This window comes from Falco cherrug, chromosome 11, assembly GCF_023634085.1.
Source record: "Falco cherrug isolate bFalChe1 chromosome 11, bFalChe1.pri, whole genome shotgun sequence".
Taxonomy (NCBI): domain Eukaryota; kingdom Metazoa; phylum Chordata; class Aves; order Falconiformes; family Falconidae; genus Falco; species Falco cherrug.
In genome coordinates, this window is record NC_073707.1 from 31,067,172 (window position 1) to 31,138,751 (window position 71,580).

General features: G+C 44.6%; 2 protein-coding genes across 5 annotated transcripts; one reads left to right on the forward strand and one right to left on the reverse strand.

Moving 5' to 3' along the window:
- Positions 1 to 22,844: 22,844 nt before the first annotated feature.
- OTOL1 (otolin 1) lies at positions 22,845 to 36,162 on the reverse strand. 2 transcript variants are annotated; one of them, XM_027806708.2, is made up of 9 exons: positions 36,082 to 36,162; positions 34,435 to 34,585; positions 34,027 to 34,220; positions 32,875 to 32,976; positions 28,946 to 29,078; positions 27,467 to 27,826; positions 25,751 to 25,840; positions 24,769 to 24,840; positions 22,845 to 24,623 (listed from the first exon to the last, which is right to left on the reverse strand). In XM_027806708.2, the coding sequence occupies exons 6-9, from the start codon at positions 27,816 to 27,818 to the stop codon at positions 23,728 to 23,730; spliced, it is 1,410 nt and encodes a 469-aa protein (XP_027662509.2). In that variant the 5' UTR covers positions 27,819 to 27,826; positions 28,946 to 29,078; positions 32,875 to 32,976; positions 34,027 to 34,220; positions 34,435 to 34,585; positions 36,082 to 36,162; the 3' UTR covers positions 22,845 to 23,727. The 2 variants fall into 2 exon arrangements, with proteins under 2 accessions (XP_027662509.2, XP_055580104.1); XM_055724129.1 differs by lacking the exons at positions 32,875 to 32,976; positions 34,027 to 34,220; positions 34,435 to 34,585; positions 36,082 to 36,162 and adding an exon at positions 30,030 to 30,133.
- Positions 36,163 to 47,958: 11,796 nt separating this feature from the next.
- On the forward strand, positions 47,959 to 59,675 carry SPTSSB (serine palmitoyltransferase small subunit B). Of its 3 annotated transcripts, none has more exons than XM_055723775.1 (2): positions 47,959 to 48,321; positions 57,575 to 59,673. In XM_055723775.1, exon 2 carries the CDS (start codon positions 57,606 to 57,608, stop codon positions 57,846 to 57,848), a length of 243 nt encoding a protein of 80 aa, XP_055579750.1. In that variant the 5' UTR covers positions 47,959 to 48,321; positions 57,575 to 57,605; the 3' UTR covers positions 57,849 to 59,673. The 3 variants fall into 3 exon arrangements, with proteins under 3 accessions (XP_055579750.1, XP_055579751.1, XP_027662506.1); XM_055723776.1 differs by lacking the exon at positions 47,959 to 48,321 and adding an exon at positions 48,340 to 48,393 and having other exon boundaries at positions 57,575 to 59,675; XM_027806705.2 differs by lacking the exon at positions 47,959 to 48,321 and adding an exon at positions 48,341 to 48,537.
- Positions 59,676 to 71,580: the final 11,905 nt, after the last annotated feature.

Sequence of the window (71,580 nt, forward strand, 5' to 3'; positions counted from 1 at the left end):
AGTTCTACTCAGGAGCATAAGGAAAACTTTAATGGCAGAGAGAATCAATCATTGCCGCATCCCGACACTGACATTGCACTGAACGGAAGAACTGACAAAATGTAAATCTTCCCCTCGTCAAAAATGTCATCCTTTGCATTTTGTTTCCCCTCAGACTTTCCCGGTATTAAAAGGCTGACTCTGCTTGAGAAGCAGCAAATGGCACGAAGACACCCCCATTCACGGGAGCGTGAAGGGTTGTCAGTGGTGGGAAGTGAAATAATCAGGAAGAGCAGAAAAAACCCATCCTGTGGCAAGTTCCTGCCACACAGCCGTAAAAAGCCCCTGTAATAGAAGACTGGAACCTCAAAAAGAAAAGTGCCGGGCTGAGAAATACTTTGACAAAGATAATGCACAAATAAAAGGTAGAATGTTTGGGGGAAGGCAGCGGTGGAAAGGAAAAATAAGAACAATTTACACATAGCAGAAGCTTCAGTAAGTGCTCAAAGTATGCAGGAGACTATGCAAAGTTTCAAAAGTGCTGCTAGAATGAGAATTCACAACCTAGCAATGCAGCTACTTCAGATGCCAGATCCGCATCCTCTCTACTTCACTCAAACCTCCATTTCATGTCTGTAAGTTGCCTCTTCAGACAAAAAACCCACAAATAAAAAAAAAAAAAGTGGAATTAGAATGCTCTCGCTTTTGTAACATTTCCTCCAAGAGCAAGAAAAATTAATTTGCCGATAACTTTAAACTTGGTTGCCATGTCCATGCCACAGGGCAAACATTCAGAGCCGCTTCCAGGCCTGTGGTACATCACTTGGGCCTGGATGCCACCCACTGGCTAGGTCCAGGAAAAGATAGCCATGGGTAACAATATTTCTCATTCTGCACACCTTTGGGGGATCACTGGCACTTGTCATTATCGGCTGAGTACTTCAGAAGGAACAACTTGTCCCACACCAAATCGCTCAAGGTTTGTACCAGGCTTCAACCTGGGTGCACTAACACACGGAGCCAGGCACGAGTTTGCTCAGCTGCCCGCCCGTGCCATTGCCAACGTGCCCACGGAGCTTGCAGTAGATGGAAATTACAGATTTTACTCAGCTTATTTAGATATTGCCGTTAGCAACCCACTCCCAGCCCAATCCAGAGCGGCACATCAGCACACCGCGGTTTGACACGGCGTGCGCAGCGAACGACTGGCAGTGCTTCCGGCAGACAAGCCATCCTCAGCGCCTCGTCCAGAGCAGCCATCGGATAGCTGCGGAAATCGCTGAAGGGGCTAATTCAGGGTCCCACCAGTTCACATCCCACGTCTCCAAAAGCCCTAACCAGCAATAACCCGGAGCTGCCCATCATAAATGAGGTCTCACCTCCCCACTCCATGATACAAACCTGCACCGAGACCCTCCAGGAAAGCTCTCCTCGAAGGGCAGGTTCTCCATCCAAAGACAGATCTTATTTTCCTTTTGCATCCCAAGTTCATTCACACTGATAGTAAAACCTCCCACAGGCTTCGGAGACCTCCGATAACACGTGACACCTATGGAGAGGCTCTAAAGAACAATTCAAGCTACACCTGAATGAGACAGCTCAATTTGGCTGTAAATGGCTCCTTATTACCCAAGGCGTGGAATTGCAGATTTCTGTTCAATTGCATTTTTTACCACACACTCCCCAGAAGTCAGAGAGTTGCTTTACAGCTTTCTGCTGGAGAGAAAAATGGTTTTATTTATTTTGATTAATAAAGACTTGCTCAGATAATGGCATTCCTAGCATTTGCAAATTCGAAAACTCTGTAAATCCCCAAAGCTTCCCTGCTCTAAGTCTTTTAAATCTCAGGCAGATTTGAAGCCGCTTTAAATCTCATGGAAAGTGATTCGCCATAAATCCCAGCGCAGCCAGGGTGCGTTGAGCACATTTTGGCTGATAAGAATACCTTGTGAAGGAACACACAGCTACCCTAGCGGGCCCAACACACCAATTCCGCTCACGTCTGCCATAGACTTCAGAGGAGGGGCCGGCTCTAGCAAAACAGCGAAGTGCTCCTGAAGCGTTATAGAAAGAAAAACTCTCATTTTCTGAAAGTATAATTTTCTTCTGCCCCACTAAACTTTTTAATGTTTTCAGCAGTGCTGATTTGTTAGGATTGCTTTGGGAGACCACCCTCGCAAGCATCTTTTGCTGTAAAATCCTGATGACAGAAAATAACTTTCACATCTCTCAAAATCTGTCCACTGTGAAAGATTTTTTTCATTAGGATGAAAGCGTTTGGGGATTTTTGGTGTGATATGGAATGACAACCTCTCCAAGAGCACACCTGGGCTTGCTCAGAAGCCCACAAACTACGGAGTACTCCTGGATGGACAAGTTACTCTCTCAGCAGCAGTCTCTGTTTAAATTAACTAAGCGCTAGTGAAGAAATCCTGCAACTCACTGTGTAAAACTCACCAGGATTTCTTTCCTTGAACCGGGATCTGTAAGAGCCAGCAATGAGACAATGAAAGGATGGAAAACTAATTAGCACATGCAAACAGCATTTGCCATACCACACATTGGACTCTTAAGGCAGAAAAGCTCCCACTGGAGCACAGAAATACAGCACAGGGACTGCACCGCAACACCCCATCCCTGTGCCCCGCCACCTGAGGGCAATTTTACATTTGCTTTCTTGGAAAGCACATATGTGCCAGGAAAACCCGGACAGGCAGCTGGCTCTGGCAAGGGGAACATCACCCTTTGACATGCATCCGACAGCCCCCTGCCCCAGCACACAGAGCTGGTATAGCACGTTATTCTTTATGAAAGAATAGCTATACCTTCTGCACCAACTTGAAACTTTTTGCCTCATGCATATTTAGCTTTCTGTATAAAGAAGCAAAAATCCACTATTTTTCTATTGAAACCATACACAGAACAGGCCAGGACATTTTCTTCCCCCTATATTGCTAAAAAGTATTTCTGTATCCATTACATATTTCGTTAACACATAAATGACAACAGAAAATATTTATTATCTTCATCAAAGCCCTGCCGGTGGTATTAAGCAACTCCTTTGACAAACAAAGGCTCCACCAGGAGCCCGCCCAAGGGGGAGCGCACATCTGGAGCACCACAGGTTTGCAGCTGGCACATATGCTGCAGCCCCCAGCTTACCTGCCTCAGGCTGCGCACCTCTCCACAAACTCTGGAGTACCCAAGACATTAATAAGCACATTATTATCTGGGGATGAAAGTGTTGCCTCCTGAATAACTTCACATGTAAACAAGAGGTGGGCATATGGCGTTGAAATCCAAGTGCTATTTTCTGCACTGAATTCCTACAGTTTCAGGTACCGGTGTCTGTGGGCTCGCTTTAGATACTGGAGCCATTGAGAATCTTGTACTTTCAATTATAACTTGTTTACTCTGAATAAGACAGAGATGCGGCTATAACTCTTAACTTGATATATAGTTTGACCAAGCTGACAGTTTGTTACTAAAATTGGGTTTATCATGAGTTACTTTTTCACTCAAGTGCTTTATTTTGGTTTTTAAAATAACTTTCCAGTGCCTGAGATCTTTTAGGTTTTACTTCTTGATTACTCTTTTTGGCTGCCAAGAGATGCTATAACTCTAATCACGTTGCAGATTAATTTAGTCTCCTTTGGGAACAGCAGCTCGTATATGGGATTTATTTTTGTTTAGTTTTAGGGAAGGTTTTATGAACCTCTGAAAGAATGTATTGAGCCACGTTTAAGTTATTTTCCTTAAAGTGACTGAGTCAATTGCAACCAATTGAGTGGAAACATTTATATTAGAGTTAAACATGGATAAAAACAGTGAATAAAAAATGGGAAGATATATTTGGAAGTAGCCAAAGAGACTATGGCATGGCTGTTTATAACCGATTACCGTTTTAATAGCTTGGTGTTCTTCTTCATTATTGTTATTCAACTGAAAGTTAAGTTGTGCTCAGTTTCAACCTATCCAATCTAATTCAGGAGTAACAACCCCACTGTGGCCGCACCAAGCCCGAGCCTCAGCACCCCATGGAGGTGTCCTGCCCATGGCCCCTGGGCTGGGCTGACCTCGCAGGCTGGGTCCGGAGCAAAATTCCTGCTTCTTTTAAAGGGCATTGGAGCAAATCTCAAGGGAGAGGTCCGAAATTCACTAGCACTCAGCAGCCTTGCTGGCATGGAGTGAAGAGAGGAGTTAAGGCAGAGTACAAAGCTACGCTCAAAAGCCACACGTAGAAGCTAATGGCATTGAGAGCAGAGTGCCTGCTAGCTGGGAGTCTTCTTTTTGTGTGTGAACGCCGAACAAAAATCAATCCATTTCAATTATTCTTTACGTTGTCTCAAGTGCAGGAAGCTAAGCTGAAATTCTCATTTAGCCACTGGGGTCACACATTCAACAGGACTGTAAAGCACTGCTACATGGGAGGTTATTGGTCCCAGTTCCGTTTGATCGATAATATTCCAGATTAACAGTGAAAGCATGAGCTAGGACACACCTGCTGAGAGGTAAATACAGAAGGAGCTGGGCTGACCCCCTCCATCAGGCAGCAACGCAGCCGTGCCACTTCCAGCTTGCAAGTAGCTTAGTGGCAGCCAGCGCTGATGCCCCCCCATGTCGTGTTTCGCACATCTCCACAGGTGTGCCTCTAGCCTGCAAAAATAAGCGCTCAAGCTGGAGAAGGACCTTCTGGAGTCAGCGATTTAAAGCCCACGAGGAACAGAGCAGAAGCTGCACAAACGCAGAAGCACAGGATCAGCATCTAGCGTCAATACCATCACCTTTAGTCAAACCCACAAATCAGAGTCTGCTCCCTTCCAAAAAGCTATTTAGCCCTCCTGCCAAGGAGCAGTTACCCTTAATCTCAATACCAAAAATAGCACTAAAAAGGCCCAAGGAGAAAACCATGCTCGTACACATAGATCATTGAGTTATATTATCAAGATGCACAGCAGATTCTCCCAAAAGAAAGTACCTCACAATTTACCATCCGTTGCAAGCCTGTGTTCATCCAGTTTTCCAGAGCTTTATCAATGCAGTTTGGAAGCATAAGTTTGAAGTCTGATACTTAGCACTGGCTTAGAAGACAAGTTCAGCAAGAGAGAGTTCCTAGTTAATACACTCCTCAGTGACCTCCTCCCAGTACACAAGAGATTTTTTTTTGAAAAAAGTTTTAGATACCTGAATATTGTGTTATATCATAGAACATGCACTGCTCTCATGGGCCACAGCTGGATCTGGAGCATCCAACCTGTTCATAAATACCATGGCTGCAATGTTAGGTCCAAAGATCCCCTGCAACGGCTGTAAACAGCAAGGTGATCTTGCAAGTACGCTCATTTCAATTCACCTCACACAGTTAAATGTCATTTCCAAACTACAGCCAGCAGAGGAGTGCTTTTAAATAAATTCTTCATAAACCCAAAGTTGCAGAGCCTACCAAGCAAGTCCCTTTATCCTCAGCGCTTCCACCCAGATTCCTCTCGTCTGGAGTCACCAGTAGATAAACCTTACAGAAAAGCCTTTAATGCTGAATATACAATGCACTAAAGATGGCAAATACCATTTTAGCTTCATGAAACTCTTGTATTCCAGAGCTCTGAGCTTTCAAACACCATTTCTTGCACCTTGGTATCTTTATACAGTAGCAGTGCAAGTAATGCTACAGCCAGTAGAGCCTGGGACTACTTCTCACATGCTAAATCCACACAAATAAATCTTATTAAGCTTAAAGGCAAGCAGTTACTGCACCTGTTTGATAGATTTATTATCACCCAGACCTAGTGCACCGGTGGGAACTGCAGGGACGAACTGAATAGTTACACTGTACAAACAGCCAGCTATTAGTTATATTATGGAAACAAGAAGAATGTTGATAAGGTACTCCATCGGGATATTTAACAAGTGTCAAAGACTAGATTGAAAGAGGCAGTCATCTCTGACAGCCCATGAAGACATAAGTCCTTGTACCACAGCTAAACTTCACTCATATAGCATACAGGAAAGCAAAGGAGGAAAAAAAAAAAAGGGGGGGGGGGGGGGGGGGGGCGGGGATGGGAGCTGTCCCCCTGCTTCTATGATGTTAATCAACTTTCTGTAGATAGCACTACAGCACCCTGATGAAGCTACTATGGCTTCAAGGTTGACCCTGCCATGGCTGGTGGTGGAGTAAAGGCCTCCAGAGGGGTCTTCCAACCTAAATCACACTACAGCCGTGCTCCCAGCCAAGCCACACGCCAGCCCCACCAGCCCACCATGAGCTGCCGCTCGCCACAAGTCCTCGCCAAAGCGTCTGACAAGGTGGGGGCGGAGGTTTGGCGGGACATGCCGGGCACCCCGCACCTGCGGGGAAAGTCCTCACTTAAACACACAGGAATTTTCTAGGAATACTAGAGTGCAGAGTTACAGCACATCATAAAGTTTCAGTTTTCAAGAATTTAAGTGACACACACCACTTCTCCCCTCTTAAAATTGTCTGACCTTTGAGAGCCCGTGATTAAGTACTGTAAAACAACCACCTGAGGGATGAAGAAAACCCAGCTGCCTTGCAGAGGCGGTCCCGCGCTAAAGGTCACGCTGTTATGCTACACGTACTTTAAAGCCTCGCTTGGCATAAGCAATCCTTACATCTGGCTCCAGTCTATTCTACACGACTTCATTTCTTTCCTCAGTGATGTTAACAACACTTTTGTCTTCTCTTCTATGCCGACACTATTTATGTTCTGTCTCATAACAAGACATTTTGCTGCAGTTACTCATTCGGGTGTCCTGATAAGACAGGATTTGTTCTTTCATACATATAAACTGTGTGAAAATCAGCTTTAAACCATTTGACTTTAAAGGCTACTTCCATTAAGCTCTACAAATTCAAAAACAAGATGTTCATCTCTTTTTACTCCCATCTGCTTCAGTACATTTCAGAGAACATTACCATATTAGAGATTTCTAGCAAAAAAAAATAATTATTGCTATTCTAAAATAGCTTAGGCTGGTGTGTTACTGGCACTGTTTAAGAAATCATTGCATTGCAGCCTAATGAGAAAAGACGTCTGTAGTATAAGAGGTACTTTTAAAAGAAATATCATTTTATGCTTGTATGAAGCTTGGCAGTGCAGTAGGAATTAAAACCCCAGTATAGAGCTCTTCAGGGGCCACAGTCCAGCCCAGATCCAAACCCTGCATTTCTACAGCATCTGTACCGGGCTGTTATTCCTGTGGTCAGCATGCACTTGCCGGCTGTAAAGCCATACAAGACGTGGAAAGAACAAATTCAGGAAATATCATGAATTTTTAAATTAATAATCATTTTGTCCATGAGAATTTCTGAAGGCCAACTTATGGCTGAAAAGAAAAAGTAGAGTGGATACCCAATTTCAATCCTCTTTCACTATGAGGTTTTTTTTTAAAAAAAAAAAAAAAAGTGTGTGATTATTTAAGCCGACAGACACGTGGCGTCCATGGCATAGGAACAGGAGGGGACACAGGCAGGGCTCACACCCAGCTCTGGGGTTTGGGAAGCTGGATGACAGACCCATCTCTGCGGGTCGGTGACTTCAGGTGCTCAGAAGCAGATACTGCGTGAGCTACAAGCAGACAGAAAAAAACAAAAACACAGATGTTTTCCGAGCACACATGGGGCTTGGGGAAGGGAGGGCAGGAACAAGTGCTATTTCTCTTCCCCACCCCAGAGTCTCAGAGCATAAGAATAGCTTATTGATTAACCTCACACCATCCAAACCCTGTTCGCCTCTGCCCAGCTACACCAGGGGAAATACCTTGTGAAAAATGAGATTTTTAGTGACTGGGAAAGCTCCAAGGCAGAGCCTTTAAAGGAGACTTATGTCATCCTTCACAGTGGAGGCAGTGGTTAGGGACACAAGACTATAGCAGATTAAAATCCTGGCTCATTCAAAAATTGGAAAAGATCTTCCAAATTAAGAGCATGAAATTAAAAAGAGCTAATATATCCATTGAGTTAATCATTTATAGTGCTTGCAAGCTCTTCCTGAAGAATGGAAAGCACAATTATTTCATAGTGCATCTTCCTGAAAAGCCTTCACACTGTGCTGCAAACAAGATCTCTGCTGGCTTACCCCTATTTTCTCAGCTGTCAGTCACCAGATGGGTCATGACTGCCATCCAGTTATTGTTTTCTGCTCTTCACTCAATAACTTCTGCTAGTATCTCTGGGTCCAGGCAGGTTGCTCAGAGAAGATCCATTTGCAGTCCAGGTGCTTGGCCCCTGTATTCATAGACCGGTTTGTGTTGGAAGGGACCTTAAAGATCACCAAGTTCCAGCCCCCTCCATGGGCAGGGACACCTCCCACTAGCCCAGGCTGCTCAAAGGCCCGCATGCCCTTGCTACTCACATCATCTGTTTCTTCAGCTGCGTGAGAAAGCAAAGACTTCAACACTAGGAAATGCTAGTGGGTCCTTTAGTCCACAAAGCACAAAGTTAAATTCTGATAATCCTTTGGTTCATTAGTTAGACCAAAAATTAAGCAAGGGGAAAATATATTTTTTATATATATATATAACTTTCCATAATCTCCAGTGCTTTGAGCATGCATTAGTTCTACAATAGAGGTAACAGCTCCTCAGTGCCATACAAGTGTATTTGAGGGCATCCAGAACATTGGCCCTGCCATGGTTTCACTTGCTTGGTAACCATAACCCTGCTCTTCAGAGTAACACCCACATTGCCCTTCTCCCTGCTTTTCCATCCAAAATAAGCTCCACTGCAAATGAGGCACCTGGGAAGTATCAGTACTTGAAAAAAAACTGAGAACGTCTTTTCCTTGTTCCCCAGGAAGCAAAAGGGAAAACAGAAACATCTCACGCATTGAAAACCCACTGGATTTATTTATGCTTTGGGCTCCAGAAAGGCTAATTAAGTTGTTTGTTTGTTTGTTTGTTTTAAAGACCACCTCTAATAATGTACCAGTAATTTGCCATCCAAAAATCAATTGCAGGTGCAGATAACAGCATTTGGATGTCTAAATAAATGATAAGTCTCACAAATCAAGTAGATGTCCAAGTGCTGCACTTACAGCTTTTCCACCTCAATTTTGTGCATATAGAGACACCAAAAATGCAAAGGTTTAGGTTTTGGTTCATTTAACACAGGCCTTACCTGCAAAAAATCCCCACAGTCCCCTACATGGTCACACACTTTATAGAGTCTGGACTGGAATGGCTGGGGAATAACACGCATATTACACACTGAGATTTGCACTCCAGCTCTCTGCAGCCAGAGCTCTCACCATGGATGTCTCCCCTGTGGTAAAACAATGTTTAATTCCAAATCTTGAAAAACAAAGTGAAGTTCAGTGATTTGATCAGCATTTATCCCTCTTGAAGATACCTGCACGTTTTTGCAGCCCATCTATAGATCTTCAGTGTGACATGTGATGATGATGTGTCATATAGTTTATTATAGGGCTCCCAAACAGCAAGGCTGAGAGTGAGGAAGAGGCTGGGAGGAAGAAACAAGCAGGCACAGAGGTTGGTAGCAGCAAAGGCATCAGGAAAACCCATTCTTTGTGTGCATGCCAGCCGTAAAATATACACGGAGAGCCACTGACAAGCACGAGCCACCCCACTCACGGACTCAAGCTTGGCCTTTCATGCAGTTTCTAGGGCATAAAGTCCTAAACTGACCTTCCCTAAGTGGAAGGGGCACCCTGGTCACATCGCACCACCACAACTGCCCCGAGCCCAGCGCCCTCCAGCCCAGCCCAAACATCTGCAAGTGGCAACAAGGACGCAGCAAGTAGGACGCCGGACAAAGCAGCGCGCTGCGCCGAGCCTCGCCGTTACGGGAAGCCTGCAGACAGGTTCCTCATCAGAGCAGCCCGCACGCCACGTCTAGTAACCTAATTGCGCTGGGGACCAGAACCGACCGCACAGCCCCAACCCCAGCACAAAGCCCCTCTCTGCGCCCACCCCATCACGCCAAGGTCACAACCGGCAGTGGGTCCTCCACGCTAGCAGCTGCCGTCGTCTTTCAGGGGTTTCGTGGGCCGGAGCGGAGCTGGCGCGCGCCGCGGGCCCGCTCGCGGCACCACACTGCCATCTGCTGTCCCCGGCCGCCGCGCAGCATCACCAGCCGCCCGGTGAAATACAGCGGCACAGCCGGCGCAGTCTAAACAAAGCTGTTCAAAATGCAAATAGAGCCGCAATCCATCACTTAAATAAGTGGATTTTAACATTTTAATTAACTATTTAAGAAATAGAAGAGACAAGCTCTTGCAGCGCGTTGACCCTGGCTGGAAGCCATGTGCCCACCAAAGCTGCTCCAGCACGGTGTGCAGCAAGAGGCTGCCGGGGCAGGACAGGCACAGATCGCTCACCGTCTACCGTCATGGGCAAAACAGACCTGACTTGGGGAAATTAATTTATTATCCTACTTTAATTTGATTGGTAATGATAAATAAAAGCAATTCTCAAAACACCTTCCTCACACCCCTCCCTTCTTGCCAGGCTCAACCTCACTCCCTGCTCCCCGCCAGCAGCGCCGAGGCCAGGGCATGGCGGTTATGGTCAGTCCATCACACGCTGCCTCGGCTGCTCCTTTCTGCTGCCGCTCTGTCCTGCCCCAGCGTGGGTCCCCCCCGGGGCTGGGCCCGGTGGCACCGGCTGGCACGGGCTCCGCTGGGCAGCACGGGGGCAGCTTCGGGCACCTTCGCACAGCAGCCAGCCGGCACCCCCCAGCACCAAACCCTGGCCGGGCAAACCCAATACAGTTTGCAAGGACACAGGCAGATTAAGTGGCACAAATAAAAAGTAGTGTACAACAGCAACAAAATCTTGACACATTAGGATGATAGTATGCATGGGTGTATCGCTTCTAAAACAGCTTTCAATACTCCAGCAGTTCAGCCATCCAAGAATAAATCATGCCTTTTCAGCTAATAACGTCTTGTTTTTATCATCCAAGCATACAACAGTATTTTTTTAACTGGTTCCTGAAATGATACGACAAGCTATTTGCAACAGATACAACCTTCTATGTAAATCCTGCAAGCAGGCAGGCGAGCACCCCTCAGCTGCCTGCTTTTGCAAACAACCTTCATGGCTTGCCCATGGTCCTGTCCTTTTATTATTATTTTTTTTTCCTAAAGAACTTGCAGAAAGGTCTCTATTAAACACACGTTTAAGCGATGGCTTTGGGACAAACGTAACCAGACTCAGGGGATGGAACCTGGGTCTTAATTATGGTGGGAAATTGGAAGAATATTCTTTTTCAGAAAGTTACCTGAGCATGAAAAGTGAGAAACGTAAGTCTAGTACAAAAGACTCCTTCCTCAGCAGGCAGGAATACTGACACAAACACAGAAAGAACAAGGCATGAGGCTGTTCCTTACTAATTCCAACTACCCTAACTTGCATGTCTGCTGTATATGTACATTAATCCTTTTAGCAGCTCACAGTGCAAGCTCAGAGAGAGCAAACAGATGGACAATGACTTATCATTGGAGAGACTTGGATCAGCAACTTGGAAATTCAGATTTATACAGGAAAAGCAAGTTAGTCATCCAAACAAATAGATATGCCCTGGGGAGAAGAAAAATCTGGATAGCAATAGAACTAAAAAAAAAACACCTTAAGAAAAACAAAGGCTCTGAGTATGCAGGAGACAGAAACAAATAAAAAGTGAATATTAAAAGAGCCACAGCAACACAAAGCAGGCACAAACAACTCTGCTAAATGCTCATTTCTTGTGTGACTGCATTGAAAGAAAGGCCGAGATCTTAAAAGCACTGAATACACTAGCCTTTGCAACATACAGGTCCATCCATATATTTGTGTTTTCTCAAACACTTCAGTATTTCCTGGGCCCAGGTTTTACAGAGGGAGATGGAGGCCCCAGCCGTGCCCACACAGATCCCCTGCAGCACACCTGGGGGGGAGCCTCCCCCGCACTGCAGGAGCCATACGCTCCCCGTGCCTGGCCACACCACCTACGGTCTGACATTGCAGAGTCATTTTGGCACATTCTGCAAGTCTTGGTAGCCCGGGCACGGGGTCACCCAGGAGCATACATGTGATGCACCCAGCACTTGCCAGCAGCCTCAGACTCCCAGCACTGGCACTGTGCAATGCATATTCACCTTCTGTGCATCAGCAGCTAGAGGTGATAGGATATTCAGGATACATTAAGATTCAGGATTTAATATTAATTTTATTTTTTTTTTGGGGGGGGGGGGGAAGGTCACAAAGCAGGATCTCTTCAGCAATAAATAGCTTTTCTGAAGTAATTTCTCTTAGAAATATTCTAAAGCAAGCAACCTTGCCAAGACAGAAGATGGTCTGGATGATCTAATCATCTCTCATGTCAGGGCTGTGTTGTTACCTTCAGTTTGCATTACAGATTACGTGTAATACACAGCATCTAGAAATAGCATATGCACAGCAGGTTATTCTCCTGGACCCTATTGCTTTCCACCTGTCCAGAAATTGTTTGCCAGATCCACAGATGCAAATTCTGGTAAGTCAGAGGCTATCTCTTGTTCAGCAAGAGGACACAGGGATAAAGAGCTGAGATACTGTTTGTATTTACCCTTTGCAGAAGGCAGGGTAAAAGAACAAAAAAGAAAAAAAAAAAAGAGAAAGAAAAAAAACCCACAGAGCAACAGGGGTATTAAGTATTCTCTTGAGGAGCATGTCAGACATCTGGATTGCACTTGGCAGTGAAAGACAGTTACACTAGTCCCTGCCCTGTTTCCATCTCCTTGGTAAATTAACAAGGATGAGCTACTTATTACTCTGGCTGCTATTTCCCACTTCTCTGCGGAGCGATTGCATGGGAACAGCGGGCAGGCTTTCCCTGGAACCAAACCCAAGGAGAGGCCCAAACCAAAACCCACATTAGTGTCATTCACTTAGAGCAGAAGTCTAAAGGCTTTGTCTTCAAACATTTCCAGATGGAAGGGGAAATTATTATTAAAGTAAATTTATTGTTTTGGTAAACATGTCATTGATGTTCAGTGCCTCAAAGAAAATTAGTCAAAAAAGCATATTTAAAATAAAAATAAAAATACAACCCACAGCCTGTTTTGACCAGGCTGGACTTCAGCCTTCCTCCATCCATAAGAAACCTTGTGTTTTTCTTTCAACTCACATAGAGTTGGCTACCTAAGGGTTTCAGGCGCTCAAACAACAGAAACGAGAAGCGAGGCAGGTTGCACAGGCAAGGGAACCCCACACTTCTGTCCCGAACACGGGCAGAAAGACCCCCACATTCCAGCCTGCCTCCACCAGCACTGTCTCCTCTTGATGCCAGGAGCTGTGCAGGAGCAGAGGCATCACAGAACAGCCAAAGAATAAGAGCACCGAAACATGAAAAATATTTCAGGTTTGAAATAGCTTCCAGCCCAAGCACCACTACTTGGTGCCAAACATTTTTGTATTCAAGAACACGTAACATTACAGCCATTAAATTTACCTCAAAGAAATTGATTTTCAATACGTGAATAGTTTGAGCAGAAACATTTGAAATCTTCTCATCACCAAGAGTCTACAAAACCCCCACCTATTTCATACAGTTAGTGAAAGCCCCCAGCACTCAGTGACAACCCTTAACTCACCGAAAGCTGTTAAAGAACAGAGCAATCTAAAGATGCAGTTTGCTTATCAGAGATGCGAGACACACCTGCCCACCTCTCAGGTATATTTAGCACTGCAGAGAGGTGGGAACCCCCAGTTACAGCTGTGTCAGTCGTAGCAAAACTGTTGGGGAATTAATAGCTGCTGACTCTTTCTCTCTAGTCATTGTTACAGGCAGAAGTTAAGTAACATATGCAACGACTCCCTTCTCCCCATTTATTATCCAGGAGAAGCAGAACTAATTAAATATCACCCTCAAAACAGCTAATTCTTTCAGCACGAGGGAGATTGTGAAAAATCACATTCTCCCATTAACTTCCCATGCAGTACCAGAAGAGCTAAGTTAGAAACCCACCAGCCTGAAGACATTTTCTCCCCCAATTTACATTTTAATGGGAGAGCAGAGGACTTATTGCTAAGTGCCAGGAGCTGATAGAGCTGTGCACATTCTGAGGGTCTAATAAATGCACTGACCCATATTTTTCACATTTTATGGGACAGTGGGGAAAACTGCTGAAAGAGCTCGTTTGCAGCTATGTTAATTACACTTTCTATGGGAAATTCAAGGAACATGCCACAAAGAGCTACTTGCAGCTGCATTTGTGGGACAGTTTAATCTACTGTTTAGAGCAGGTAATTGCACGCTGGAAGGATCCCAAGGTCTTGTGACAGCTGGGCCACTGGGCTCTGTGGTGGCCACGGTCAGACCTTGACCTTTCTGGGCCATTCAGACCACTTACAGAAGCTATAAAGGCAGTAGAGCTTTACTAGGTGAAAAAATGCATTTGAATTGAGCTTTCTGGTGTAATTAGGTCCTCCCAAGTAACCGTAACAAACTACGGAGGAGTTCATACAGAGTTCTCACCTGTGGCACTCGCTTGCCCTGACGGAGCCCCAGCACCCACTGTGGCTCTGGGATCAGGGTTTCTCCTCCTCTTGCGGCAGCGCCAGCAGGACCCCCACACTGCCCTCCTGCGCATCACCGCCGCAAGCAGGGCGGCCGTGCAAGCTAAGAAACATCACCTTTCATCACATACAGAGCCCCTCAGTCTGTGTCCCGTGGCAGAGCAGAGAGGCTAAGATGACATCGGTACATGTAACATAGGTAGGAAAACCAGCTATGGAGCAGACAACAGAATTGCTTAAAGATAACGCTTCAGCAGAGAGGAAAAGGGTTGGTCACAGGAGAGTCAGGTTTGCCCTGTCTTCCACGCAGCATGTGTGGCTCTACCAGAGCTCACCAGCTAACCCAGCCCTGCAGAGACCTTCCAAAATCTAGGAACAAGGAACAAACCCCTACAAGACGCTCTGTGCAACCCTGCATGTCCGTGGTGACGAATTCAAGGTACCTGCTGAGCGAGGTGGTAACTGGGACACGGGGTTTCTCAGCAGCTCCCTTACACCGCTCAGGTCCCCTCCGTGTCCCCACCCTAACACCCGGCACCCTAAACACCCCACACTGTTGCACTGGAAGCAGGTGAATCCCCAAATTATTTCATTATTTAATTTTGGGGATCTTGAGGGGGAAACAACCACCACCCGGGCTGTTGTAACTGATCCCAGAAAAACACTTGGGGCGGTCACCATTAACTACATTTTAGTAATACCCATTTTCAAAACCTGGGATTTACCTGCCATAGAGCTACTGAAAGCTTCAAGATGACTTGTCAGGTTTAACAAGAATTTTTATCTGGTTTTGATACCAAGAAGCTTACTGAGGACTTGAAAACTTGTAAATTTTTGGGTTTGTTTCTTCACATTCTCAAGATCCCCTGCAGTTTCAGCTGTACTTTCCGCAGCTCTGAGCTGCTCCACTCACTAAAGAGAAAAATATTCTGAACAGGCTGATAACAGTTTTATCCAGCAGAAGATGTTCTCTAGGGTCATAACTGCTTTGAATCTAAATTATTACAGTTTGTGTTTATAAAGCTATCCTCCATAACCCCAATCGTACACCCTTAAAGCCAATTTACTGGCCTGTGTTACGCGCTGAATACCAAAAGGAAAAGGGCAAGAGTCAAAGTGAAAAAATAACAATTTAGCTCACACAGCGATTGTATTATACTGACATTTTATCGACTCTTTAAAATGAAAGAAACACCGAGACAGATATCTTTATTGACTAGGTTGGTGCCCTTTCAATACCAAACTGATGAACAATCATATTAAGCTAGCCACATATTTATGAATACCATATGGCTTAATAAATTGCTATGGAGCAATGAAAGTTTACATAGATAACTAGAAATGTCAGAATAATATTACACAGGCACCATAAAATACAGTAGTACTCATTTGAATCACAATCCAACTAAAAGAAAACCCAGCGCTTGTTTTATGACTTTACCCTCATAGCAAACCAGTTTTCCAGCCCTTTCTCACTGCTTGGTGACTCAGCACAGCAAGACATGCCACAGACATAATTTTTACTTACTGATAATTGATTTTCATTGGAGAGCAGTAGGTTTAATTTTAAGGTATAGAAAGAAAAAGTGCATAGAGAAAGCTGGGCAAGAAGCAACCACAGAGAGAGTTTAACAATAAAGCAATAACAGATGCTTCCTCTGCCAGGAGAGAGGGTGCGCCAGCAATTTCCCCACTGCCTCGTGGCTCCTTCGAAGAGAGGAGCCATGAAGTGTTACGCTGTCTAGAAGAGACATATTTACATTGATCTCTTACCAGAAGAGCGTAAGAGAAAGGAAAAGCAGCTCTGCCTGGTTATCTCCTCTCCCAGGCATCTACCTGGCTTCCTAAGAGAGGCAGAGCTGGGCCAAAACAGACCACACGCACCAGCCCCTTTGCAAAAAAAAAAAAAATAAAAAAATCTCATTTCAGATGATCCATCTCCCATCAAACAAACTGAAAGCTCCTTGGAGCATGAATGGGAGTCTTAAACATTTATATTATCTTGCCAAAACAATTAATCATCTGTTTCACACATCATCCACCAGAAACACATGAAGGGAAACTGAAAATAAGTTTTCAAGCTGTACCCGGCTGCTCTACTGCAGTCTTGAGTAAGGAGCAGTCACCTTTAGGGACTAAAACTCCAGTTTTCATCCAAATGGACGCAGGCTTTTCAGCACTGGTGGGAGAAGCAAAAGCCGGTTCCCCCAGAAGCAGCAGCAGAGGTTTGCTGGCTGCAACAACACACAGCGAGAGGAGACGGGTCCCAAACCCTGCACTAAATTATGCAGGGCAAGAGTTGGAGCTCTTCTCTAAAGCTGTGCCTAAACAAGTACAATTTCACCAAGAAACACAACTCTGGAAGCTGCTCTGTTATCAGAACGTGGCACTCTTGGACAAAAACCTTCTCCAAAAATCATCCCTGGAAAAAAAAGATGCAGAGGCACAGGTAGGGAAACAGAATTAAAACAGACTCCCTAAGTATTTTGGTCACACTGTGACTCCGAGTTAGATGTACTCAGCTGTTACATACCCAACTCCAGCTGGGGAGGACATATGAAACAGCCAAGGACCAGCAAGGGGCCAAGAGTAAATACGTTTTCTAGTCCCTACTATAAATGAACTCGTGTCCACCACTATCACCCAAAACAAGATCCGTAGCCTTCTCAGATGGTACTACACTCTTCCCTGTAAACACTCCTAGGTCAGCTTCGTTCCTGATGATTATTTCCAGCAACAGCAAAGGCTTTGCAACAACTAAGTTCTCCCTTGCCATGACCGCCCTGGAGATGCAATGGGGATTTGGTGCTCAGCTCTGAATTTCCATTTGCCGAGCGGAGCTCACCAGAGCACTCCTTAATGCCGCTCACCCCTCCACCTTTCTTTTCCTAACATTTTCCCTGTATTGTTTTACTAGGACACAAACCCCCCACCCAGCTCAGTTAGCCATGCTCCCTTAAGCAGGACACGCTGTGGCTTGTAACCGAATTCATTAGCATCGGCCCATTGACTTCAAGCAGAACAAACCGCAGGCTCCCTAAAAGCTCCCCGCTCCCGTCATCTGCTCTTTCCAACACACACAGGGCCAGACTCCACAGCAACCCCACGGAATCCAATCAAACACCTGGGGGGGAGCCCAGACCACCTTGTTTACGTCCAGAAAATACAAAGCCATTAGGACAGAGCTGTCATATTTTAAAAAAAAATGTTACATTTTCAAAATAAGACATTCCAACCTCTTTTTGTATTCCCTTCGTCTCCCACTACCTTTGCACCTTTAGATCAAACGTTCTATTTTCTCCCCTGTTTACATTTATTTCTTTAGTATTAATAACTGCATTGGCCACACCAAGGAACGGAACAGGCATTGCTGATAGCCAGTACGTGTGACTCAGTGCACAGAACAGCCCCAGCACCCAGAGACACCCACCAGCATGTCAGTCCCCATTTAGATACCCTGAAAATAAGCAAAGCAATGCCTTCCTCCCATGCATGACCCCACAGCAAATACGCAGACACATCACAACATCCATCCGCATTGGCATGTGCAAGCATAAAGCTGCACACACAGGCACAAGCCTTTAAGGCCAAAGTGAACCATTTATTTATTTTTTTTTAAATTTAAATACTCATAGACATAGTCCCATAAGTAATTTCAAATCCCTTGACCATAAAAAGGATTTATAGCAAAACAAGATTTAAATGCTGTGGAACCAGCTGTGTGGGGCTTTTTGACTGAATACCAGAAAACTCAATCACCATAATTTATTAGTTTAATCACTCAGTGTGCATGGTTTTTTGCTTGATTTCATGGCCCTAATGTCACAATCTGATACCAGCCCTTCAGCTTGGTGCGTCACTCACTCACCCCCCAGTGTCCCATGAACAAATACCCGTTTCATGAAAAAAATTCAGAGACATCTCAGTTCTAACATGACTTACTCCTTTTTTTTTTTAATTTGAGTCAAAGTCTGGAGCATCTCAAACTTAAAAGATAGGCTTGAAGGTTGCAAAACCAAGCTTAAAATGAGAAAGATTAGCTAAAACAGAGCCAGGGCATTTTCTATCCACTCTCAATTTTATCTCACTGAAGTCAGAGATTGCCTATAAAAGGAAAAAAGTATGAAAGTTTGGGCTACAGTGAGGAGAATTTCACCCAGAAAGTCTTTTCATCAAAATGGAAAATCCCTGCTTGAAAAACAGGATTCATCTACAAAAAGCTAAAGCAATTCAAAGAAGTCATTAACACACACAAAGTGATTCAAATCTACCCAAAAATTGACTTCGCAACTTTTAATATGTGCATCTCCATTTAGGCACCTCTACAGAAGACTATAGATGTTGTTAAACCAGACCTTGTAACACCATGCAAGAGCAAACCCTTTTCATTTTGAAATTAAATCATTGCACGGTGCAGTGCTCTGCCATTCTGAAACAATTTCAAGTAATATTTCTGAAACTCCAGCCTCAGAGGTACAGCTTTGCAGACAAGGCACATAAAACTGTGACAGAGCTCTTACTGTGAATAAATAATGGTGGCTATATCTAGAAAACAACGCCAGCCCACACACCACTTGATAAATATCCCCTATTAAGCAGCTCCAGCATTTTACAAGCATACTGGATAACCGGCAGTGATCACACTATAATCCATTTTAATTCACGTTGAAAGGTGGGGTTTCTCCTTTCAACAGAGAAAGTCTTTCTGCAGCCAAGTGGTTGCAAGCAAACTTATGGATCTCTGAAAAAGCAAGACATATTTCAGCTGAAATACCTGAATTTGGGCTATTATACTGTGTTTTCAAACCTGTTACACATTCCTCTCTCAAAGTCAGTGTGCCTTCACCAAAACACATCCATTTTCATCCAAACCAGTCTATAACAGCACATGCTTGCTTACCTGGCCACTGCCTGAGACACAGCATATTGATCCAGGAGGGAAGGAGGAAGATCTCACCACGGCTGGCTACCTTCCACCAGCCAAGACCACCAAGGCATGGTTTCTGCTCCTAAAAAACCAAAGCACTCCCAGCTAGGGTGATATTATCCCCTTTTACTAGCCAACCTGTAGCCCTCAAGCTTTGCAGGTGGGCTTCGTTCTGGGGCAAGCTCAGCCAGGCTGGTGAGCAAGATGAGATGTCTGAAAGCAAGTGGTGGCTCTCAGGAGCACAGGGCATCTGGAAAGCCACAACACAAGAGCAAGAAGCATGGGAGATCCAAGGTACTTGGTGTAGGAGAGTGCCTCTGATACCCCTCTGGGCAAAACCCACAGCCCTACCAAAAAATTATGAAAATAAGTGATAATACCATGGCACCTGGGTAACGTCTGAGACAGGGATGAAAAGGCATGAAAAATACCAGAAGACAGGTGTTTTTCTGTGGAAATCAGAACAGATTTGTAATCTCATTAGAGCTGATTGCAACATGATTTGTGCCAGGCAAGCACGAGTTCAGCACTGCCCTGACACCACTCCAGGTGCTTTATTTACTTTGAGATGAAAGTGGTGGCACAAAGCAAAGCTGTATCAGATAGGGGCTTTATCAAAGTACGAAGAATTATTTTCCTTCCTACAAGCACGCTCTGTTTTCTGAGGTCAGGAAGAGCGTTTGCAGCAAGGAGTCGTGACTGCTCAGGATCCATCCATCCGATACCCCTCACTCTCCCCTGGTTTTATACAGAGAACTTAGTTGCCTAACTCAGGGCTCCAGTATGTTTGTGCTAGCAAGGCACCCAAATCCTTCTGTAGATTTAGCCCTCAACATCCTAATTAAAGAAGCAGCTGCTTTTTATGGCCTTATGTCAGCTTGGAATAATTTTTCTTAGTTATTGAAAACAGCTGCTCTTCTGATTAGTACACTGAGCATTTATTTTCTCTTATACCAGTGTCAAACTGCTTCATTGCAGCACAGAAAGAAGACACTTAGTTTCACAAAATAAATCTGTGCTAAGTAGAAGCAGAAGCAAAATGGAACAAATATTTTGGCATTTTTTAGCATAAATAATGCTACATAATGAGAAAAAGCACATCCTCAATCAATTCATTCACTGTTTTTCTGACACAGCATGCAAAATGGGGAAAGCCATACAAAAATGAGGGCTTTTTTTAATACTTTGAAACTTTCCACAGAACAGTTTGCTTCAGTTAAAAGCTGTTGCAGCAGAACACTTCACCAAAGTGCCCCACAGCAGCGAGACTCCAAATAGCATCACAAAAAAAAAAAAATATTTAATGACCTTTTAAAATGGAAAATGGCTTGGATTCAAGTTTTCTAGCTGAGTGGTCTCGGGCAGGCAACCTGGGAGCAGGCAGGAAAGGGTAAAGCCGGGGCTGTGCCATGCAGGCAGAGCTGGCAAGACCCTCCACAGCAGCATCACACCCAGCTGGGCAGCAGCTCTGCCCTTCTCCTTCATTTCAGCCCTCCTGTAGATCTGCTGTGTTTAAAGCTCTGAAACCCTTTGAGCAGGGAGGTTTCAAATAACCTTTAAAAGACAGAAAAAGCCTACAAAGGCACCAGCTCTGTAAGGGTCTACTTGTAAAAGGAGGAGGCGTGTACGTTCACTTGTGTTGAAAATTTCAACTCATTTGGGGCAATTTTTGAGCCCAGCTGCGGACTGATCTGATTAAAGGTGCCTGGTTAACAAACAACACATGCTTTGGCCAAGATACCAAAGTAGAAAAAATTAGTAATGTAGGGAAACAACATTTTCTAGGTATTATTGTTAATTCAATTTGATACTAGATAACAATAGCTCCCTCTCTACAAAGATCCAGATTTATCCAAACCACCCCTCACTGTGCTTAACTTTCCAAGATACTTGTTTAGTGTATTTTAATTTAAAAAAAACCCACTGTTTTCAAAACAAACATCAACACTTTAAATTAAACTAGAAGTACCACTGGCACAGCTAGCAACCCTAAGAAATTTATGAATATGAAGGAGCTGTGTGTTTTCTCAGTGATTTGTATGCATGTTCCTTGCCTTCTCAGTCAGGGTTTCAGGCAGAAATCCCTTCTACTGGTATTTGGTTAATGACAAAATACATTCTTAGCACAGAAACCAGCACAAACCGCTATCACAGCCTTCGCACATCCATTACGGAGGTTTAGAAAATCAGAGAGACTGTGTTAAGCACATCCCATCTCTTTCCCCAGGATCTGCAAGTCTGGACATTTGCACAGCCTGAATGGTCTCCAGCTGCTCCTATTAACCTGCTCTCAGAGCACCTTTGCAGGATTTAAGCAGCTCAAAATCTCCTAATCTAGCTGCCTCCCCCATGGGTATATTTTAGGCAGAAAGATTTAGAAGCAAGCAGCTACTCTTCTAGCCTGTATGGTGTTGCTAGCTCCTTTTTTCTCTAGAGGACCAGGTAATTAATTTATGAAGAGGATGAGACCTAAGCAGATTCTTGAGAGACCCTAAATTTTTGCATTGCGTTCTTAAAGGCATTTGTAGAGGTTATTTAGATAAAAAGCACAAGAAACTTAAGCAGAAGAAGAGGAAATTTCTAGTCGGGTGTCCATATACCACCATCTGTTACAGGGGCTATATGGGAAGCAGCATGAAGGCACAACAAAAGAATGGAAGGTATTGTGACAGCAGGAATCCAAAATTATTATTACAGCTTCTTGGTTTTGTTCAATATTTAACAGCTGCCAGAGAATTCATAAACTGAAATCTGCATCTTTTATATACTTAGTGCTCTGGATTTGAACCACATAGGAACTCAGATTAAGCACCAAATGAAGTACCAACTTTTTGACAAAGCCGGTACATCTCCCATTTGAATTGTTGATATTAAAAGAGGGTTGCAAAGCTGATGAGCTGAAGGACCCTTCACTGGATCAGCCTTTCAAAACTGCCTTGTTTTTATCTTAAAATTTAACAGCAATTCTCTGCTGTTAATTTTCTCACTGGATTGAAAAAAAACCCTCAGGAACTCTTCATCTTGGTGCTGTGTAAAAAGAAGACACTAGGGACAGGGACATGATTTATGATGGTATTTAAATATGGTCTGGAAAGCACCATGGCATTTTAAGCAAGGAAACCAGGACCAACGGGAACAGCAGCCTAATTCACCCCATCTGTGTTGGGGTCAGACCCAGCATTCCTTGGCTCACCGGGAAAGTGTCCCAGGCTGGCCATTGCCCGAGAAGACAAGTTAAACCCAGTGCCACTGAAGGCTAACTATGAGACTTGAGTGTTAGTTCAAAAAAAGAAAGAGTGATTGGAACAATTCTGTGTGCCTTAGTTAATATGACAAAGGTGGCGTAAAGTTAACTACGATGGGAGAAGGTGCATTAATAAGGAAATATATCCAATCTGACATCCAGAGATTATTTCATGCCATACTTTTATTTCACAAGATTCAGTTCCATTGTGGTAAACCAGCTTTTTAAAACCATGCCCAGACATCCACTGGGCCCTGCCATGGCTGAGGACTCACATAAGTGCCAAAGCCTGCTCCTGGCCGCTGCCACCGCCTCCTCCTCCTCCGCGCAGCAGAGGGTCACCGCACAGCATCAGCCGAACCCTCAGCCGCTCAGACCGGGGGGTCTGAGTAGACTAATAAAGTGGATTTGCATCTCACAGTTACTTTAGAAAGTTGCAAGATATATTTTTGCCTAAGGACAATAAAGGTTTTTTTTACACTTATCAAATAGCTCTAATACTCTTAGACAAACCTTTATATAATTCATGACCAAGTCTAAAGTACTACATAATACTGATTCAACGATAAAGTAACTTAAAATCTTTTCATGTGATTTCAAGAAACCTACTGTTCATGTTCCTGTCTGATTAAGCTCTATAAATCAAACTCTGCAATCTCTCCCAAAAACCAATGGTTATCAGTACTGATTTCCAGAGGAGTTTTGACCACGCAAGGATTGCAGGAACTGGTTGCGCTAGAATTGCAGTTGGACAATGAGTTTCATTACATAATTTGAATAGGCTAATTACAAACCTGACATCTGTGATGTGAAATCCCCTATCCATGCTGGTCCTGCATTTGGACGATGGTTTCTCTTAGCTATCACCCACCTGTGCAAAGGACATGCTGCATCTTGGGGCTGCTAGATAAAACTAATCCACATACTGCAAATATAAATATTTTTGTTAAAAGATCACAAAACCTAGCAACTAACCAAACGATGCTAAACTGATGCTCATTTCTGCTCCCTCAGGCAGAGGGAAAGGCATGTTTCTCAGTACCATCTTTGCCCTTTAAACCTATAGCAGGATCTCAAAAACATCTGGATACAGAAGAAAGCCTGTAAAGACACTGTCGTCCTCAGCGCTGACATAGACCCCGTTCCAGTCCCGCGCCACCTCCAGCCACACCTGGTCGCCCGCACTCAGCTTCAGGACGGTCAGAAAGGATGCCTGGTCGATCTCCTGGCCATAGAGCGTCTCACGGGCTTTGGCCACCTTCCTGCTGCGGGCGACGAGGCTGACGCGGGCTGGGCGCCCTCTCACCGTCAGGTGGTAGGCGAAGACGTACGCCCCAGGCACGCTGCAGTTGAATTTCCCCGTGGAAGGGTTGTAATCTTCCTGGTCATTGTACAAGATCTTATCAAATCTAATGGGGACGTTGGGTGGAGGGAAGGGCTTGGACAGGCCAGCGCTGAATGCTGATCGCAGGAGCTTTGCAGTGTCCCCTCGGGCACCCTTTGCCCCACGGGAGCCTTTCTTTCCCGGGGCCCCTCGGCCCCCCTTGCTGCCGGCAATCCCCTTGGGCCCAGAAGGTCCCATCACACCAGCGGGTCCCAGGTCCCCTTTTTCACCCTTAGTGCCTTGCTCGCCCTTTTCTCCCTGTTTCCCATCCACTCCCTGAACACCCTCAACCCCCATCTCCCCCTTGCTCCCTTTTTCTCCCTTTGCCCCCCCTTCCCCTCTTTCTCCTTTCGCACCTTTTCCCCCTGGCTCCCCACAGTACCCCTTCTGCCCTGTGTCTCCCTTTTCCCCTTTGTCCCCCTGTTCTCCATCCACTCCCGGGTCTCCAGCATCCCCCCTATCTCCCTTGTCTCCTTTGGTCCCATTCTCACAAGTGTCCCCTTTGGACCCCTTTTGTCCCTTCAGTCCAGGGAAGCCGTAGTTGCCCTTATTGCCTTTTACTCCAGCTTCACCTAAGAAAGAGTGGGGGCAAAGAGGGGGGGAAAAAAATAATTAAATCCATTAGTATTGGATTGCTTTGGAGACAGAGGGGCATCACCGACAGCAAAGGCAAAGGTCAACGCTATATTCCTGGGTCTCCCAGCCCGTGTTACGTACCTTGCAGCCCAGGTTTGCCTGGATAACCGGGGTTTCCACTTACTCCTCGCTCGCCTTGCTCCCCTTTGCCTCCTAGGACATTTCACCATTAATATACTGTTGGTGTGTTGTGTCTGCAGCACAGCAATCATTACATAGAAGATGACTGGTACCATTTTGCATCTCCCCCTCACTTCATTAAATAAACCAAACATGAGCAATGTGTGTTGTCAAGAAATGCTTTCAGAAACCTTGGCTGAATCTCACAGCTCCAAGCACCATCACACAGACAACCGCATCGACTCAGATGTTTAATCAGCGCCTCACTGGGAGGCAGTTGCTACTGTTTAATGGCGAGATGGAGAAGATGACAGCTCTGCCTTTCGCACTCCACAGTTGCCAAAAGCCTTGTTCAAGAAAGCCTAAAAGACTGTGCTAGCTGAACTGCGCAGCACGGCGCTGCTGGTAACCCCATTAACAGCTTTGCTGTGTGTTTCTCCATAACCAAAGGCAGCCGCAGGATCCTACCAGCAGCGAGTGGCAGCAGGACAGAGCTGCTCCGAGCCTGAAAGGAAGGGCAGGGTTTCCTTTTGGTTACTACTGATGGATAGTAATTGCTCTCCATCTTAGCTGAAATAATTCTGCCTGAGATACCTACACTGAAATGCAGTATCTATACCTGCGTGTAGCTTCCACAGTGGTTTTTTCCTACTTGTGTCCCTTATCCAAAGCAAATTCAAACTCCCATTAAAATCCCATTTTGAACACCCATGCAGAACAAGGAGTTTCGAGTGAGATCTTTATGAGCAGCTATTCCTATACTGCCTGCGCATACGCTACCACTGAGTTATTGTCCCTGCACTAACGCCAGCTAAAACTCCTGAGGTGTCAATCTGTATCAGTATACTCCATTTCCTTTTAAAAATATGTTTTCATATAATTTTGTCATATTTGATGAGGACAACAACATCTGTTTTCGAAATGAGCGCTTAGTCTGCTTTACCTCTTTCTCCTTTAGAACCTTTTGGACCTTGAGGACCTGGGGCTCCCTGCAGACCTTGCAGACCAGCATCTCCCTTTTCCCCCTTGGGACCTGTAACATAATCACATCAACAGTATTATCTTAGTAACTCAAAGGTTTACCTTTATAAAGAAAAATTGCAGTAACACCTAAGCAGCCTTGAGGAGTGCGTGTAAGGCAAACTCCGTTTCCACCACCCTGGCAAGAGCTGGCCATTTTCTTTGACATTATACAACCAATGCAAAGAAAGCGTGAGACAGACGGGTTTGGCCCGAGCCCCGCTCCCCAACACCTTGCAAACACTGCAGCCGAGACCTTACAGCGGGGCGAAAGGTGCGGGGTGGCCCGGGCAATGCCGCACTGCTCGTGCTGAAATTAGTGGGGTGCATGCTCACGGGTCCCCTGGTCAGGCACGCAGCTCCCCAGCCTCTTCCTTTCAGCTACTGTAATCCCCAAACCTTACAGTTTTGCATTTCACTCTTGGCTGTAGGTAGACTTTTTAAAACCAACTTTCAGCTGCCTCAGAGTCACAGGAGCTCAGACATTCATAAAACATCAGAAGTAATCTGTGTTTAATATTTGAGTGCATCTAAGGAGCTCCCATAGCTTCATAATTGCCCCTCTCCCTAAAAAGAATTAAGTCTGCAAATATAAAAGTGGAACCTGGCAGACAGCTCCACGCTGCATAAAGGATAGGTTGAAAGGCAAGCAAGCTGGCTTCAATCTTTTTTTTATATACTTTTTCATCCACTTGGGAATCTAAAGACTCCAAGTGCATGTCTGGGAGCAGGCTGTGGCAGCTTCAGTCATCACAACACACCCATTTGACACAAGGGCTTTTCCATCAACACTCAGGAGACGTATGAATGCAAACTCCCTCTGCAGCCACTATAATTTCCATTAGCCAATCCCTCCCGAGCTATGGGAAGTGAAAATCCCTCGAGTACATTGTATTGAAAGAAAATTATTTCATGATTTTACCACCTTTCCTCAGATGAATAGTTTCTGTCTCCAGTATTAGTGCTATTGAAGTGAACATTTGCAGACTAATGCACTATTCGTTATAGCAGTAGTAGAATTACTTGCTCTATAGAGATGTATTTTAGCAGTAGAAAAAAAAAGACAAAGTATCTTATAAAATATTTAGGTGCTCTATACAGAGCTGTGTCTTGTGAGAGCAAGTATTTAATTTAAAATTTGAACCCAAAATTCTTTTTGTATTTAGCTTTCTCTTCTCCAGGGGGGGGTGGAAATCCAAGAAAAAGAGGGGTTTATCATAAACCTTCAGCAAAGATACAAAACTGTTTGCAGGTAGTTTTGAGGGCCACAAAACCATGGTTGAAGTGAATGTGAAATTAAATCTGTGACTCCCAGGGGATCAGACACAAGGGACAGAGAATCAAAGAGTGCAGCCGGCAGCAACGCGGTATGGGGCCAGCTCTGCATGCGCTCCCACACCAGTGCGGTCCCCAAACCCCCTTTTGGGGGGCTTTCCCACTCATATTGGCATTGTATAACATCTGGGATGTAGTTAGCATGCACTTTTTTTGCTCTGGCTTTACGTGAGGAATAGTCACATTTGGCGTTTGCCGCACAAGTCTTGCCAACTCATTTCTTGAAGGAAAAGCAGGAGATTCTTTGATAAATTCTTTGGTTTATGTGCTTTAGCTGAGAGTGGGGAGGCAGGTACCACCATACCTGGGGGTCCCTGCTCTCCTGGCTTCCCCCGGGGCCCCGCGACAGGTGGGCAGCAGTCACAGCAGTTGAAGAAGAAATCGGCTGCATCGAGTGTGTAGTTCTCAAAGGGGAAGAGCGTGGTGGCCCCTCGGGCCATGGGGCTCAGGGTGGGTAAGTCGGCTCTGCCCGCTGCTGCTGGGAATGAGCTTTTCCCCACGACAGGGGTGAGGGGCGGGTGGGAGGCACCATTGCCCACCAGCTGTAAGGGCTTCGGCTTCGTGTACTTCACAGCTGGGGTCACCTTCACTCCCGCATGCACAGCAGTAACAACCAGCATCACAAACGCCGAGACGGAGCCCGGTGAGCTCCTCATGTTGGCAGCTGTAGGAAGAGATGAACACAATAACAAATTGCTGCACAACACCCTTCCCATTTGCATGTTCCCACAAAGCCAGAAGACCTGCACGAGTAGTGTCAGGCACATGGGGGCATCTGCCTAGAGGAGTACATTACAAAGCCTCACTTTTTATGGGGAAAGTAAAGCAAACTTAGCAAAACCTCCTGCCTGCTCACCCCAGCTGACCATCACCCTACAGAGCACTTGCTGTCCAGCTGCTCCTGTTAGCTGTGGTTGGAAGTGCTGCCACAGCTACCAACAGCAGTTCAAGGGACTGACTGCGAGTTACACTGGGACACATGATGCCTCTCTTCTGAGTGTATGATTAGGATTAATTCAATAATGATTTCAGAGTCCAACACAACTGCACATCACAAAAAGCATTGCTCTAAAAGAATAAATGGAAACAAAATGAAATATCAAGTATTCCAAAATTTTTAAGTCAATTTTTTCCTTGTTACTGGCTGATTTTCTGGACTTGCATATTCTTCTAGTGTAAACTTTCAGATTTGTTCTTTTTATTTTTAAAGTGTTGATTTAGCTGAACCAGGAAGAAAGAACAAAGCAAGAAGCACACATGTTTTGCTATAGGACAGATGATGCCTCTCAGATGACTTGTCATATAAAGCATCTTTGTTTCTTTTTTAAACCAGTGTACTGACCTGTAAACACAAACGGAACAGACTCCCTTTCTTGCTGAACCTGTAATCTAACCTTCCTTAGCAGCTAAGGCCCTTCATTACAGGAAAAAAGTCACCAGGAGAGATGCTGACTACCCTTGCCACCCAGAGGGCAAAAGGAGATCCAACTCAAAGTCAGGTATTTGGGAGCTAGTTTATAACATCTCTATCTTTAAGAATTCAGTTTTAGAGGAAAGGGTCAATATTTTTTCCTTTTTCACAAAAAACCCAATCATTTAATGGAAAATGGATTATCCACACAAAATCCTCAGGGATCACTGTTGCCATTGCTGTCATTCAACCCCTTCTTCACCCCATCAGCTCCAGTAAAGGATAAATTATCCCTTCTCCATGCATGTGTCAGGCCAGGACAGGATGCCAGGCACTGATTTTTGTCATAGGCGCACATTTGGTCAACCATACCATGAAGCGTGTAACTCCGGGGCGGTTGGCGCGGGAGGGCAGGGCTCAGCACAGGCAGGCAGAGAGCAGCCAGACCTCACAGCCGGCAGCAGGGACGCAGCCGCAGTCGCAGAGAAGGAGGGTCATCTGCCACCTAGGAAGAGAGAAAAAAGCACCAAATTCTCCTTTTGAAGAATATACTCATGCAGGAGTGTTTTGCCACGGCTGGAGGTAACTAAATAAACCCCTAACTTCCACACACCTAAAGCCGGCAGCAGAAAGAAGCTGCAACTTTAGAGACTCAGTAACTTTATGGGGCGATGGTAAATCAGTTTTCAAATCAAAACCTTTTCTATGTTTTACCGTCACAAACCACTTCTGCAACAAGCTCTAAAACCAGACAGTCTCCAATCACGTAACCAGATTGATGGATTGCTGTCAAATACTGGAAAAACATAATTAATAAAAAAATTACACCTTATGCGTCTGTTTAGAAAATAAATTGCTCAGAGCAGGGAATCTTTAAACAGAATATCATTATAATGGACAGGACTGTTCCTAAAATAATTATTCCTAAATATATAAATGATTTTTAATAAAGCTGAAATTTGGGATTTTTCCTTACATTAGCTTACTACCACTGATTCTAAAATCATTCATTTGAATCTCCCTGCTAGGAAAAATTATGATTCGCAGTGGACACAAAATATGAAGAATTAAACTTCGTTGCAGTGACATCTTGTTCAATACACTTGTATTTAATTGGATCCAAATATCTATTCATTGTTAGCATGTGTCCCGTAATTGCATTGTGATAATATATTTGCACTTTTGTTTGGTCCCTAAAATTATAGTATTTAGATATTCCAGTTCCCAACATGTATTTAACCCCAGTCTCCCAGATTTAAATATCAGGAAAATGATTGTATTTTCTATTATTCAATTATTTCAAGAGGAAAAACAGTAGTCCTCATGCAGCTATATATTCATTACAGACAGTAAAACTTATTGAGACAAATTATATTGCCACTGCATCTTAAATTCTATGACTTCATTGCAAATATCCTGCTTGAAGGCTAAACAACCAGTGCATGCTACCTCCTACCTTATAAACGGTCCTGCTCCCAGGACGATCACCCCTCAATGGCACTTTGAAAAAGGCAATCTTATTTTCGGACAATCAGTTTTATTTGTGTAACAGCTGCTCCCATGGCCAATGAGAGCCTGCATGGTGCAGGGAGAAGGGGGGATTGGCAAAGTCCCCTGAAAGGAGCAAGGTGACCTTGAAATCCGAGGAAATTCAAACACTTTCCCCAGGCTGGGATGCTGCTCTTCACATGGGACTTTTTGGGCTCTTCCCCCAACACCATTTTTCAGGGCTTTAGGGACACTCCTCTTTCAACACACAGCATCAGGTTTTGGTACCATCAGACTCAGCATGAATTTGCCCATTTGCGTCAGCAGGGTCCAGGTTTCTCTCCCGGTATTTAGTGCAATATGGCATCGTGGTCCCCTCCTTGTGGTGGGAGTTCAGAAAGAGTGAAGGAGAAATGACAGAAATAGCTGTATGGCGTCATGAGTGCACGTGTGCATGTGCCTGCATGGAAATGCACCAAAAAGAGGAATTCAGCCTCAAATCTGGGCTGTCCCAGGTAAATGCAGAGATGGAACAAGCAAACATTTTCTTCTCTCTCCATCTCCAGCGCAGATCATGGTACCTGCGGGCGGCTGTGCTGCACAGTGCGGTGGCAGAACACAGCCCTGCTGGGAAAAGGAACAAATCCATCCGAGGAGGGTTGCTACAACGTTGTTCTTATTGGAACCGATAGCCCCTCTGGATTTCACAGGCTAATTGATTTTCCTCACTCTTTCCCAGCAATCATAGCACTCATTTCCTTCCCCAGTGGCCTTAAAATGGGCCAGTTTTTATTCTTGGATTTCCCAACCCAGTTCAGAGTGCAGTGCAAAACACAGGAACGTAAAGGTTCCCTTTCATCGCCTTGTCTTGGTGAAATATGAGCAAGGAAACCACCTCATTCAGTCAGTCTGAATTTACTACATACCAGTACACTCAAAGCTCAGCTGCCAGACAATAAAGGCTGCTTGTTTCAGGTGGGCTTGAGAAAACAATCAATTGTCCTTTAATGTAAGTGGAGAGAATCATAATCCTCCGTGATTTATGTGTGACCACCCTTTCCTGCACAATAGTCTACAGCTTTCAGCAATAAAAAGTTGATTAAGGAGAGTCTATTACTAAGAATACGAGGCCAGATTGATTCACCAGCTTCTCAGGCTATTCCAAAGAAATCAGTTAGGAGTTTTGCAGTGAGATACTCTAACCTAACTCTAAGTGTAGGACATGGGCTTGTCACATCTCCTGCAATGGAACCTGCACCAGCACTCAGTGATGCTCATTCATACAGCTGAAAACAGAGCTGGGTCCTGAATTCAAACAGTTTTTTATAAAAACACTAATAATCATTTTCAATACTGTAATTGGACTCATTGTTTTAAACTGAAGTTAAAAATACTTGTCTTCAGCAGTTGTAATTCTGACAAGATCATGGACGCATAAATTGCAGATAAAAGGTAATCAAACCAATTATAATTAAAACCTTATTTTGATCAAGACTTTTCATTAGCCACAAAAGTTACTGAACAGAAGATTAAGCATTTTTAACAAAGATTACTGCATTTTGCAGTGTTGCCTCCACACTCACTGAAGCTGCTACTCCATATATTTCAATTTAATGCTATATTTGCTGCACACTAAAGCTAAAGCAAGAAACACGCTTTAATCCTAGGTTAGTTTATTTTCCTGAATAGCATGAATAATAGTAGTCTAGGATAGTATTATTAGATTATGTGACAATTGCAGCTTTTTAAATTATACAGTGCTTACCGAGTTACTGAAGCAGTCTGGAAAACTCATGGGCTGAGATTATAAATTAAGATTTAGCACTAGATTAGATTAATCACTTTGTTTATTCAGAGGATCTGGATCTCCATTTTACTGATATAAATGATGCATGTGGGCTGTTAAAATTCCTTAAAAGTATGTTTGAAACACACTCCTAGCCTTGCATATTTGTAGATAACTGGTCTTGATTTGCAAAGTTCAGTGTCCTGGTTTTAGCTGGGACAGCGTTAATTTTCTGCCCAGCAGCCGGTACGGGCTGTGGTTTGGGTGCAGGGTGAGAATCCTGTTGATGACACACCGATGGGTTAGCTGGGGCTGAGCCGGGCTCACTCGAAGCCAAGGGCTTCCCAGTTTCCCCAGCACGAGGAGCTGGGAGGGGACACAGCCGGGACAGCTGACCCCAGCTAGCCCAGGGGCTGTTCCATACCATAGGGCGTCACGCTCGGTATATAAGCGGGGGGAGGTGGCCGGGAGGGGCCGATCGCTGCTGGGGGCTGGCTGGGCATCGCTCAGCGGGGGGAGCAGCTGGTGGTGCATCGCTGGTCGGTCTTGGGTTTTATTCCTCTCTCTCAACCCCCTTTTCATTACAATTGTTGTTGTCAATATTTAACTTTATTTCAATTATTAAATTGTTCTTATCTCAACCCACAAGTTCTACCTTTTTCCCAATTCTCCTCCTCATCCCTCCAGGGAGTGGGGAGTGAGTGAGCAGCTACGCAGTACTTAGCTGCTGGCTGGGGTTAAACCATGACATTAAGTTAAAAATAGCTGTGTCCATGCTACTGATTTCTACCAGCACGTCCACCAGCCATGGCCAGGAAGGGCTGTGATCTTCTGCTAACTGCTGGGTCACTAAAACCTCATCCTGGGGCTTGGCAAAAGCAAACATGAAATCCAATGCATCCTGGAGGAAGCTTTAACCAGCATAAAGCAATTCCCCAAGGAAGCAGCATCCTTGCAACCCCAATGTCAGCTCCCCATCACGATCAGAGATGGGGGGGAACAGAAGGACCTCACCAGAGACCCTCACCTCTCCTGTCCTCTGCAGCCTGTTGCTCCTGGGACACAATGGCGTCCTGAACCTGGATGCCACAGAAACCTTGTCCTTATGGGATCTTCTCCTTGGCTGCCACTGAAACACAGAGGGACACAGCAAACTGTGTAAATGTATTTTTTATTAAATTAATGGAGTATTTCTTAAACAAGATCAGCAACAGAGATTCAAAAAGCACTTCTCAAAGGGTTCCACTTCCAATTATTTGCAAATGAAAATAGAAAATTTAGACCTGCAGGTGCAAGGTAGACTGATAAATTAAAAAAATCTGGTTTGGAAATACAATAAAGGAGGAAACAGTGAAAACCAAAGCAGCAGAGAAAATAGGCTAGGTTTGTGATAATAAGTAATTTAAAATCTTAATGCTCAACTATCAAGAAGGAAAACTGGAAAAGAGAATATTCACATAGAATAGGAAGTGGGTAAAAATGGAATTAAATTATATTTGAGCTGAATAAAAAGTGTTAAAAGGAAATTAACATTTCTGTGTGAAAAAAATAGTTAGCACTTCTCACAAGATTTCCCACAACAATTTAGCAGGCTTCCTAGAAAAGGCCCTTCCCCCCGCCCCGTAATTTTATTTTCTGAAACACTGAAATGTGTTTTGGTTTCCTTTATTCATTATCACAAAGCAACTGAGCTAAACAGAAAACAGACTGAAATGAAAATTTTCTGCAATGTTGTTAATTAGGGGAGGGAATATTTCCATAGCAGACAGTAAAACAGATAAGTTTATCAAGTCAAGATACAACTTTTTTCCCCCTCTCTCATGTACTCAATATGCTGTACCCTCCTAAATGTCGCTTAGAGGCAGCACTAAATGGTCAGCAGGAATTCACCCTTGCTGGGTGAAAGAAAAATGGAAGGCTGCATTATTTTTTTTTTTAAGACCTGCTGGAAAAGCTATGGTTTAATTTTCTCCCCCATTTTCCTTCTGTCCCTTCTCTTCTTTTCAAGCTGGAAATCCAGCCAGCCCATGTTTTCCAGGCTGACCTCTTTCCCCAGGGACATCAGGGTGCCCTTTGGGCACCAGCACTCCTTGAACACCAGGTGACCCCATGTGTCTCTGCCAGCCCTTCCCACCCCCTTGTCCTTTGTCTTCCTTGGACCTCTTTTCTCCCCACTTACCTCCCAGTTCCATGTCATCCTGGGACCCAGTTGCCCTTTGTAGCCTGCAGTTCCTGGAGGTCTTCCAGGACCAGTTTGTCCCCTCCAGGAAGGAAGTCCTACTTCACCACTGAGCTCCTGATACCTCTTTTCTCCTGGTCCTCACTGTCCAGGTCCTCCTGGGGGTCCTTGTATTCCTCTCTTCCCAATGTATCCTGGTTTACCCAGAAAAGGGAAGAAATCGTTAACTTCCCTTTACTGAGAGCAACCTGTCAGAATAGACAGAATACAGCTCTGTAGGAAAGCCTTCACTGGTCATCAGATTACATTTTCACCCAAATAATGTCAATTTTTTGCTATGCAACATACAACTACTGAGAACTAAGCTCTAAGCGTAAAAACACCACAATAAAGCAAGGAATATCTTACAAGATCAAAATCTTTTTCCATCTGGGGATACTTCTCTTCAGATGCCACGGAGAACTTCCCGCTCCAGGGACACTGCAGCCGTCCTGGAAACCAGGAGGTCATGTGTGGTCTGTCCATGTGCAGAGCACTTGGGATGGTAGTTTGCATTTTTCTGCAAAAGAATTATGAACTAAATGCTTGAGAGAAATAAAACATAAAACTAATAACAACAAATTTTCTTTGGATTTTGCCTTTACAGTTGTTCTGTTTTCAGCTCAAAATTTGGGGGGGGGCTTTCATTCATGACAAAAACTTTAAATACTGTGTCATGTAAAAATTAAACAAGTCATTGATGTAGAAAATGGAGCTACTGCTCATGTAGGATTTCTAAATGATTGACTTCAGAAAAATACTGCCATAGGGATTTTCATTAGATGCAAAGGAATAAAATAATATCCCTGTAAAATCAGTATAATTGCATTTAGAGTTATTAAGATTCAGATATCAAGGGGAAAATGAGATCAGACTGCAGCAGTCTATGCCAGTATATCCCACAAACCCTACGCCATATGTTGTTTTAAATTTCCTAGGTCTGCAGGATGGCAGGGCAGTTACACCTAAATAGAGATTTATTGCATTTTAAAGTATAATGGCTAGAAGGATCCAAAAGCTACCGTTTCACATAAATAAGCATTTGGGGAGTTATTTAAGGACTATAAGAACTTCATGATACCTATTACATTCTATTGAGTCAATCACCCTAAGAGTCCCTAAATGCATATTTAAAACACCAGTAACATGTACTTATTTATGTGAGAGACCAGAATTACAGCACACAAGTTCTAGCTTGTCGGGCTGAAAACCTACACTGGTGCTGATTTTTGAAGCCCTTTTAGGAGTGTGAAACGGCCCTGCAAACAAATGCGCTGCCCCATGTGCCGCACCACCCACCGCAGCGGGAGCAGAGTGCGGCACCACTCCAAGCCCTGCTCCGGGGCACGGATCTCCTTTGTCAGGATCTACAGGTGCCTCTGGTCTTGACTGAGAAACACATCCATTGTGCTCCTTGGAAACTCTAGACGGCCAAAGGTAAAAAGTGATAAAATTACCTGGCTCCCCTTTTTCACCCTGGTCTCCCTTTGTGTGCTGGGCTCGGGGATGTCACAGAAACCCTGCTTTTCTGGTGTACTGTTGTTTTCCTTCAGTGTGCTTAAGAAACACAATAGTCCTCAATAGCGGTGCCTTTGCTAATAGCAAGTGGTGGGATAGTTTCCCTCCTCTCCTCGTCTCCAGTACCGTCTTTCATGGAAGACGATATTTGCTGGGGTGGGTCTGAAATGCCAGGCTGGCTGGTGACAGCAGCTAGTCCCTTTGGGGTGAGGGTTCTCAGCCCCTCCACCAGCTGCATGCTGCAGCTGAGGATGCCAAAGCAGCCCAGGAGCCCCCCCAGAAGCCACCCTCTGGGACCACTTCTGTGGCATGTGTCCCCAGCCGGGGACAGCAGGGACAGCAGGTGGCCATGGCAGGTCCCTGGTTCTTGGTCCCTGTCCCCTGCTGTTCCTGGTATCAACGGGAAGCAGCTGAATGCACCACCAGCAAGCGCTTTCCCAGCAAAATGATAACTTCTACAAGAAGCAGAGAAGCAATATGCAAGTGCAAGTATCTCACCTGAAGAATATCTACCAAAGCAGAAGCTTCCTTCCCATCCACAAGTACAGAGATTGTTGTATGCAGAGGACTGGATCCAAAAATAAAGAAGAAAAACTGCATATATTGCACAGTCCTGAAAGAAGCACAAAAAGATCTCCACTGTCACTATTTGCAAGACACAGAGAGCAACAGCTGTCTTATTGCAGCTTCCTGGAAATTATATTTTCTTGTTGAAAACTCTTTTTTCATGTTTAATATATGAAACCCATGAGACAGACCCAGTACCTACTGCCTATGAGGTAATGTGCTGCCTTCACGTTCCTTCATGAGCAAATTCTGCAGCTTAAAGTGGCCACTCAACACTTCATGATGTATATCCCCGTTTTTAATTATTCTGAGATCAAAATAATCCCAAAGGAGGTACATCATGCCTATGGCATATTACAAACCAGCAGTTTTATGTATCCAAATTTATAACTGATTATATTTAAATAGATACCTAAACGATTCAAAATATTTCTTTCTCTCAGGCTGTATATTTGTTTGTGAATAATCTGGGAGAAATCAGTGACCTCTATAAACAGTTGTAAGCTGTAATTTATCTATTTATCTTTAAAACTACTCACACTGTGGACTACAGAACTGTATTTTGGCTAATATCTTAGGAAAGAGATGAACTGTCAGAGTGATTTTATATGAACATCCAACTTTAACTGCATTTTCTGAACAATTTAAAGAGGTGACGGCCCTTTCTGCCTTCTGGTGGGTGCAAGTCGGAATCCAAAGTGCATTTATGTGCCAAAGTAAGAAGGAGAGAGGATCAGTGAGCTGGCAACAGCCCACCTGGAGAAAGATGCGCTGGAGTAGTCAAGAGGCTGTTTGGACCACCCTGAGCACAGAAGTTTCTGCATCTAAGCACTATAGTGTGTGGGGATATACATATATATATATATAAACATATATACACACACACACATGCACATATGTGTAAAAGGGAGTATTTCTAGGAGATTTTCCTGTTGCATATGGTTGAACTCAAAGAATGAAGAGTGCACCATAAAGTTTTAGATTGTCTCTAATTTTTTGTATGCTTGGTTGTACTGCTTCACTTGCTTGTTGTCTCACTCATCCCACATATCTGCCTTCCCCACTTTTATGGGCACATCATGCCAAGGCCTCCTCCTGCAGTGCACACCCCTATACCACCCTCACTCCAATGCCAGACCTGGCAGATGCAGCACAGGCGTTAGTATTTGGGGCTCTTTCAGGAAATAGGCAGCTTCTCGCTTTTCCTTTGCAAAGACCCTACAGGCTATAAAGGCCAAACACTTATAGTTCAAAACTTGGTCAAAAATAGCGAACCAGTATTGTTTCAAAATTCATACTCTAATATTCAAAATTTTAAAAATTTTGTTTGTTTGTTTCTTTGTTTTTTTGTGTTTGGAGGGGTTTTTTGGTTTGTTAGCCTTTTATTTTACCAATAAGGAGAGATTTGGCCATACAGCTGCTGCTGTATTTGGATCAGGTGCAATTATTCTCATGTATGTAAAGTTCCCATAAAGTTCCACAGACAAATAAAATTGACTTGGCTAGCTGCCAAGTTTTAGGATTTTTTTTTTTTTTTTTTTTTTTTGCTATTACAACAGGCAACATTTACCGAAGGTGTATGCTGGGATCACTAACACAGCAGCAGCCTATTAACCAGCAAAGGCCAGGTGTTGTTTTCTAAGAACCTTCATGCCAGCACTGTGGATTAAGCCAAATATTATCAGTTTTCATCTAGTTATTTTGCAGAGGGTCTCTCTAGCTCCATAACCTGCCACATTCCCTTCTGAAAGAAAAAAAATAATTAAAATCAGGAGCTTATGCCCACAAACCTTCTTTCTAAAAAGGGAGATGTAGTATCAAGCAGCAAGTCAGGCAACAGTACTGCCAACCCTCATAGTTTTGCCATGAGACTTAGGATATTTAGTACTCTTAAACCTTAATCTCTTAAAACCCTGTGATTGCAGAAAACTGCAGATTTTATTTTAGAAAGTCAGTTCTGAGCCTTGTGTAAAAAAGGCTCAGATTCTAGAAGGCAAATGACAAAAATCCCAAATGTAGTTATATTTAAATTTTTCCAGTCTCATAACTTGAGAAGAAATTACTCACAGCTTGTAATATTTAAGGGACTTCAACCTGGTAGCTACAATTTTTGCACAAAGAGATAAGCCATGTTTCTGATTTCTGAGTTGGATTGTGCCCTTGCCAGTATTAAGATGTACACATATGAACAGCATCAACTAAAATACCAGGATGGTGGACTCAGTGACAGACTCAGCCTCTCCCTAGTCCTCAGCTACACTACCAGGCTTTTAATTATTGTAGGTTTTAAACAAAGTCTACGCTCAAGCTGCACCTGCCCAAGAGATGGCAATGTCTCACTGTCACACAGCCTGTCCAAGGCAAAGTGCTTTGCATTAGCAAAAGGTTTTGTCTTCAGCTTATTATTCCACCCTAAACACTGCAATCATTACCTATTTTAATACTGTGAAACCCAGTCAGCCTGAAACTACCCAAGTTAATAGCATCTTAAGAAACAAAGGGCTTCTAGATCTCCACAACAGCAAATTTTATTTAGCAGAGAATCTTGTCCTGCTCCTCTGTGGCACAACGTCAACACACAGTGATGCATACGCCTTTGCAGGCTCTTTTGCATCAGGAGGTGTTGCAACACCCCTTGGAAATAAGGAAATGGAAATATCCGTTTTCCTTTAACCCAAATTCTTCTTTGCTCTGGCAAATGTATGCTTTGTAATAAAGAAAAGTTACAGCACAGGTCACGGTGTTTTAAAGAATCATGTGCTGCAACCTTAAAATCATGACAGAAAGCAAGAAATCTGGGAACAAAACCATGTCTGTGTGCTGGACTCAAAATTCGTTGGGAGTTTATAGTGTTTACAAAATTAAAAAGCAACAGAGGAGAGGGAGAGAATTGTTTTTATACAAACGAGATTCAGGGGACTTTGGATCAACACTAAAGTCATGGGAAATATTTCCACTGATTTATTCGGAATAAATGCCTAATTACTCACGCAAGGTGAAAATTAACTATCCTAGAAGCACAACTCCCCGTGTAACAACTGGCGAAAGGCAGTGTGAGAAGAACATCGTGGTCTGGGGCTCGTTTCACACCTCAGCATGCTCAGAGATGAGCTGCAGAGGCAGCGAGGTGCACGTCGAGGTTGTTACACCCGTGGTCTCCTGTGCGGTGGCCGCCGTCACCAGTGTGGGGCTGGAAGAGCATCTGCTGGCTCCACCACAGCTCTGTTACAGGACTTCCATACATAGGAGTATCTCATGCTCTGTGGGGTTACACTCCCACCCACCAAAGTACCATCCATCTTTCTCCCACATATATTTATCCCAATTTTCCCTGAAGACCTCCTGAAAGGAACCACTGTGGAAACCTCGCCCCCTCCTCTGCACCTCACCCAGCAGCAGCAGAGGCAGCAAAAGAATAATACAGGGGAATATATAATAATAATAATAAATTATAAATATAAATAAACCAGAAGATACATAGTATTCTTTAGATCTTCTGCTTAGAGCAGGAGCAGAGTAACCTCCTTTCTGTCTCTCATGGCAGGCCTTGGAAAGGGAGAAAAAGCAAAATGTGCCTCAGCGGGAAGGATTTCTACAGCAGAAGCTGCTGTTTGCAAGGAGGCAACAGAGCCCGGTTTGGACTGCAAATGTAGTGACGAGCTTTGCCATATGCCAGAACTTGTGATGAAATGTAGCATATTTTTACAAGCAGAGCTGAAAGACAAAGGAGGAGGTTTCCACACTGGCAGGTGCAGCTGTAAATAAACAAGGATGAGGAGGCAGAAGGTGGGATGGAGAAGGATAACACAGGAAGTTTCAGAAAATGTGGAGGACAGCTGCTTCAGCCAGAGGCTTAGCACAAGAGGGCACTCAAAGTGCTCCCAACAGCCCTGCCAAGGATGGTTTTACATCCCGCACCATCCAAAAATGAAGCACAAACACCCCAGCCCAAAACCTTAATCATCCCCACAGACCCTGGATGTCACGCTCCACATCCTGAGCATCCTGCTCCATCCAGAACAAGCGCAGCAGGATACAACAAACATTTTCCTGGAATAACTTATCAACAGCTTCTAGACCAAAATGGAATTTTTGAACACTGAATAGATGTGATCAATAGATAAAACACAAAATATCAGGTACCTGTGAGACCTACATTTTTTCAAACTTGTTTCCATTGAGAGCAGTAATAAAGGCTGAATCTGTATGGTCAAAGTATACAGGTGGAAAAAAAAAAATAAAACCAACTCACCTATTGGTAGGAAGTGCTCATTATAAGAACATTTCCCATAGCAAACTGGTATCAGAATGAGTAGGATTAATCACAAGGCTGGCTGTACTCATGCAGCATTGTGAAAGAGCATGAGGAGATCAAACAGATAGTGGATGGAATTGCGTGTTTTTAAAATGAAGATGAAAGCCTTCTCCAGCAACTGGGTGCAACCCAGAGCAGCTGCCAAACTGGCTGGCACTGCTGTCCAATGGGCGATTCCTTCCAGACCACCACCAAACACAGCCGCCTTCTCTAAACTCCTAAGCCAACTTCATTACTCTCTAAAACGCTCAAGAAGCAGTTATAGCAACAAACCATGCATTCACTACCACAGTAGCTACTGATGAAGGTAGGTGATAGTGCAGGTCACCCAGCAGATAGGGAAAGAGGACTGGCTTGTATCTTGAAGGTATGAACATCCCTGGCTAAAGCTCACAGCAGCTTTGCCTATCAGAAATCAAGATCTTGTAGATGAGCCGCTCTTTGAAGAAGAAAGAAAGAAAGAATTCTGCAGTAACTAAACCTACTTGTGAATATTCATCCAAACCCATTCTGAACTGATTTTCGTTCGCCCTTCTTCCTGTTTTGTCTTTATGATTATTCAGAAAAATAAGCTTTGTAGCAAGTATGTCAATGAAACAATAAATTTTCCGGTAACACTTTTTTAGTCCACAAGCACCAATATTCACACCTGATATCTGAGTGAGGATGTGACTATGGACATGTTCAGATCTTCTAGAGGCCATCAACAAGATTACAATTACAGCAAGAGATCACACACTTGCTTATACAGACTATTAAACTGGCTGTAGCAATTTAATATTGTCAAGGGACACACCAAGAGCAGAATGATGTGAAGATCTGACTCATGCAAGACTGTAGAACACACCCAGCCCTTGTTGATTAATCCTTTACCTTCTAATTACTTGTTGTACCTGATCTCAGAATGCCACCCAGCCTCTCCTCTGGCAGAGTTACCCCAGCTGGAATTTACCCAGAACACCAGTTAGCTCTGATATTTATGAGGACAGGTGACAGGCTGCTTATAAATAATCACAAACTCGCTGTATGCTACATATAAGCAGTTTCCCATGCAACGTAATTTCTCACACCAGACAATGGATCTTACCCTGCACAAAATTCCAAAAGAAATTGCATCACAAGGCAGGATCTCATAACCGTCCTGCCAGCCAGCATCTGCCTGGTGCCCTGCACAGCCTCTCCCGCTTTACAGGCACCTTTGCACTATTTCCAAAATAGAAGCTATAAACCAATCTATAGCAAGTTCATCTAAAAAAAGTGGAGAGATAATCACCCAACCAAATGGTTGTCATACACACCCCACATAGGTGATTGCTTTATCCAATCAGCCCTATAATTAGATAAAAGGTTGTTCTCCAATTTGTCAGGTTGACTTTAACTGCAGTTTTGTCAGGAGATCGGTCTGTGACTTTCAACAGGACCACAAGAGAAGAGTAACACCTAATTAGGACAATAATCAAAGGTTTAGCCAGAGCATCACCTCTGCCTAGCATCCCAGCCTAGGGATGTTTCACAGGTATATTCTGCAAACTCAGACAAAACGAAACCTTGCACTTAGTCCAGAAGTTTTCTTTCCACTAAGTGACCAGCTAGGCAAGATCTGAAAAAATACACCCAGATATCTCACTATTGCAAAAAGAAAATTGCTCAGGACTGTTGTTTTGCTAGGTTTGCAGGAACATCCTCAGGTCTGCTCCGGTAACCAGACCTGCAGAGGACCCTGCAGTTAATTTCCTCCTGCACTTAAAATATACTTATCCAAAATAAAACTACATGAAAGAAAATGAAATTTCAGACTTGCTTGCGAGACAGAATATCTACCATATGTAGAAGACAGGTGCAGACTACGTAGTAGAGTTAATAAAAGCATCACCGTGGCAATTGGACATGACTTAGTAAATACTTGACATTCAAAGCTTGCATACAAATACCCAACGCACACGTTGACTATGACACAAACGCAGACAGCTAACAAATGAAGGTCTTTATTTTTAGAACATTCATCCCTTTCTGCCCTCAGAGTCGACTTAATCCCTAACAAGCGGCCTCACAGCCCGGTGGTTTACCTTCTAGGATGGATGAAGCCTGCACGTGCGAGTGAAATCACCAGCAGCAGACAAGGGGCAGGGACACTGCAGAAACCCCTGTGCCCACGGGCAGCAGCAATGCGGCTGTAACATGCAGCGACACGGTCCGTTTGCAAAATGGTGCTCCCTGGCAAGAAAGCAACTGCTATCAAAGTCATGGCATCACAGAATCACAGACTGGTTTGTGTTGGCAGGGCCCTTAAAGCCCATCTAACTCCAGCTCCTGCCCCGGGCAGGGCCACCTCCCCCCAGCCCAGGTTGCCCAGAGCCCCGTCCAGCCTGGCCTTGAGCCCTGCCAGGGACGGGGCACCCACAGCTGCTCTGGGCAGCCTGGGCCAAAATTTCTTCCTAATGTCTAACCTAAATCTACCTCTTTCAGCTTAAAGCCATTCCCCCTTGTCCTATCACTACACACCCTGGTAAAAAGCCCCTCTCCAGCTTTCCTGTCAGCTCCTTTAGGCACTGGAAGGCCACTACAGGGTCTCCCCAGAGCCTTCACTTCTCCCAGCTGAACAACCCCAACTCTCTCAGCCTGTACCCATAGGAGAGATGCTCCAGCCCACTGATCATCTTCACAGCAGTGTCACCTAAGCTCCTGCCCAAATTCAACATCCATGTGTTGTATCCAAGTCCTGTGGGCAAAGGCAAGCTGCAGGAGCTAGCAGAAGGCAATGGGATGGAAATGAGCCTGGACAGCCAAGCCTGCCCCGGTGTGCAATCCAGCCAGCCACTGACCCAAGCTGAAAAGAAACTTGCCTCTCGGCAAGTATTTCTGCAGCAGGGTGTAACAGAGCCTAAAGACTCATGAAATATTCAAAAACTGTAGTTTTGACTTTCTAAATGTTATTGTTAGCCTTTACGGCAGGTAAGTGATCTTATTCTGGCCTCAAGGGGGTAATTTGTGTATTTCCTGCAGGAATCCAACATTCAAATCCCCAGTAATAATTAACACAAATCCACAGATATAAAACAAGGAAGGGAGCAGAGCACTAACTCCCGCGGAGACAAGGAAACAAACTCCCTTCTTTTTATATCCTTTATACCAGTAACAACTGTGGTGTGATTTTTACCATGGCAAGCACAAAACTCAGAGAAGCCTGAGGTTCAAGCAGGTTTGGGGCAAGAGGCTGGCAACCCCAAGGAAGGTGACGGCTAGTACTTGTTTATCAGTGTTACTCATCTTTTATTGTATAGGCCTGTTTTTAAGGCATTGGGAGGCTTTTTGACTCCTTTGCTCAGGGTGGAAGGGCCTCCACAGCCCTGGGAGCACCCACAGCAGGGGCTGTGCTGGTAAATGTGAGGGATGAGGGACATGGGGATGCACATCTCAGGGCAGCCGAGCAAACCCAGGCACCACCACAGCTCCTGCAGAGAGGGGCGAACAGTGGGGGAGGGAGACCCCAAACCGGGCAGATCCGCACCTGCCTCGGGGCTCACCACGCACTGCTGGGAAGGGGGTTAGATGGGCTTTTTACATGCATTTATGTGACCACACGAAGTGTCTCCCTTTCAAACCCCGGCTGCTCCAGCTGGTCTAGTAGAAAAGTTAACTTTTTGTTTCCTGGTTTTTGCTCACTTTCTTTTTGTTCTTGTGTCATTGGTTTGCTTTGCATTTCTTCCAAGGTGCGAGCCAGCAGGCTTCTCCTGGGTCAGCTGAGTGGAGGAGACCCACAGGAGCAGGTAGCTCAGGGAGAAACAGCAGGTGAAAGGAAAGACCCTTCCCTCTCTCAGCAGCAACACATGACAGATCACAACACAGCCTCCTTTAGATTAAATCCTGTCCCACTCCTCACCAGAGTTATTAATCCTGAATTCAGTCAGGAGGCAGTTCTGCCCATCCTCCTCGGTGAGGTTCCTCCCTCTGGAAATACTAGCCCTTGAAACACCAGCAGGGCTTGGCAGGGCCCCTGTCTGGTCTTAAGGCAAACAAGACTTGATTATCAGCAAACCTGGCATTCACTGTAAGGCAAATCCTCCTCCATTTGATAAGATCGTGTGTGTGTGTGTGTGTGTGTGTGTGTGTGTCTGTGTCTGTGTGTGTGTGCGCGTGCGTGCGTGCGTGTGTGTGTGTGTGTGTGTGAAAAGACAAGTGTGAAGCATTTGTATACACACTGAACCTTCATCTTGGAAAAATTGGCAAGTGCATCTAATGGGTGAATGGGCTGGGACACAAGCCCTGTGAGGAGTGGCTGGGGGAGCTGGGGGGGGTCAACCTGGACAAAAAGGGCTCAGGGGGGGCCTGGTCACTCTCTGCAGCTACCTGGAAGGAGCCTGTAGGCAGGTGGAGATCAGCCTCTTCTCCCAGATAACTAGCAACAGGACAAGGGGGAACAGCCTCAAGCTGTGCCAGGGGAGGTTTAGGAAAAATGTCTTCATTGCAAGGGTGGTCAGGCATGGGAACAGGCTGCCCAGGGACATGGTGGAGTCACCATCCCTGGAGGCGTTTAAAAGACATGTAGATGTGGTGCTGAGGGACACGGTTTAGTGGTGGGCTTGGCAGCGCTGGGTTAACAGTTGGACTCGATTATCTTAAAGTTCTTTTCCAGCATAAACAATTCTATGATTCTAATGCAACCATCAGTGGAACCCAGTGAATCAGGACAGTAACAGATCATCAGGATGATGATGAGACTGTGGGAAAGTTATTTGTAAACTCCCCTTCAAAAAATGCCCTAACAACAGTTAAAGCTGTTGCATGGAGCAAGCACTCTGATAACCGAGAATGTTTTTGCAAGTATTTGTATAGGATTGCTGTAAGTGATATCTACCTGCTGCTATATCAACTGCATAAACACTCTGACCATTTCATGTACTGTCCACTCAGCCACCAGGTATTTTACCAAGCTAAGCTACGTGCACAGACACAAGGCAAGCTTCCACAGTACTCCAGGACCGATGGGAGCTCTGCTTTGAGCTAGAAAGGGGTACAACTGTTTCTAAGTCTAAAACAAAGCCTCTGCATAAGTATTTTTTAAGATCAAAGATAAGCAAGCATCAGTTCTGCAGTCAACATCCATAAAAATAGCAGCAGAAGAAAGAGGCACTGTTCTCACTGTATGAGCTGGGAATGAAAGCGTCACATCCTTATTGCCCCTCTGCTGCCTGGGCAGCTTTGTTTGTGTAAGTGCCTTTTAAAGATATTAATTGAGGAAAGAGCATTTTTAAAGGACCATTAAAATGTGTTCAAATATTAAAAGAATAACTTAAATAACAGCAGTTACATCTGGCCCTTGAAACAGTTTGCATTCCTTTATGGCTGTCTGTGGTTCAGAAGACACCAGCCAGTGCCAGAACAGCAATACAGTGGCCCCACTGAGCTGGAGGTGACCCCAGCTCCCACAGCCACCCGCTCAGGGACGAGCCACCCCTCTCTGCAGGGAGGTCCCCACTGGGGGTGCAGCCATGACTCTGCATGCAGAGCCGTGGTGACAGTCACCTCTGGCAAGGTGAAGCCATGATCTAAACAAACTAGACTGCACAGCTGCAGAGAACGGGCAAACTTCACCTCACCTGCAGAGGCACATCTTTAAGAGGCAGCTTGTCGCACAGAAAACTACACAATTTACCAACACCACGTCTTTGTCTTACAGTTCCCACCTCATTGTAAAAAGCAGCTCTAATTGTGAGAACAACAAGCCAGCTCCAGCCTCTGGGCTCACTGCAGTACCTGCTGCCTTTGGAATGGGTGTGCGTGTGGCTGCTTCTGCAGCGTGAGCACAACCACAAGCCAAACAGACCACGGTGCCTACAGCCAAACAGCCTGTGGCCAAACCCTCAGAGTGCCCTTTCCCCCAGGCTAAACAACACTTCACCTGCCACATCCCTGTGCTGCCCCCGGCCATTTGCTCTTGCCTCTGTGGCATGGAGAGACACCGGCAAAATAAACTTATTTTTCAGCTGATGGCTCCCTCAGCCCAGCTCACCCCCCTGCCACAGAAGGGCATGTGCCCCCAAAGGGGCAGGCAGGGAGAGGGGCAGGGCTGGGTGGCTCTGTGCCACAGCTGAGGACAGGCACACGATGCTACAGCCATGAGTTCCCACACTCTTTGGGAATGGTCCTTCCTAACAGCACTTGAGTGACTTCAGGCAATCTTTGGCTGTGGGAGCTGCCTGCTGCCCAGCAAGGCAAGGGCCTGGCACTAGAGACAGCCCGGCTCCTACCCACGCTCGGACCACACTCGCAACACCCTCATTCTCACACCTAGGGGGCTGAAGTTAAGGATTTTTGCTCTGAAAGGCAACGGGAGTTTCTCTGTACCTCCTGCTGCATATATAAAACACAGCATGTCCCAATGCCCAGGTGTGGCTGGCTTGGGCAGTTTTTACAGGAAGGCTTTGTACAGCAGCTGCTTCCATGCTCCTTCAACAGCTCAGGGCAGAGCAGGACGACCAGCTGTTCCCAGCACTGCAGAAACTTGGATCTAGGCTGGCAGCGCATCCAAACAACGTGCCCGAGCCCACACAGCCATGCCTGCAGCCCCCCTGCTCCCCTGAAAACTGCAGATGTTTCCCTGAGCCTGTCACACTGCTCTCGGAGCCAGCACACCCGGTACGAGCCATTCGATGTGTCCGTTTAAACGGGATGCTGCCTTGTGGCCACGTACCTGGCCAGGAATTTGCTCATTCTCCGTGAGCTGTTCATTATGCTGCAGTACAAGTGTGAGGGTTTAGGTGCAGACACTACACTGGCAAAGCCCATTTTGGAGAGGTCACCAGGAGCGATTCAGGCATCCCTCATGTCAAGCGGCGCTACCCCGCTGGCCCCAAAGCTGAAGCCATAGCCCAGCAGCAAAAACCATAATCTTAAGCAACACGAGACAAAACCCAACCCTTCTTAATGCCACTCACTTATCGCTTAATTAGTGTCACATAGTAACAATTTTGAAGGCTGAGAAATAGGATCAGCCTGTCAAGATTAGGTCTCTGCAACTGCTTTGCTTAGTGAATGAGATTGTACCTGGTATCCCACAGCCTGAGGGGAAAACAGTGAACGAAGCAGTTCTATTACTTTTATCTCTCATTTATATGGCAAAGTTCAGTTCTCCTGTTGCTCTCTGGTAGGGAGCAGGACACTAAATCATGGGGGGCTTTTTTGAGGGCAGAAAAGCAAGGAAATCTAAGCCTTGTGGTGAGCAGTGCCACGCAGTATTCACAGGATTTCAGATAAAGTCTTGTAAGCACTTGTCCACCGGTATCTCTCTTTTCCGGAAACACCTCATCTGAGGCATGGTCACCACGTCCCTCTCTACACGCTGGTTTCTCACAGCCACGCTGGACCAGGTCCTTCCCGCTCAGCCCCTCGGAGCTGGGGAGCCCCCAGGCACCTGCCAGCACCCCCGGGCACCCCTTGCACGCCCACCCTCCCCCAGCTACGTTCCAAACCGCGTTAGGAGCTTATCTGTTGCAAAGCACGGGTGGAACACAAAGCGTTTAGGGCGAGTGCACGGCGCTCCGGCGCCAGCTGTGCAGGGCAGGGCTGGCGGGGCCGGTGCCCGGCTCCCCGGAGCGCTCCCGCTCCTGCGGCGGGGACACCGAGCGCGTTACGCAAGTGCCCTCGGCAGATGCCGCCGCAGCCGCACCGCAGGGAAGCAGCACCCCGCCCCGCGGCCCGGCCGTGACAGCCCCTCACCCCCGCACGGCTCCGCACCGCCCGCCCGGGCGCAAGGGCCAGGGGCGCGCAGCTGCGGCTGCGGCAGCGGGGCGGGGCGGCGCGGAGCGGGGCGGCGGGGACCGGCCCCGGCGGGGCGCGGAGCGGAGCGGAGCGGGGCGGTAGGTATTTAAGCGGCGGGGCGGGCAGCGCTGGGCTGGGAGCGGCGGTACGCGGAGCCCGGCGGAGCGGGGGTGAGGGCCGTGGCCAGCCACCCCCTGCCGCGCTCGCCAAGGGCCCGCGGCGGCACCGGCACCGTCCCGGGGCTTCCCCAAATGCAGGCGCCGGTGACCTTGGCCGAGCGGAGCCGCGCACTCTGCGCTGCCATCGGCAGCTCGGTAAGAAGCGCTGGAGCAAAGGCCTCGGGGCTGGGGTGGCAGCAGGAAAGCCTCCGAGATCTGCTGTCTGCCTTCCTCAAGGTGCCTGGTGGTGCTACCTATGGCCTCCAGCAAGGTCTCTCTGGACTTGTTGCTGGAGATCTGCAGTCAGGTTTCCAGGTGTTGTTGCTCATACAGCTGTTGGGAAGGTGGTTTGCCTTAGCAGGGAGTCACTGGAAACAAGGCAAATGCCTAGAATTAAAAAGGTTGAAAGAGGTGGGGAGGGGTGGTGAAGGTGAAGGTGCTATTTGTACCGGTGTGGTGGCAATACTTGCTGTTTGCAGGTCTCTGCTCTTTGGGTTTCTTAGAGTTGCTGGTTGCTTCCAGTAATCCTGCAGTATGAAGCAGGTGCGAGAGTACCTCTCTGTTGTGTAAGCAGACTTGGGATACAACGGAGGAGAAATCCTGTAGTAAATGCTGCTGTTCTGCTTGATCAGCACATGTGGTACATTTTGGACTGTGTCTTTTAAAATGCTTTAGGAATTGGGATGTTTATCTTTTGTTTATGAATATCATGAGTACGGCACAAATAACTCTATCTTGAGAGCGATTCTGCAAGTCCATGGAGTGATTTCTAGATGGTGTGGTTTTGGCGGAGTAACATGGGGAAGCTCTGCACAGAGCATGTACGTTGTTTCAGCAGTAATAGGAGATGTGGTGAAAGGCTGCCTGGGGAGCAGCTCAGGGCCATGGGAATACTTGTTCCATCACCCCTGTGCCCAAAAAGTGTCCAGGACAAGTGATGCAGCGAACAGCAGCAAGACTTGGGTGCTCCAGCTGGCTGATAGGGAAAAGCAATCGTTGCTCTGCACTGTGTTCTGCCAATCCTGTTTTTGCTGAGCTTTTTATTTGTGCAGCAGTTGTGTACCGCAAGCCTGGCCGTTGCCCTGGTGTAGAGCCAAGTGAGTATTCTCCAAACCGGTGCCACAAAGGAGAGGAGCCCATGCAGCTGGGCTGTGATGTGACGCTTGGTCATGTCCCTGTGGAGGGGAACCCACCTTCCCCTGCTTAGCAGGAGCTCTGCTCCCACAGCTCCCACTGCCTCATGCGTGGGCGTATAGGCATGTATGAAGCACTTGAAGATGTCAGCAGGTCACTCCAGAGACCTCCTCCTTTCTCTTCACCCATGCCATCTGCTTTATTTAAAGACTACATACCCCCAGCTCCTACTGCTTTTCAGGAGAAATCAGCACAGCAGCATGTTGCAACTTTGAAAAGCTCTGTCTTGCCCTGCTGTCTGACAGGAGTATTTCTTGTTGTGTTCTCCCCCCAAAAAATGAAGGGCGGCTTGGCTCTCCCAAATTTCAGGGGTATCCTGCTATACCAAGATTTCTGCCTTCAAAGCTGTTGGCTCATAGGGATGAAGCGGCCTGTGAAGGAAGCTGTTCCTTATTGCATAGATGGGATTAAACCAGTTTCTGTGGAAAAAATGTGAATCTTCCTTTTTGCTTATCTGTTGCAGGTATCTCACTTTGGTTTTATGCTCCCCCTCCCCCCTTTAGAGCAATAACTGGCGTGATGCAATACTGCTTCCTTTCATTAGATCTCAAAGGAGATGCACTTGCACAAGAGTTTAGTACCTGTTTTTCACTAATAACTTGTCATAACTATGACAGTATTCACCTTCTTGTGGTACATATAACCCAAGACCAGCTACTATTTTCAGCTGCTTCAGAAATGACTCAGAGCAAACCAAAGGAGTCTGAACAAAACAAGAACTGCATTTGAAAGATCTTTTAGTAGAGCTCAAAAAATCCTAGCTATCTTATTTATAGAGTGATGTGTTTACACAACCTTCTGAACTTTAGAGTCTTTAAGTCCCCTTGAAGGATCTAGCTGATATCCCAAACCCAAAAAGTCTCACAGGAATGGAGGCTTGTCACCAAGAGCAAAGCCAAAACCGCTCTTAGATACCTCCTGGAACAGCCCTTCAAAAACTCTAAATTTTTAAGTATTTGCAACTTAAACCTGGTGCTGGTCTCTAGTCACAGATTTGAGGTCTTGTTTGGGAATCAGCTCTGTCCAAAACCATGTTAGTAAACTATGCTTACACTGGAAATACAGGGGAAGCTTGCTCTGAGATTTCAACCTGCCAATTCACATTTGTTCTCTGGCAGCACTTATCAACAACGGCCAGTTCTGTTCCACAGTGCAAGTCCTGTCACAGGGGGAGGACTTGGAGCCCAGAACATGCCCAGCCCAGAGAAAGCTGGAAAGGAAAGGGTCTGTGCATAAATTGTAAGAAGGTAGTTATGTAAGAAAATAACTGAGGAAATTTCAGAGGAGGGAAGAACAGAAAATTCTTTGAGAAATTAATTTGGCCTTGGAAGAAAATGGGACAGAGCTGCTCCAAGGGTGTTTTTGTTACAGAAGCTGCATCTTCTCCTTTCTCTGTGCCTGAATAGAGAAAAGCGAGTGCGCCAATATATTAGCCAGGCTTCAGAGTTAAGGGGGAGTTTATTTTTCTTAATATGGGTTTGGGTTTTTTTGCTTGGAGCAGCCTACAGTTTTTCAGGCAGCAGTTAAGGCATGAAATCAGTCTAACCATTAACTGCATTCAACTTGAATGGTTGGGAGCCTCTCTCCAAATCAGGTCCTTATGGATGCTATAGATCATCCTCTCCATTCTTGAGGGTAAATAGTTTATATACCACGCTTAAAATTACTGCCCATGTTGTTGCAGACCATCATAAGCTCGATCTGTGTATATAACTTAACTGAAGGAGCAAATGGTAATTCGGAAATCATCTGGGTGTTCTGCAGTCTGGGTGGAGAGTCTGACAAGAATCCATTTGCTCCAGTTACAGATTCAGCTAAACTATAGCACCAAACTAATGCTTGGCACTGCAGGATTACTGAAGAGCTGTTGAAGAAGCATGCACATAAGGACTAGGTTAGTGTTCAGAGCTGGCACTGTGAAAGTCTGGGTCAGGTTTTGTGCAGGTGTGGCATTGCCACTCCTGTAGAGCAACTCGATGAGTGTTTTGCTGCCTTGTTTGAAGCTGCGGAAGGTAAAAGGAAGTCTTTCTGCCAACAGCAAAAGGTATTTGCTAGACTCTTAGGTCTTGTAGGCACCATGTAACTGTTTGCACTTAAAAGAAACAAAATAGCACCTACATGCTACCACTTAGTTCGCCAGGAAAGAGGGTTAGCGTTTACAGATGAGGAAGCTGCTGGAGTTCATTCTTCTGAACAAGGTAAAGCAGAAATGTGGCTGAAAATGCCATTCCCTTTTCTGTCTTACCGCGTCCACTCCTCACATATTTTTCTACTCCTGGAAGATTTTTTTTGTCCAAAAAAAACCCCCACAGGCACAGTCAAACCATGTTCACCCACATGCAAAATGTCTGAGTCATGTTCAAGCAACAAAATTTTACCAGCTCTGAACTTCACTCTGGTGTTGCATGGATGGTGACAAGAACACATAAGAAAGAAGAATTCACGGTTCCTGTAGCACAGTGGCTGACAGTAATGTATGGGCGAGCATGCGATGAGGTGCTGATTCGGGAAGATGAATGCTGAGAAACCAGAGACAGCCTGATTGCTGCTGTACATTTTTACTCCAGAGTTAGTTATTTATTAAAATCTATATGTAAAGATGTTTACTGGTGCATACTTGTCCATAGTGGGAGCTATGCTGTGATTACTGCTGCTCTTCTCATTGACATTCTTTGTCTGGCATTACCTCCCTGTGAAAACAAGCTTTAGGGTACATTTAAACATCCGTGTGTTAAGTACTACAGTGACCTGAGGGTTCTGCTTGTCAGTAGGTAATAGGCAGCTTTCTAGGCTGAGCTGATGCTATATGGCCACAGGCCATGCTGCGCATGGGGAATCTGAGCAGCACAGATGCAATAGAGGAACAGACTGAGACGGTGTCCCTGGGAAATGCTGGTGTTCAGATTCTCTGCACAATTTTAACTGCTGCCTCATCTAAATTTCTTCCCAGTTACTGGTCCACAGGACCTGTATTTCATTCCTTATGCGCTATGCTTGGTGCTCACTGAATAAAACATATTAAAGCAAAGGCATGATGGACTGGGAATGTGAATCCCTTTGTCGTTCTCTTTGCACTTACAGAAATGTTTGTCCTTCTACATAAAATCAATGGGTTCATCCCAGAGTTATGTTAGCATTAAGAGGGACAAGACTGGTGCATTGGATCAATTTGGATAGTCTGAGTAACAGCAGAACAAACCCTTAACACAGTAAAGTTACAAATAAGTAATAACAACTACAGATAAATAACTTGCAGAAAGGAGAGATATTTCCATTCCCAGGGGGATGACTACCCATTCCTCTTCTAAGAGGTGAAATTACTTACATATCGGACAACTTGAAAATAATTATTGCACTTTCCCGCATCACACCTGCCATTTGGAGCCTGCATGTTGTAGGTGTTCTACATATGAGACCAAACACAAGCTGCAGGGGCTTGTGGCAGGATTTTATTTAAGCTCCAGCATGAGTGCAATCCCTTAGGATTCTGCAACACCCACCAACTCTTGCTTCTGTGCTATCACAGCAATTATTTAGCAAATGGCCAATTAAATATTTGCATTTGGGGATGGACTTATTGTTTGCTTGGTTTTCCTTCCTACCTTGTTTAGAACACTTGGCCCTACTTTACATTCAAGGGGGCTATCTCCAGCTCCAGGGTTTGTTTTCCCCGCTCTAGATAAACTTATCTAGACCTGAATGTATGTTGGAAACACTTTTTCTCTGTATAAGTCAACCACACTCTCCTGCTGAGGGTGTAAGGTGTTTTTCAAGCATTCTTTGGAAACCAGTCTACCCCAGTTTCCCTACAAGACTGTTTCTTTCCACAGGAATTTCCCAGCAGATGCATTTTGCTAGATGCTGTCCAGAGCTGCAGAGTGTTAGTGTGAACAAAGTCCCCAAACCCCTGTTGCTCAAAACAGAAATGATTTAGTAAAGTACTTAACGCTGGAATCTTCAGGTTACAACTCCAATCACTAGCTTCAACGCTGGGAACTACAGTTATTAATAAATAAATTTTTGAGATTAGGCATGCTTTTAAATGAAACCTGGGATATTTTTTATGATGATTTATCTTTTTCAGCTGCCCTAATCAGAGACATGTCAACAAGCCAGAAAAATAGGTTGCCACTTGAAACAATAAAAGCTGCTTTACAGGTTTCTCTTCTTGATTTTTTTGCTTGGAGGTGAAATTGCTGAAAATAATTTGAATATTGCTTAATGGCTTTAGAAGCTGAATTGTATTAATTTTATTCATAGCTGGTTGTGACAGTCCCGTGGCCTCTAAACAGGAAGGCATTTCCACAACACAACTGAATACTTAAATTCAAATTTGTAGACAAATGAGTGCTAAGTTAAAATTGCATAATAGCAAATTATCTCCTGTGCTGGAATATTGAGAAATGATGAGCTAAGAACACAAGACCCTTTAAACTCAGAGCACCAACTGATTGCAGCACTAATGTAATAAAAATCAGTAATGCTTAAAAATGTAAGTAGACACTCTCTAGGACAAGTCCTATTTAAAATACAGAAATTTTAGCCTCAAAAGTTTATCTCCTCATCTGCCATTCCCTTTAGTTATTGCTACAAGGTAATTGGCCTGGGTGGTAAAGCTGCCTGAGATCTCTGGAGCTTTGGGCTATTGCTTATGCTTAAAACTGGCCCTGAATTAATGCAAATGGGCTACCTTCAGGAGAGGTATCTATGTCACAGTAGCGCAGTGGATTCTTGTATCTCATTGACTCAGCAGCTGGTTTAAGATGGCTCTTTATTCTTTCCATCCTGTGTTTTCCTTTTATAAATTATGCATCTAGAATCGCATTATCCCAAGATACCCCTCACATTTGCTGCATTTCCAAGACAGTCCTGCTAACGGAGAAAGTCTCTGGGTAGGTTAAATGCAGTGGAAGTGTGTTTAGCGGTGAGGACAATGACTGTAATGTGACTGGTTTTCTTTTACTTATCTCAGCCTCTGTCATTCATTTGGAGACCGTGTATCCTCTGCATTAAGACTGCTTATGTCCTTGCTGGTAGTCCAGGGAGTCCCATTACCGGTGTGCCTGAGTGCTGGGGGACGGGGTTATCCCCCTGTGCCGTGAACTGGAAGAACTGAAAAAGCACAGGCTGGCTGCTAGGACTTGGCTACCGAGCTGAATAGAAATGCAATCCCCAGGCTAGAGAAAGTGTAACAAGGTCTTTGGAATAAATCAGAAGGTCTGCTCCTTATTTTAATTACTTCATACTTTATTCATGCTTCCCTCCAAGACAGCAACGTCTAATAAGTGATAGTGGTGAGTCTGCAGCCTGGTAGACTGGTCTAATATCAGTAAAATATCAGCCTGGGGAATTTTTTTCCTGTTGTTGGCTGTTCCTTATATCAGCTCTGTATTGAGATATACGAGTGGATGGGCCGCTGTGGGCAGAAAGCTCCATTAGCCTGGGATCTCTCCCCTCAAAACCACTGCAGCACCGCTCTGATAACCTTATAGCCTTAAACATCCACAGCAAGTGCTCCAGCCTTGCAGTTTCTCTGCATGGTGGTCAGGCTTAACAGATATTTACCCTAGAAAGGTATGAGTTTAACTAGCACAGGTATAACCCCAGTGTAAATACCATAATCCTAGATAGTATGAGAGGGCCCTTATCGTTTTCCTTTCAATTGTATAGGAAAGGGCTTAACCTCTTCATTGAAAAATGCTGTTCTTTTTGCAGAAAGTATAAATAGAGACACTTTTGGCTCCCAGTGAGTCACAGTTTGCCAGCTGTGCCATTTTTATTACAGGCTTTGCAATATTTACAAGGCTTTAAGGCCTCTCTTGAGTCCTGCCTTAAAACAAATCTTCTGAAAGGAATCATCTTCCATTCATACCAGGACAGAAACCAATGGTGGCCTTCCTCACCAGCCTGTACCCTTGCAAGTGAAGCTGTTCACAGCAAAGACAGTCACTGTTAAGTTTAAAATGGAAGTGATCTGCCCCGCAAAAGCATTGTAGGTGGCCTCTTGGTCTAGGAGATACAGGGAAGATGGAAGCGAAGGGAACGGACTGCTTTGGGAGAAGGAGGGGAAAAAAGATATATTGGGGGAAGGTACTGACGGTTGGAGGACACAGAAGAGGGGCTGGTAGAAAGTAAAGGCTGGGTGGGCGATGGGGCAAGTACATCAAAATCTGCATAAAATCTGCTAACACAAACAAGCCTCCCTCCCTTTTTTAATGCACAGTGTTTACAGTTTCACTGTGCTTGTTGCCAGCAAAGAGGTTGCATTCATGGGGGTGTTGAGAGCTGAGCTGCAAGAGGGGAACAGATGCAAGATCTGGATAGGAAGCTGAGGGACAGGAGGAGAAACACTGGGAGAGAGGCCAGCACATGGAGGAAGGAAGGGAAACAAAGATAGTCAGCTCCCTTATCAACAATGTTGGACACTCGGGGTGCCAATTCAATCAAAAGTCTGCCACACTTAGAGTAAGCCTGCAGTTGTTGCCTTCCCAAAGAAGAAGGGGCAAAAATCTATCTTACAGCACCTCCAGCAGGCGAGGTGTAAGCTAGTCTGGCAGGATGCTCCATTTGCAAGGTAACGGGGGAATGCTGAGCTGGCCATACCGGTGATCTAAAGGAAGCAAGATGGAGAAATATGGTCTGTCAAGGTGTGTGCACTTAACAGTGCATCCACTGGACAAAATTTTTACACATCAGTAACCAAAGTAAAGCTGTTACAAAACAAACCAGGGATCCTTTTTATTGGCAATTTGTCTTCCCTTCAGAAAATGCCCACATACCACCAGAATATACTGTACAGACTCCAGAGGCAGTAAACCACTGAATATTGTAATATATTTGGCCTGTATCAGTGGCCCATCGTTATTTTAATCACACACTGCAAATTCTCCAGTGCTACCTTAGTATTTGTTGCCTTGAGGGACAGAAAATTTCTCTTGCCCAAAACTCACTCCAAACACAACACCGGAGGGATGTGACGTGTCCAAGCATCTCTGTTCCAGGCATTTTAGGCAACAGAAGTGTAGAACGAAATAATACATTGGAAGGTTTTCCAACAGGACTGAAGTCTGCTGTGTTCCCTTTTACTGTGAGCTGACCTGGTGAGCTTGTGTGACCTTAAACTCAATCCCCAAAATAAAGGAGTCTCTCTACAGAGCCTCATGAAGTTGCTTATCATTCTGTCTCTGTGTTTTCTCTTAGATGTTTTTAGCCTGAATTTAAAGATGATGTAAAATACTGAAAAGCAATTTTAACAAAAAACAGTGGAAGGAAAACCCCATTTCCTAGTTAATACTTGCTCAGCTGTTCTTCTTTCTGCATGGAGAAGGGAACAATGAATGCACAAAGGTATTACCTAAGAGAAAAACCTTTCCTAGACTTGTAACTGGCATTAAATACTCTTTTAATCAGTAATGTATCTTATTTCTTTGGAATGAGTGGCAAAAACTTCTGCTATTTGAGATTACTTTTTTCCCTCCCTTTCATAGCTTGTCTTTTCTTTATTCCCAACAATTGCAGAATAAGAATGAATACCAGAAGCAGAGTTTTTACAGAGCAGTTCTTTTAATCTCATCTTTATTTCAGAGCATATGAGTCTGCCATCCACCTTTGTGGAAGCTGGCCCCAAACCTTCCCTTTTAAATGTGTGTCTCCCTTACTTCCACATGTACCCTGTGCCTTTGTAAGCTAATGCAGTTTTAATTCCTACTGCAAAATGAATAGCAAAACACACTCATAATCAGAACGCAGGACGTGAAAGTGCCTAACTGATACTGCTTCAATAACTGCAAGCAGCAGGCACTAGCGATAAGCATTGTTTTCCGCTGCTCCATGGCAGCAGAGGCTGGTGATGGCACTGATGCATTATTTCTATTTGAACTTTATTTTATGTAACAATTACACATATTATCAAATTTGAAATTATGGTCATTGCATCATTGTTTAGTTCCATGACTTCCTTCCCACTGCAGCTGTAATCCAGACTTCTCTATCATTACAGGTCATCTTCTCAAAACCACTGAAAGCTGAAGATGGATATTAAGCATGTGAAGGACTATATCTATTGGCTGTACTACCAGTACCTACTGATCACCTGCAGCTACGTCCTGGAGCCCTGGGAGCGATCCATGTTCCACACCATCACTGTGACTGTTTTTGCTATGGTGGTGTACACGGCTTATGTCTTCGTCCCCATCCATGTCCGCCTGGCTTTTGAGTTCTTCTCCCAGATATTTGGAGAGCAGCCTGAAAGCACGGTTTCCATCGTGAACTGAATTTGCCAGAGTAGGGAACAGCAGCTTTTGCAACTTGTGAGATGCAGTGTCTTCTTCACTTACATGTATTAATTCTGAGGCATTTTTGCAGCTGTGAAAATACCATTTTCTCTTACAAAATAAGCCTGCTTAATTCCTGTAACTGAAAAGCAGAATAATGCACTGACTACTAGCTGCACAGTTCCCATTAAAAGAAACACAGGCCAGCTTTTGCTGTGAGAAAATGAAAAACATCACTTGGAATGCCACGTTTACCTAATATTCAACCGGCTCCCACTTTCAGCACCCTAATTTAATCACACTGGCACATATAAAACAGCAAAGACCGTTTATGATGGCTGTGAGGAGCGGTACTATCCTCATTATGCACTAAGAAGTTCTGCCAACAGAATTCAGTGGCAAAACATACCACGCCTTCTTTGACCCAGGTTAGAGAATATAAAGACATGAATATAATACAGCATGATTTGAGTATTAATATCTGGCTGGCTATTGACTTCTGTTATTTAATGGATGGCAGAGGAAATGAGAAGCAAAAGTAATAAGAGTATGAACTTGAATCCAACTTTTTGCATCAAAGTTGCTTCATCTGAGTTTAGATAGTCTAAGATAGTAAAAACATACTATAGGTAATCTTGCAGTTTACTGAAAATGACAGAAAGACACAGAACTGGCTCTGTTTCAGTGCACTTCTGCCTTCTCTGATCAAAAACCGAGACATCTTTTCTTTCTGCTCATATCCACCAAGGCAAGCAAAGTGCATGTCTGCACCAGAGGAAGACAATGCAGAAAACAGCTGAAGTAATATTTTCATAACTGCAGGGAAGTCTGAGTGCTTAAAGAGATCTCCTTTATAAAGAAGAAATTAGATTTATTATAATTGCCTGTAGGGAGTTTCTTGAACAATGGAAGTTTTGTTTGGTTTTCACTCTACACCTAAATCAAATGTGAATGCCAAATCATAAGCTATAGCTATACAGTGCATGTATCTAACAGCTGATGCTACTGTTATTAGAAGTGAGAGGTGCAAAATGTAAATAGCTTTCAAATTATGTTTGCACAGTTATAGGATTATAAAAACCCAACTCATAACTTCTTTACCAAGCTGCAGTGGGGTCCTGCATGCTTAAAAGAACACTGTTTGGAAACTGAGACATGTTTTGACGGTTGAACAGATCTGAACATGTGTATGCAGTTTTTTCAGAGAAAAATAAAATTTTATTCATCAGAAATAACATTTCAGTGCATGACTCTGCTCTTCCTGTGTTTTCTATTTGTTCATAAATACCCAGGATGTGTGTGGGCCAGGCTGACACCATGGCAGACAGGCTATTTTGTTGCAAATGTTTCAGGGTAACATTTCATACCCCCTTAAATAAACCCCTGTGTGGACTGCCATGGTCATCCTCCAGCCCAAGACCTCTCCTCCCTCTGGTGGTGGGGGGGGAAGAAAAGAAAAATACTAGAAAGTTCATCACAGATCCTGCTCTGCGGACCTGCTCAGGAGGTACTGAAGGCAACTCTTAGGGATGCACAGGTCTCCTGCTTGTCAGAGGCCATGTTCATCATATCCCACTTCCTAGCTGTGTTCAGGTTCTGGCTCACACCTGAGGCATTTGTTCATATTGCCAATACAAGCAGATCATGGATGCGCCCGAATTCTCTTGCAGACAGCCACTGATGTGCTTCAAATTATGGCAATGAATACCTGTGTATGCTGGTGGCACAACAATTGAGTCGTTTAGGCTCATACAGGAGCCAAAGGCTTAGCTGTTGTATCAGTTTAATCACAGCTGCTAACCTGCAAATATGAGGTACCAAGCTGTAATCACACTTATAGTAATAAAGCACTGGAGGAGACAAAAAACATTGAGTACCTGTGCAAATTTCTGTGATTGCTTTCATAGAATAAAAGTAACAGCCCAAATGTGGGAGGTGAAAAAGTTGAAATATTTACTTAGGAAGTTGCTGCTTGACCCAAAAATACTTCCCAATATCCTATCCTCAAAAGATTCTACTAGATAATGTCACGATGTAAATCTCCCCATCAATCCTGTTTCCAACATCATCTTCTTTTTTTAATTTCTCAGAAAGGTCATTTGTTCCCAATGGCACCAAACACAACTGACCTGCTTTTTGGAGTATGAGAGAAAACACTTCCTTACAGGTATGCAAAGGCTGGGTCTCATATCTCAAGAAGCACACACCCCGATACAATGTTGCTATTTAAACATTTAACTTAAAGCAAACAGAACAAGCAAACAGCTTTGTTCAGGAAGAGGGAATTTCCACTGACCTCTCATGGTGGGATTCTTGCAAAGCACTTCTCTTCCTTATTCCGGTTATCTGTGTTTAGCTGTGCAGGAGGTGCTCGAAAGAGGGAGGAAAAGAGCAGCAGTTTCTCTTTGGGAGGGTCCCAGCAGACTTACTTAAGTGAAAACACTTTTTTTGTATGCGTTCTTCAGCTTCCTTACTGAATTCTAAAGTTTTTGGGCAAGAAGTATTCACCAGGAAGGAAAGAGACAGCTGAAAACAACCTCTCTCTGCTAAAAAGCCTTTTGAGATTTTCCCAACCCTTTTCACTTCTCCTTTCTACTAGAAAAGCTCAAATAACTCTAGCTACTTAATATTCAAAATTAGTGGGTTCCAGCAGGGGATTTCAAAGCATTTTTGGCACACAGCAGTGAACAGAAACATTTTTCCCCTGCTGAAAGACAGAGGAGGTGGGATACTACTTCCGACAGCTTGAGACCACACCACAGCATAGGAAAGAAACTCTGCTCCAGTTCCGAAAACATTTTCCTTGTAGGTGAAGCCGTTCATACACGATGGAAAGAGGTTTTCATCTGATTACATCTGCACACCAACACGGGAGCACCATTTGCTGTAACAGCCACAAGCTGCAGGAGGAGGGTGGCATTTCGGAGGGCTGCCAGTAACTCCAGCAGACGGCTCGGTACGTACAGCATATGGGCACCAACTCCATCGTGAAGGGTGTAGTGTTGGGCTCTTTATAAAACACCTTGGCAGGGCACACTCTTCTCCTGCTTCATTATTACTCCATGTTAATTTTAGTTAATTGCTCCATTATTACCCTATGCTAATTGCAGTTCAGGCTGAGCACAGCAGCTGGAAGTTTTTTACACCAAAGAAAGCAAATGAAAGGACTATGTTAAGAGTAAACAGGACCAATAATCCAACAGTGATAAATGAAACGAAAGCAGAAAGGGAGATGAACCAGTTCCAGTTGCATCCACCCTGAAAGTACAAATGCATCATTAAATTAAACGCCAAGAAATCTTTGGGCTCAGCTGGCCAGCACCACACCTCCCTTGTTCAAAATTCATTTTCTTAATTTCATTTAATCAAAGCTAGCATTTATCCTGCTGTAAAGGTTTCCTGGCCAATTTCATGGATCACCTCCCAAATCCATTACTGAGGGCAACTACACACACACACGCCCAGACCATGAACCTCTAGAAGACTCCCCCTGAAGCCCCTCCAGGCAGCCTTTACCCAAGACTATTAAAAAAAAGCTTCCCAGGGACCTTTTCCTGAGTGGTGGTCTTGCACAGGAAACAGGGATCAGCATTGCCACCAGTGACTCTGCACATCTAACAGGCTTACTTCTAAGTTATTTTCATGCACACCTTTTATCACATGAACTAAAACGCAAAGCTTCCAAGAGGGTAGCAGCAGTTTATAGCTCAGAGGATCATCAGTGGGATACAGACATCTCCAATGATCAGCTGCCAACTAAACTCTGCTTATGTGAGCAGTGACTAAATGTGGTGCTAACTTATTTGAAGAGTGATATTCCCAGTCCTTTTCATACCCCCAGAACACCTTACAGTGGCTCCTGCCTGACTGCTTACTCAACAGAAGAACAAGAAAGCTCTATTTCCATCCTTTCTTTTGATCTTTCTAGAAAAGACTGGCAAAACAGTCCCAGGCAGCTGGCAGGGATGCACTGCCATTGCTTTTCCCACACATCTTCACGGCACCTGGGTTCAAACCAGTCACTTGTAGAGACAGGCCATCATCTGAGTGTCTGACTTCATCTACATGGAATTCCCTGAAAAATGAGACATTGAGTTTATGAAGTTTTGAAATCTCAAGGATTTTTAAGTACAGTGGTGTTTTCCTGAAGTTTTATTATTGCTGTTATTTGGCCATAATTTAAGATTCTTACATTGGATGCAAATTCAGCAAAAAAAAATTACTGTTCTTTTCACTTACAATGATTCATACACAGTTATGGTTAAAGGTAAAAAGGCCCTAAAGGTTTTATCAAGTGAAAAATGTTATTAATGTATTTAAAATAATCATTTTTATAAAGGCTCCGTTTTAGATAAACCTTCCAAAAGAGCAAACAGCAATAATCAAGAGCATGCAAAAACTAAGGTGTGAGAAATGTGCCTCCACAGAGGTACCTCTTAGAAACTTGCCTACAACTAAAATTGGTATGTAAAGGGAAATCACTCCAATCTCCACGGCAGGAAGTTTCTGCTGCAAAGGACAGATGTTGTCCTGATATTGTACGCGCAGGATTAGCCCTGCCCAGCAAGCACACAGCACATACCAAGGAGGACTGTGAATACGATGCATTGTGTCTGCCTCCCTTCACCTCTTACCAAGGCAATGCTCCGTTTCTAGAATTTAATTTCCCTAATTACTAGGAAAAAAATAACCCAACTATTTAAGCCACTGTAAAAGAAGTACAGTAGGGTGTAGTAACAACCAGCAGAACCATACAAACTGCAAATCACACTCACACAGCCCTGGAATGTGTGTGCCGGAATTGGGACAATTCTCGCAGATGGATTACTGCACTCTGGGGCAGAGATGTGGACAAGTGGCAGTGTGCCAGGATGAGCATTTGAATATTAAAGCAGAAAAGGCTAATTTCCAAATTAAATATTACTGAACTTGTCGTAATTTTCTCATAATCACACAAAAACGATCAATGTTGCATCAAAAGAAGCGCTGTCCTCTCACAGTGCACGAGTCAACCCATACCCAAGTCATTTTAATTATTCACTCCTGAAATACCAGACCACAGCTATATCATCAGCAAGTTATCTTACCACAAACTGCTTCTTGCATGGAGCCCATTTCTCTCTGGTAACTCCAGAAGTCTTCCTAGCCAAGATAAGGCAACAATTCATTTATCTGGACTCCCTTTGTGCATCTAGGTATTGACAACAGCAGAGTTCAGTGATAAACCATGACAAAGATAACCACCCCCTTCTGGAGTATTGGTTACCTTCTTGAGAGACAAGAAAGCATGTGGCAGGGGGGTTACAGGACAGCAGGAGACATCAGCTTCTTGTGTCTCCCTGCCCCATGGCCCCGCCAGCAGCTTGTCAGTCCCCCCGAGAGCTGTGGCCGCACCTAGCTCGCCCTCCTGGGAAAGTGACTTTTGCTGCTGTTGCTGTCCCAGATGGGATTAAAGGTTGTCCGAGCAGTGCGTGACCGTTGTTTCACACCCCTCCTGCTTTGAAGAAGTTTCTGCTGCTGACATTAATCCCCAGAGGAGGAGGAAAACATAGTCCCATCTATTCCCTGAGATCAGCATATGGCACACCGCATGAAAAAGGGTGCGCCCCTCCATCCTACCGCCCCATGGCATTCCCACACCCCCTCCTACACTTCCCAAACCAGGTGGGCTCCTCATTATTTCCAGAAGGATAGTGGGATGTTCTGTCAGACAAAGTAGATACAAAATCACAATTAAAAACCAAACCTATCTCTTTTGCCTGCTAAATTACTTGGTGCTTCTTAGCTTGCACTAAGCTTTCCAGCTGCCTGGAGAACTTTCCAGCACAAACCTTGAAGTACCTTATTCTGATCGTATCAGTACTTCCCTCCAAGCCAAGCCTGATCAGAAACTCAAAAAACGGGTCAGCCGGAAAGCCAGACTCTTTCTAAAAAGTGCAGATCACCAGCTCCTACAGCCACAGCAAACGTCATCCAACATGCAGCCCTGCTGCAAACTTGTTGCAGTCAAAGGAATAAAGGGAGCTGAAATTGCCAACATGTTGTGGTAAAATAAACCACCTTAAATCTCAGGAAACTGAAAATTCAGCGTACTATCAGTGTCTGTCAGCTCACAAAGGATGTCAGATGCCTGTACCATTCCCGAGGTCCTCCAAAGGCTAGATCCAAGTGCACAGCAACAGCACAGAGCTTGTCCCACAACTCCAGCAGCGAGAGCTGAAATGAAAACCCTCTCCTTACAGGAAGGAAGCCTGAACTAAGTAAAGACACTTTGGTCCAAAACATGATCAATTTTGTCCTTAATTTCTTTATTCCTTAAAGTAAGCAATATTTGGCCTGAAATTGAGGAGTCCAAGTTATGAAAAGATCCGCAGACAACTTATATGGAAACTCCCTACCTGCAAGGCTATGATTCACAGGCGGAGGCAGGCATTAACTCTTGAGAGTTCATACTTCTCATCATTGGTGTCTGCTCCACCCTTATTTCAGAGGCTGCTTTCAGCAGTTGCTACATCAGGACAGCTAAGAGCTGATAAACTCTGCTGATTCTAGTGTTTCAGCACAGTCAGCTCCAAAGTGGGGCTGTCCTGGAGCTGTTACCAGGATAACTGAGGTCTCCTTTAGAGTAAGAGCTAGAAATAGGCTGTAGAAATTGTTTCATGTGGCCCAATATAAGCTATAGCCCCCCTCAATTGCCAAGATACATCAGTCTATGTTTAAAAGTGAAACTGAAAAAAGATGCATGCATACCTTTGTATCAAAATATGTATCCTACTGCTAAGACATGCTCAGGGAAGAGAAAAAAAATGCCAAGAACCAGGACAAAGAGGAGAGTGGAAATATCTGTGTGGAGGAGGATAGGGTAAATCTGGCAAGTCTGTATGAAAAAAAATCAGATTCTGCTTTGCTTACAATGACTGAGCGAAGAGGGAGAAGGAGAGGAAACGAAGGTAAATTGTGGCAGCGTTAGGAATAGACATATTGTCAGCTCCTATCTTTGCTTCATAATCATGGAGTAGATCAGAAATATTTCATTGTTTAAAGGTCATATTCAAGGATAAGTCACATGCCATGAATCTGATCTTTAGATATTAAAAAAAATTAGCAGGAAGAGAAAATGCAGGTAAAATGTACATCACGGAGTATTTGACACAAAACAAGCAGGGCCAGGCTCAGAATAAAGCACCCTAATGTCAGAGAGGGCTGTAATAGGATTGCAGCAATGTAATTAAAAACGGGGTGACAAGGCACAGCAAACAGCCTCACCCATCAGCCTGGCAGAGGAAAGAGCTTGTATCAGTTCTTTGCATTTTCCACAGCTGCAAATTGCACAACAAGAGATGCCTGGTAGCGCATATACATAATTATCTGCCAAATGCACAGAGACTGAGTGATTTATGAAGTAACAGCTGGAAAAAAGATTGTAAACCAAGTAGACGCATCCAACTCCATATGTGCTGGTGCCTTGCCCAGGGGAAGTACAGGACATACCAGATATTTCACTCAAGATAAATAATACTCAGATGCCAAGAAGCCCTCTCCACATCACAGATGAATACTTTTTACTCCCCTTTCCAATATTTCTCCTCACATGAGAATAAAAGGCACAACTTGATGAAATCCACTATTGACGTGCACATACCTACATCTAGTGCTGCCCCTGCTGTCTCACAGAGTGGAGAAACATCAAGAAATGCCAAGTGCTTCCTGTATTGAAGCCTTTCACATCTGGCTAGACATGACTCCTGCTATCCAATAATCTGAGTATTTTGATATCCAAAAGCTCCTCCTTATGACAGATACATTTTGGTGGCACCAGAATACCTTAGAGCCCCATATGCAGTTCAGTATCAACTTTCTATTCAGAATTACTGTGTCCTCTAAAATCCACTCTATCCAAACGTTCTTATCAGAATGCAGAGCCTGGGCACTGAAGCACTGTTATTGCAGCAGCCCTGGGTACACGGCCTGTTTTTCCCAAGAAATCTTCAACAGCAAAACTAGCATCACTGAGGTCATCTTTTATATAAATGCATATACTCCTAAATAAATCATGAGCTGCAAGCATTCATTTCAGCTTTGGAAGTTTCCACTCAAAACCAGCCGTCTACAGTCAGTGCCTTTATATTAAAAGTCTATCATACATACAGAAAGTTCCAGTTTTGCAATTTTATAGCTGAGCAATACCTACACAGACGTCTTTTAATAGCAACGTGTTGGATCTCCATGTTGTGCATGTGCCAGCAAGATGGGAGCGGTGCAAAGAATATTTCAACCCACTAAAATTGCAACACCTCTCTCTGAGAATTTGCCTTGATGAATAATTATAAAATGCATATACCATCATAGAAGACTGTCCCAAGGGAAAAAAAAAAAAAGAAAAAAGAAAAGAAAAAAGCCAAGAAAGACTGCTAACTGCCATTACATATATCAAACCTGCTACTTCAGCAATGTCCTAGGCTACCACTGGAAAGGTGTCTAATGCTAAAATGTTCAAGTGGCCTGGTGGAGCCCTGGGTGGACAGAGTACCCTGTCCTCCTCCTTTTTCCTGACTGTTTATGCAATTTTCATTTATCAGTCCACACTTACTGGCACAAATTACCTACAGTCACACAGACTAGCTCTCAAGTTCTTTCTGTCCCTTTGAATTGGACTATTTTGCAGTGCAGCCCTGCCTCAGAGGACACTTCCAGTGATGCAAGGTTGGCATAGTAACTGCTGGAATATTACCATTGTTTACTGAAGAAGGCATCAAGCCTGGACAAAAGCAGAGCCACCCCACCTCTCCCCGGCTGCACTCCAGAGAAGCCATGCCTTACAGCAGACCTCGGGCTGCTCCAGTCTGGTGCAAGGCAACTCATCCAGTAGTGTAGTCTTTGATCATCTTCCTTCCCTACCCTTTCCAGTTGGCTCCACATGGCCCCCTTGCAAATCTGGATCATTGTTTCCATTTGTTTTATCTCCATTTCCACCAACAAAGTCTCCTTTCACAGAATCACAGAATGGTTGGGATTGGAAGGCACCTCTGGAGATGACCCATTCCAACCCCCTGCTAGAGCAGGCTCTCCTACAGCAGGCTGCACGGAGCCGCGTCCAGGAGAGTTTTGCATGTCTCCAGTAAGGAGACCGCACAGCCTCCCTGGGCAGCCTGTGCCAGCGCCCTCTCACCCTCAAAGTAAAGACATTTTTCCTCGTATTCAGGTGGAACTTCCTCTGTTGCAGTTTGTGTCTGCTGCCCGCAGTCCTGTCGCTGGATGCTACTGAAAAGAGCCTGGCCCTGTCCTCTCAACACTTGCCCTTACTCCTCCTTCTCCCCTATAAACTATCAATCTTCCACCCACATCGAAACACATAACTCCTTCCACGATACTCCTGGCCTCTGTTTGACCCTCAAAAGCAGTGATGGAGGGAAGATAAGCAGTGCACATCCCAGCCAAAAGACAAGGGATACAGGTTTGTTTCTAGAGCAAGTTCACTGAACTGTTTTTTGGCTTCTTCTGTCTGGTTTGTCTCCAGCCAGCTCGAGCAAGGCAAGTCTAGGAAATGTCAACATCACCCATAATATTTATGTACTGGTTTTTAACAGACACAATGTGCAAGTGGAAAGCAAACAGCTACTGTACAATAGTCTCCAAGATCCCTATCATGTTCCAATGAGCAAATATTTACCTTTTTAAAACAATTATTTCATTCGTCTGTGGTTCAGGTCTAGTGCATCCCAGTACAGGTAACAAACATACCAGTACTAAAGCAACACTTCCTGGCTCCTGTCCACACTTTTCCTTAAAACTCAATCTCTGCCATAGCTGTTCCCCAACCCAGGTAAAGAGAGCTGAACTGAGTAACAAGACCCATCACAATATTTTACACTAAAAAAGAAAAACTGCAAGCTAACAGTGCCACACTACAACTGTCACTCCTCTTTTAAAGAGGAATACTTTGCAATCTCGGGAGAATAGCTAAATATTAAAATGCAATGGGGAATTAATTAGCAAAAAGAGTTTCTCTGACCATACAGCACATTGATAAGACAGCATAAAGGCTGCGCTGCTGAAGTTGTCCTGACAATAAACTAAAATCTTGGGGGGTTGTGATTATCAAGAAACAAGCTGTGATGTTTGACAAACACAAAAAGGGTGACAGGAAGCTGCTGAAGAATAGAAATTAGCATGAGGAGGATTTTCCTTTGTAATACGCAGAAGAAGATCCTGTTTCATGACTCTAGGATGTCTTTTTGTTCAAGCAGCTCAGTTCAAGCAACTTCATAGTTTGGCTTATTTCAATTTTTAAAAGGCTACTAAGATAAATTCACCTGTTGCTTATCCCACAGCAGACACAGCAGTGATTCTTAAAGGGCTTCAGGAACTGAGAAAGCAGAGGATACCCTGCAGTGCAAAACCGCTGCGTGCACCCACCGCAGTGCCCCTGCCTGCAGCAGCAGGGCTGGGTTCGCACAGCCCCCGGCCGGTGCAGTGCACAGGCCAGCCTGGGCACCCCTGCGAGAGGCTGCTGCGCTGGCAAACACCGCGCAAGAAGCGTGCCCTGCACGGGGTCAGAGCATTCCTACATGCCAGTTTCCTGGAACACATGGCTTAGGCACAAGGAACCCAAACCACGGCTGTGTGTGCTGCCACGAAGCTCCCTGAAGCCCGACGATGCAACGCACGGGTTTTATCTATCAATCAGCTGAAAGCATCCAACACGCCGATCTCTATTGCAAAGCTATTCAAAAGAAGTTTCTTCTCGGCTCTCTTTGTTCCTGCCTCTGAAGTTCAACAGTAATAATGTTTGTGGCTCACACTATAAATTGGATTGCTAATTGGATTCCTCACAAGGAATTGAAGAACTAGGCAAGAACTGGAAAATAACTGGAGCATTATCTCAGTACATTTAGTGTAGATTATCTCACAGAAAGCAGCCCCTGCAAGTGTCATGTCCCAACGGAATTAGCTAATGTTATTCCTCCCATTCATACTGCTCCTTGGGACCATGGAAGGAAGACAAGTTGGAACAGCAGTACCTCTGCTGAAGCACAGCTCTGCCAGCTCTGTGTTGTTGAAATGACTCGTATGCAACTTCACAGCTGCAATCCAGAAAGGCAACGAGAGCCCTTCTTTCCTAAAGGAACAGGCCACTTGGCAATGTCTGATTAAAACCTCAACCAAATGCAAAGCTGCACAGGAGAAACAGCAGAGAAGAGCAATCCTCCAGGGAGAAGACGTGAGGCCACCCCTCCTGAGGCTCATGACGCAGGGGCAGGCAGGAGGCCCGGCTGTACAAGGGGGAAGATACCTCCTGGTCAGCAAAGCACCTGCTGGTCCCTGCTGGGAGCTAGATCTGGGTCATACTCTATTTGGAAGCTGGGAGTTACTGCCCCACACACAAACCAGGCACAATCTGTTCCTACACAAGAATACCTCCTACAGCTTCGAGAACTGCTGGCACAGCGAGCTGCTGCCTCCACCTTGCATCCTTCAACAGCTCACTTGGCCACAGCCCTGCCTTCGGTTCTCCACTCAGAGTACTGACTACGCTTCCATTATTTGTCTGCTCTCTGAAGGGAAACCACTTCATTCCTCCAAGTTATTACTTGGTGCAATGGGAAGAAGAGTAAAATTGCCAGGAACGTATCCATGGCCAGGACCTCAGTAACTAAAACCACAGACTAGTGTCACCATGATCCCCTTAAAAAATAAATTTGATATCAGTAAAGATCATAGAGGTGTTTCATAGTTATTATGCAACCCTGCCTGTGCATCCATCTGAATGTTTGTTAGTATTCTTATACAGTCACATGAGGGTATTTTTATTAATTTGTGACTTGGTGGTGCTGCCTGTCCTAGGAGCTCTGCACATTGCTTTGAATCCCAATTTTACAGTGAAAAAATAAAATAATCATAAAATGTGTTTGCCTTTGTTCTTAAATCCTTGAGAGTTTTACATTTAAATTAACACAGCTAATGAAAACAGTAGCCCAGACCAGACCAAAACCTGTTTGTTGGAAGGTCAGAGCAGAGCTGACTGGTCAATAGGTCCCAGAAGCTCCACTAGTAGCTTCACCACCTCCTTTCCTGGATACAGTTTACGTGAGGGAATAGTGACCTCAGGTGTCTGTTAAATTAATCACAGGAATATCTTTCCCATTAATTTATCGTTCTATGCTTCTTCCATTTATTGACGTTTCTACTGAAAATTAAGCTGCTGTGAGCCAGCTGTTCTGGCTGGCACACCTCCACGAATGCTGTCCTGCCTTTTCTTGCCTCGACACTCGAGCTTTCATGCAAACTACACACAGCTATTTACCCAAGGGCCCAGTCATCTGCATAGAAGAATGACAGCAAACCTGTATTAAACCTGTCAGATACAGTGTGCTTGCTTTCCTTACATATCACACAGGTCCTTTCAATGCTGCAACTTTGGTATTCTTTGGAAGCTTGGGGACTAAGCAGTACTTCTAAAGATCGGATACAAAATCTGTTACAAATCTTAGGATAAACTCATCTTGACTTGCATATGAGTTCAGTGTCATTCATAGAATTCAAATGCTGGTGTGCACATCAGTTAAATATTTGGATAGCTTAATGAATAGAAGTGAAACATAACACAGCACAAGATCAAGTAGTGTGCTTATGGCAATGGATTATACAGACCCTAAAGAATATAACAGTAAGAGCAGAAAACTAATACATACCATAAATATAACAGTTAATACTCATTGAAAGATCAGAAAAGGGAAAGAGAAGCCATCAGTGCAAACTGATACGCTTTTCACTAGGTGTAAGATTCAAGCAAATGTCTAAATTCACCACACAGCTCACTACTAGCAAAAAATATCGCTTCTTTTCTGTTTACACTTCTACTGGCTTAGAGGTGTGAATCCAGTGGCAAGGACCATTCCTGGTGCAAAGGACAGGGTCAGGAGATTCCCCACAGGACAGCAATAGGCAAAAAAAATATTTTTCGTTAGCAGCCATTCACACCTTTAGCAGCAGTACCCATCCAGAAAAGGTCTTTCTCTATACTGTCTCCATTTCGACAAATCATTCTGATGACTGGTTTCTGGATTAATGGAATTAAAAATAATGTTTATTGAAATATATGTACCTCTTGCAAGAGATGAATCAGGGTAAAATGACACTTAAAAAATTGCCACAGCTGTTGATAGCGATAAAATTAATGCAAGAGAGAAAAGGCTCATTCTAGGATGTAATAAAGTATATAGACTGATAACTGAATTAATTATACTGATGACTGAATTAATTATACAACTGCCCTAATTATTAGAGTTCTATAAATGAGATGGGTGTACTGTACACACTGTCAATTAATAAATTCTGTATTTCTAGATGATGCTTTTTATACGTATTTTAACTCATAATTTCTGATTCTGTAACTGAAATTAGAAGAAACTGAGTTATATAAATAAAACCTCACCGTACAACCTTTGTCTGTGCCCTCAGTCTCTGGAGAAACTACATGGACCTCAACATGTTTCAAAACAGTCCTGCACAAAGGCAAGATGCACAGGACAGAGAAGCTTGTAGGACCTGGGCCACTGAAAAGCAGGGCTTTTGCTTGCCCTTTCGTGATTACTGCAGCATTCAGACTGATGCTACGGTAATGCTGTGCCTTCCCTATTTGAACAAGCAAGCTCTGCGCAGACACAGATGCAGAGGATTAGCAAGTACACACTTCTCAAACCAAGTGTTTATTTGCCAGATGCTCTCATCC

What these genes read in the sequence shown, in the direction of transcription:
- OTOL1 (XM_027806708.2), bottom strand. Translation starts at nt 27,818, where the DNA reads ATGAGGAGCTCACCGGGCTCCGTCTCGGCGTTTGTGATGCTGGTTGTT. An exon ending in AGGAGAGCAGGGACCCCCAG is followed by an intron (nt 25,841 to 27,466) that starts GTATGGTGGTAC and finishes ATTATGTTACAG; the next exon opens with GTCCCAAGGGGGAAAAGGGA. An exon ending in AGGTTCTAAAGGAGAAAGAG is followed by an intron (nt 24,841 to 25,750) that starts GTAAAGCAGACT and finishes GAAATGTCCTAG; the next exon opens with GAGGCAAAGGGGAGCAAGGC.
- SPTSSB (XM_055723775.1), top strand. Translation starts at nt 57,606, where the DNA reads ATGGATATTAAGCATGTGAAGGACTATATCTATTGGCTGTACTACCAG.